Raw genomic sequence first — 72,089 nt, 5'->3', positions numbered from 1 at the left:
TGGCCTAGTCTTGGTTTGAGTTGGACTTGCGATAGTTCATCTTAGTGAGCCAAGTCCATTGTGGATTTGCCATGTGCTTCTCATATTGGCAAGCCATCGCTTGAATGGTGATGAGGGGAAGGGGTCGGTGCACCTATCTCCTCCTTTTTCTCCAGCACCCATTTAAAATATGTATCAGAAAAACAGATAAGAACTTTTCCAAGCTTTCAACATTCTTAATGGGCACTAGAAAATAGAATATATTGCAGGATGAATTATTAGATAAAGCGGACTTGATAGAAATTAGAATTCCCATTTTACTTATGATGCAAGTTGAGAATATTTTCTTCACATTATTCTTCCTGTTGCAAGTTGAGAGGAAAGAGACAACTATCAATTGGAAACCATGCATAGGTGATTTGAAGACAAATAGCTGCATGGTGCATGGTTTTAGCTAATTCCTTAGGCCTTGTTTGGATGCCGGTTATGCAATGCTTATAGGTGGGCAAGCAGTTTAATCATCTAAAACAAGAGTCTAAAATAGTGTGTTAAACTTAATTGGTAAATGCTTCAAAAGGCAGCCTAACCTGGTTAACTTTATCTTATGGGGGAGGGTGAAATAAAGTTAAAACCACGGAGCTCTCTCTTGTCTCTCTTTGCTTTTTCACTTTGTTCTACAACTTATCTGACGAAGCTTTAGAATGTCAACCAAACAGTAATTCTAACCCACAGTTATTTGATAAGGGAGTGATTACCAATGGTTTAATCTATTTTACCCCCTGATTAAATATTCGGCATCCAAATGCAGTTTAGTGCGAACTCGTTCCATTTCGTCCTAACTATCATGTTTCTAGTGTGATACCAATTCCTGTAATGTAAATCACTGAAACTACCAGATCAAAAGTTTAAATTCTTTCTTTAAGCTATGCTCATCCAAGACTAGCTTGTCATTCATGGACATGATGAGAAATGATGATTCCATATTTGGCAACACAAGAACTTTTGAACATAATAACAAGATGTCACTCTTGTTGTTAACCTGCATTATGCCTATAGTTAAGGCTTAAGATGTTGCAGTTTATGTTGTATATTTTTTGGGCTCAGCATGGTATGTGTACTATGTCATACCTTGCTGGCTTGGCATGACTTGTAGGAGTGTGCAACCATGAGGTATCCTTTAACATGTTCTGCTTTCTTTAAAATTTTAGTTTACTTTCTGATGATGGAAATACATCTTCTAAACCTTTTTTATTTTTAAAATCACATCAAAACAATACAGATGCTTTTGTTATGGTTTGCGGTTATAATAGAGTTTTGGGACACACATGATACAATAGACAGATAACTTCAAGTGTCCACTAACAATTTTTGATAAAGCAAATCTTACACATCTTGGAAGTCAAATTTTATGATGAAACCACAAGTTTAGTAAGCTATGGCTTGACAATTCGGATAATATCAATTAATTAATATGACTCTTAACTTTTATTTCCAAGTTGTCTTAGGTATTAAAGATGCTACCAATTGATTGCTTCTCTCTCCTAGCGAAACTAGAAATTCCTTAATATTGGAACGTTTCACTTCTACCTCAAAGACGCCTTACAAATTTTTTCAATAATTGGTTTTCACCACTGCTTTATAAATTTTACAATGCATCATCATGACCAAAAACAGTCTTAATCACCACACCAGTACTATATGCATTTTGCATTGCATCAAGATGATCGATATTAGTCCTAATCAGTAATCACCACACTCACTACTGAACAAATGCTGAAATCTCCCTTTCATCCAATCCTATTTTCCTTTTCATAGTTGGTTGGAGTTAAAATGAAGATAGTTATGAGTAGAACTTTTTCTATGGTTTAGATGGTTGCTTGCATGGGGTGGGCTGGCCATTTGCTGGAATGACAATGCTGTGCCAAAAAACCTTATGCTGTGGAATGGGTTGCTACCAAGCGACCAAGGCTGCGTACTAGTACTGTCCCATCATTGAATGTGCATGCCAGAACAGATTGGCACTATGAACAATTGTTTGCACCAGCAAGAGTGACGTTGGTCCTCATGGGCTGTCATGGGTTGGCGTTTTTCCATTTTTTGTCACATGCATAATTATTCATCGTCATGTTTTTAACATTTTAATATTTCAAATTTAATTTCAATTAGTTCATTTGGACCTATTCCTTTATAAGTGTATTGCCGAAAGGTATTAGTCAAAATGGAACCCGTTTACCAGTTTCTCTTATAGTAGGTCCTAGACTAAGCTAATCACGTGAGGGAATATTAGGTTGTGTTTGGTTCATGAATAAACCCTGAATAAATGTCAGATAAGGGATTTATTCAGCCAAGCACCAAATTTTTATTCACCTCTTATCAGCATAACTTTATTTTGGTCAACAGTTACATAACCAAGTTAACCTGCATAAATCTATTCGGCTAGGAGGGGTTGAATAACTTTGTTCAATATTTGAGGTAGCTTTAATTTTCTCTGAATTGCAAAAAAGTTAGCAGTTATTCATTTATTTCAAGTTATCCAACCAAACATCATTTGCAGATATTCTGGTTTATCCAGAGTTTCCAACCAAACAGAATTGCAGATATATTCATATAAAAATAAAATAAATTTGAATTCAGAGGAATACAGAGAAGTAAAAGAACTTATTCTAATTGTCCATATCCACAAAGCAAACAGCCTTAAGGTATAACTTCTTCTAATAGTGTGACTTATACTAAAGTTTAGCTATTGATGAGCATTACTTTGTACCTTAAATTATAATTATATTAATATTTGTATTGCAAGTAGACAATCATCATTGAACTCTTAGACACACTTATACAAGCTAAATTATTTCTAAAAAAAAGAATTAGAAGTGCATAGGCTTTTGGTGGAATATATGCAGCCTCTACTTTAATGAGAAGCTAGGCATGCTTGACCTAGTCAAAAGACCTTTTTCTTGTGCTTAGGATTTCTGCATAAATGCTAGCCACAATCTTAAATCAGTATTTTGGACTTAAGATTGTTTAGCTTTCATTCGGTTCTCAAAGTTTGATGAATATTACTTCAATTTTTGTAGGTTTTGTGAAGAATATATAAAACATTAGAAATATCTTGTATCAACCTTACAACTTCTTGTGTTACAGGTTGATACTCTACTTGGTTTTACCACAGTGCAAGGGGGTCTTGTTTATTGTAGTCTAGGCTTTATAGGAGGCTAAACCCGTGTCTCCATCTTAGTGCAAGTTGTCTAACTTCAAAAAGTCACATTGTACACACTATTTGATAGTGATCCTAGACACACTTTTTCTGCTTCTTTGTGCTTATTGAGAAGTATATATATCCATCTTTCCTACTTTGTAATATAAATTATATTATTTTGTGAGGCTCGTCGGTTGAATATGCCTATTGACAACATTTAATATTCTAAACCTGAAATTTGTTTCTAATTGTGAGATAATTTACAGGTTATTCTTTACGTCAGTATCATCAATCAAAAATTGAGAAAAGGCTAGGATCAATTGAACAAGCTGTAAGTGCTTATTTGATAGTTGCTCGAGTATTAGTCATCAGTTTTTTTGTTATTCTTGTAAAATTAATAGAATTCTATGATAACATATCATTTAAATGGTTTCATGATTCTTAGATGAACCGAAATAGTTATGTGGTTATGAATAATTTTAATCTTTGGGAAATAGCTAATTTGCATAACATCTAATTATTATACATCAAACTATAAAACTAGTGCAATAGAAACAATTTTTTGACAGTTACGAGGTAGCAATGTTATTAACTCTGGCCCTAATAACGGAGAGGATACACTCAACTGTCTTCAAGAATACAAACATAGAAGCAGGAGACATGAAAGGAGGATTAATAGAAGAGCTTATTCAAGACATTTTTAGGTTATGTAGTACTTCGAAATGATGTAATGTTAGATAATTATAAGCAGATCTAATTATTACATTCTGTTAGGTAGTGTATTAGATATTATATTCTAATCAGATGACCAATAAATAAATGTATTTAAAATTGCAGACTAAGTCTCATAATGTATTGCTAGATCATTGTTAAGCAGTTAAGCAGATCAGACGGCTGCCAGTAATGTTTAACTGAATGGTTGAAAAGCTGTGCAGTTTAATCGTCGCTTAATACTTAATATTTACAGCTTAAACAGTTAAACACCACTATAGCTGTTTAACTATTTGAGAGTTAAAGCAGCCATTGTTTGATGACCTTGCTGATTGCGAATTTTGGTGGTCTAAGAACACAAAGGAATGTCCAAGGGCTATACAAATGTTTATATTGATCGTCTCTCAACTATGTTCCTTCTCACACTTTTTGACCAAACTATCATATAGATCACACCTAGCAACAGTTTTTTTGCCTCTTCTTCATGCACCACAAAGCCTATTATGTTTGCTGTTGCTTAATGCAGGGCCTTCTCTCACTAATCTTGTTTTAGTTATCTTCATTTTAGTCTGTGAAATGCCCCTAGGAGTGGTTTAAATTCTTTATATCCTGCTATTCACTTCATTTCTTAAAAAAATAAATTTTAAGTTCTACTTCAAGGATTATAAAATTTTTGAACCTTCTTACCTCAAAACTCTTTATGAAACCTCAAATCTTAATCTGAAGCAATAAATTGACCTATCTCCTGTCCTTGTCTATTTCTGCAAAATATATTACTTGACACCATCAAACTATGCTTCACAATGGGAAATCATGAAGGCAGCAAGTTAATTGGATCTTCCATCTGAATGATGACCTCGTAAGGATAAATGACATTGTAATCTGCATTTGCCACCGCTCTCACCTTTTTGTTTTTGCTCTTAAAAGTTATTCCACCATATATATCTTTACATTCAATTTCTGTTATTGAGAAATATGGAAGTCCTGACATCATTATTGATTGCATTGTTATAGCTAGTATCTTCCTTCAACATCATGAACATAGCTTCTGAATTGATGTATGATGACTTAGCAGGACTAAGTACTGCTTGTTATCTGTGTTTTTGTTTTCTGGCACTAGAACCATGAATGTTATACTATTTTTCATCTCTTTCCTTTTTCTTATCCTTGCCAGGTTCCAAGTTTTGGGTTACATATTATACATAATTTCCCTGGGCTAATAATTTAATAAATTACTGTTGATGTTAAAATGGATGATAATAAAATAATTATAACTGTTGATTATAATGGATATTGATTATTTTGTTAATAGGCTCAGTGTTTTATTAAGATTTTTACCATCCAAATATAGTTTTTCTCATCTAATAACACATCGTGTAGAACCAGTTAAATAATCTTTGGGTACTCTTAAACATCTACTTGTTTTTTTTTCCTTTATCTATAAATTTATCTGTTATAATGATCATATAATGCATTTGGTTTGTTTTGTTGCACATGGGTTCCATATACTTTAAAGTGATGGTGAATTTGTAAATGTGCATGTGAACTATGTTTGTTGTGTTAATTCAGGTGCATTGTCCAGCTCAGAATCTTAAAGTTGAAATTCATATTATGCTGCTTCTTTTCCCCATGTTTCTCCCTTTTTCAGAAAGGTGTAGTTGGAAGGCCTGAATAAACTTTTATCAGGGATCGTTTGGACACCCAGATACATAATTCATGAATACTATCCGCTGGGGTGGAAGAAGTGTTGAGAATTGTTGAGAAGTAATTATGTAGAAAAGAAGTTTCCACTAATTGTAGGGGGCTATGGATAACTTATTCCTAAAATTCTAGAAAATAGAAACAGATGAAAAGGTGATTTATCTTGTGCCTACAAAATCGGGCTAATGGAATCTAAAACCATCAAATTCATCAATCCTCTCCAACATTGTCTTTTTTCTCCTACAAGCCTTTCCCACCCAGTACATTATATTAGCAGACTATGCATTTGTGCATCCAGACAGGCCCTTAACTTTTTTTGGTTATTGTTGGAAGCTTTGTCTAGAATTAAGATTTCGTGATCTAAGTTTTATGGTTTTTGGTTTGATATGCAGTTGAAAAATAATTACGAAGTTGAGCATCAAGAGATTAAAAAAATTGTTAGCTCTGGAAATGCCAGCACTGCAGTTTGTATTGCTACAGCTTGGACTTCTCTGGTTATTGGGTTTGTTCCTAATCCTATCTGTTTCTTTTTAGGCTATTATTGTTGCTGGGCCATTGATCAATCAGTTTTATGATATGATGTTGGGAACAGGCAAAGCATGCAATACAAAATGAAAATCATTTCTGTCAGTGAAATAGTTACCTGTTGTAATGTTTATTTCTGTCAGCAATTATAAGAAAATGTTTTGGGATAAGCTCCTATTTTCTATAAAGCATTGTGGTTGTGAAGAGTAAATCAGTGTCTGCACGATCTGACGCATGTAGATGGGATATGGCATGCTGATTCATAGTTTTTGCATAGAATGATTTTCTTATGTCTTGTCGCCATTCTGATGCAGCTATGGTCTGGGTTGGCGCGGCGGAGCATGGTACACCAATAGAAAATTCCGGAGGGAGCAGCTCAAATTGATGGGTCAAATAAAGCCGCAAAAATGGCAATTCCTGAGAAGACCATTTGTAAGATTCGGGAGAACCCGACCAGTCCATAGAATTCAAACGTCCCCTCCAGTGGCCAATGCTGGCTCACTTGCTCCTCAGCAATTGCACAAATCTCAGTAACCTGTTACAGCAGCTGCAATTTTGGTTCACTGTAGATATTTCTAAGGAGAAGACAGACAGTTACTTAGACAACCATATAGCTCTCTAAATTTGAGGGATTTTAGTTTGGATCGTATAGCATGTGGGGTGCTGCCACCCGGTGGAATGATGGGTAAATGGTTGCTGGTATTAAGGAGATTTAGGTCGTTCTTTGCTTGTTTTACTTCCAGCTCTGTTTCATTTGCCTTGAGCAACTACTGAGAAGCAAGATTTTAGAGCTCAGTTTAAGAAATTCATTAAAACTTTACCCATTATTAGAATGTTTTTCAATGCAGTCTTCTAAAAGCATTATCATCTGTGATTAATGATTGTAAGAGTTGTTTGCATCAGGTTGCTTATGTTCGAGATAAAATCGAACTAGAATAAAAAGGTTAAGAGGCATTTGCCAAGAAGAGAGTACAGTTCTCTGTCAAGGAGCAAGTATTCACCAAGATGATACTTATTTGTGCATTCTGATATGGTTCATGTAGGGTCCGGAAAAATATATGGAACATAATTCTAAGCTTTTATTGTTTAGTTGATGAGCTATGAGTTGCCTGGATAGCCTCCTATCCTTCCAGCAAGTGCACTAACATCAGGTCCTGCACTGCTGAGTGTTTGCTTGGATGGTATGATTCCATGCTGTTTGTGCAAGGAGCAGGATTCGATTTGGGTCAAAATTGGCCCTTGAGAGTGGGGTGAGCATATGGAAGAAGGGTGGGGATTAGCCCCTCCTAATCTCAAAAAAAATAGTTTTATAATTTTTTTTTATGAACTTGCAGTATTTTTGTAGCCTTCGTTCATAATGTGGATCGTCTTGGTGATAATGTAGTTTTGAGTCCGGAAGGGTGGTGCCATCTTACTTTTCTTAAGGTACTGACAATAACGGAAACTTTTTAATTATTTAAAATTGAATTTTTATTGTTTGATTCATTCTTCGAACTATTGTAGAACAACTTCATAACTCCCGGACTATCGGCGATTAAAGGTGTTGCGGGGACGGACGCTTTGGCCGGAGCCTCACGCAACAGTTAGCCCACATTAAGCTACAGAGAAAGAGGACTGCGTTCCTCCCGAGGTATTGTCCGCTTTGGGCGCTCCGGCCCGCGCGTCCAGCGCAGACGGGGGGAGACTGGTGCCCTCACGGTTTTGTCCCACAAAAGGGCCCTCAAGAGGAAAGGATTTCCACCCCCCATTTAAGGCACAGAACTTTTCCGCTACTAGCCTTCCCCTCCCCCCCTCCAACAAAAGGCTTTATGATTTTGACATGAGTAATGCCCAATTAACTCATGAGTACAAACTAACGGTACCATATATTGTTTGTTGTAGGAACATATTATTTGTTGAGACTTTCCAATAATTTCTTTTGCATAAATGTAAAAATAGTTAGGAATTTTACATATCGTATACGTTTATCTTTCGATCTGTCCTAATGTTTTCAAGATTTTTGATGTATTCTCTAGAATGCTTTCCCTTAGTTGAATTATTTTCATGCCAGAGCTCAAGAATATGATTCTTAGTAGAAGAAAAATTTGTCAATCGTAGTATTGACACTGACATAGATTGAAGAAAGAAACTTATAGCAATAGTACTTTGGGAGAGGTTTAATATGCTTCTCACGGTGGAGTATTTGGTAGTTGTGTATTGTACTTGTAACACCCAACCTTGCTAATAAAGAATTGAGCCTAGTTTAATCGACTCGCCTGATGTAAGAGTTGGAGATGAAGAAAAAAAAAGTTGGAGTAAGAGATGACAAAAAGAGAGAGAGAGAGTCTTATTGATTTGGAGTAGGAGATCGGAAAAAAAAAGAATAGAGCTCTGTTCAACTTAGAGTAAGAGATAGAAAAAATAAAGGATAAATCTTGTTTGACTTGCACTTGGAGACGGACTCCTCCATCTTGATTTGCTACGAGAGCTAGAGAATCTAGCCTCTAATGGCTATTTAAAAACTCTTATACCCACTTTCACGTCATTGTCGTTAAGTTTTGCCGATCACCATCGCTAGACTATCGTTGGTTTCTTCTCTTTCTCCTCTTGATTTTCTGTGGTGTTTTAGATTCTAAGAGAAATTGTCGAAATTATTTGGATCTGATTTCGCACACAAATACACAATTTAAGTAATGATTTGCCTTTTTTTAGATTTTTTATTTATAAAATATTTTTTACATCAAATAAATTGTTAATCAATTATTATAGAATTTATGAATTTTATGAGATGGTATTTTGAATGAAAAATAGATATATAATTTGGACTAATACTTTTCGGACTATTGTTATTATTTACTGATCTTACATCATATATGCATATTTTGATTGTATTATGATATATATGTTATTTGTAAAAAAAAATTTGATATGTATCAGATTTGAACTCTCTGCTTGACTATGTACTAAATCCTGCTAATTGGGAGGTATGTATTGGCACTCTGACCCACTTTGTAGGGTATAAATACAGTTCTATTTCTGGCCTAGCCACAGAGTATAGGTGCAGCCATAGTTAAAGGCTATTGAGTTAAATGTGATTAGTTCCAAATGAAATTTATGATTATGTGTATGAATATTTGAAAGATATAGATTTTAATGGATTTGTATGTTGAAACGAAATTGGTTGTGTTTTTACACTAATTTGTGATAAGTTGTATTTTACTATTGTATCTTATGTTATAACATGAATTACCAAGTTAGGGTATTCATTATTTACTTAGTCGTTAAGCTCATTATCTTTTCTTTATTTTTTATATTCCAAGGAGTAAGATGGCATGGGGTTATGATCGGGCGAGTGACTAGATACCGAATTTGATATCTTTAATTTAGATCAGGATTTGCCTAGAGTTTAATGTAAGATCTTTTAAATATTGTTAATTCCGTGACATATTATAATTTGATTCTAGTTATTTAAATTAAAGTTTGAATATTGATTATTTAAATTTATACATTGCTGGTTTATGATATTGTGTTAAGATGCCTTGCATACTTATGGGAAGAGTTCTCTAAAAGTATACGACGGTTGCTACGACCTCCGGCTCGTGATCTCGGATCGGGGCGTGAGAGCAACGGAGCTTAAATTTACACAATATTTGAGCATTCCTGCTTAACTAACAATACTGCGATCATATGCTAAGTATCCTTTTCTTTTCTTTATCGTCATCTCGTTCAAGTCCGCCGCATACCAAATTTACATCAATGTCTCCGCTTGTCTCGGTGAGTCTTCTTGGTTTCAGTCGATAAAGAATAGTGGGTTTAGTTTAACTCTCAGAGACATTTTTTTTGGGGGGTGGAGGAAAAAGAAAGACTGAAACACTGAACTTTCCTGTTGGGGAGCTTTGTTGGCCCCTGCATCCTTCTGTGAGCATCACTTACCGCACATGGAAAGGTCAGCTGCCTCGCTCTGCCCGATAGCTTATCCGAACCAGGTGAAATCCCCTATTTCCCGAGCTGCAGCCAATGCCTTCACTGCAGAAGTAGAAGTGTTTCAATGGTATTTTATGTTCAATTCAAGCCTCTATATCACTGTTGTTCATGAACGATGGGTCTTGGCTTCCTTTGCAGACCTATTACTGGCTGGGTATTGATGAGTTCGATCCACTTGGGTGAGTGACGAGCTAACCACTTCAATTTCAATCAGAACAAGGATTAATCCTGATTTTGAAAAGTTATTAACCTAACACATAGAATAAGCATTTACACTATCTATAATCTTTTTTAAAATTAATTAAAGTTATCTGTTATCAACATGAAGTAGCTTGACCGTTTAGATATTTGGAGGGTGATGGCTTTTGTTATCTGGGAATAGACCTACTTTCTGACAGCACCAACTCCGTTGATGTTTGAAAACTAAGACCGTACTTTAAAACATCAATGTGAATTAGAGATGAGTTATACTGAAATGATGCAACTTATCTGGGGTTTCAATTAAAATCATGGAGCATCTCTTTATTGGTTGGAACCAGCTCACAACATCCGAATCCTATTATTTTTCAGCTTACGGAAGCATGAGTTCTATATTGCACGACAGGGAAGCTGCACAAAAGCTTGTTTCAGAAATCTGCAGGCAATATGATGTCACTTGCTGTGATATTATGACATCTTTCACAGGTTTATTTTGATTCCTTAGAGACAAATGACAAAACTTGTTTAAACACTCAGATCTTGTGTGTTCCGGATCCTCAAACTCAAGGACAAAGCTGCTGCCTCAATGATCCACTCATTGCCTTCTTCAAGCTTCATTACATTTGATTGCTTTCTTATAACTCCTATTTGTTAATTAGGATAGGTAAAACACAATCATGTCGCACAAACCATATCTAGATTTCCCCAAGATGATGTTGTTAGGCCTAAATATCTCTGGAAAAATACAACAAAGTGTAGAGACCAAAGCTTCAACTAATTGGATCTCAGTCTTTTAAAAAAGCATACATACAACAGCATATATAACTAAAGAGTGGAAGATGGAAATTATAAATGCAGATTCCATGCATCTTTCTGTTTACATGAAAATGTTCTGCCTGAGTCTGAAGTGGTTTTGAGCAGCTACGTAAGCCGAGAGAAAATGGTTGGCGTTGCGATCACCCATGTTGGTAGGACGGAACAGCTCATCACAGTAGATGGCGCTTGATGACGAACTGAAACTCGTGCTCTCTTTGTCCTCCTTCGTAGTTAAACAGAGCATCTTCTTCAGCCTAGTGACCCAGTTGATGAATATTTCTCGCATGTTTCCGGCCATAGTTTTATGTGTGCCAAACTGGTAATGGAAATGGTGGAGATGATGATTTGCTTGGGGCCGTCATGGTGTATTTGTATTTGGTGGGGGAAAAAAGAGGAGAAGGTAGAGGAGGCATGGAGATGGAGGTTCACATGAGAGATGTGAGTTCCTCAGGGTGCCTCATGCTATCAGGCACAAAGAAACGGAAGCGGTTTTGCAACTCCCATCAGTGGAAAGGTTTCTTCTTTTTTGATGATGAGTTTGAACGGTCTTCCAAAGCAGGTTGTTATTTTACGTTGGACTTCTTGCGCGCATGAAGAAGGTGCCTGGATATTACTCTTTTTTTTTTTTTTTTTTTTTTTTTTTTTTTTTTTTTTTTTTTTTTTATGAATCCGTGCCGGCGTGTGTTTAGTCCCATATTGGTTATTTGCTGGGTAGATCTTGGATACTTATATAGGATCAAGGAACCCAAATAATACCTTCCGGCTAGCCATTTTGGATGAGGTCCTCGGTTGTGACAAATGGTATCAGTGCGGACCCGGCCCATAACCTATGTGAACTAGGGGACACTGCAGCATGGATCCATTGGGACTGACCACGGGCCAATCGTGGTGTTTGTGATTAGATTTGAATAGATATGAACCCTTAGCCTGACGAGGACGTCAGGGCTTGAACGGGGGGAGTATGTGAGGACCCGTGCGGGCATGTATTTAGTCCCACATCGGTTATTCGCTGGGTAGATCTTGGTACTTATACAAGATCAAGGAACCCAAATAATACCTTCCGGCTAACCATTTTGGATGAGGTCCTGGGTTGTGACAATATATTTCTTTGAGATTATAACACATATAGGATGTAAGAGGAGCTTTACCCTTGTTATCTATCACAATATTAGAAATTTAAAAATATAAATATAAATTATTGGGTGCGATCTACGAGATCTAAAATATTTCTATGCAAAAATTCATATATTTTGGAGAATCCTTTTTTTTATTCATTAAATCACCTCAAAATCAATATATTGTATTGTTTCATAAACCTATACTTATGGGAAATTTTGATCTATAATTAGGGATCATTAAAATATGTGCATTTTATAGGTAAATATTTTAGGCATTGTAGAATATATTTAATGGTCATGGAATCTTGCCTATCTCTTCCCGACAAATTTATGATTTCAACACTCGTCCAATCCTTTTTGGATTCCCTGTAGGGGAGCACCGACAAGAAGTCGTCCAAGGCCTAAGGCATCATGGTTGCTTATATCGCCTATCTTATGCGGCTTACCAGGAAGCTTACATCTTTGAGGGCAGCTAACAGATGGCAAGGTTTGTTATGGAGAGGACGATGACATAGACTGTTGAGGTTTCCTTTCTTTCTACAGCTGGAGAGATTAAGATAGCTTGGGATATATAGGATTTCCTTTCTGCTCCAACAGCGAGCTGGTTGATTTATATCACCTAGGATCTTCCTCAAGATCAATTTCGATGGTAGTGCGATGGGCAATGATAGCAGGATAGAATTGGGTTTGTGATCCGTGGTCCGGACTCGAGGCTGATTGCAGCGAACTGGTGGCCGATTTTTTATGTCGCAGTTTCGAGAGCGGAGCTGAGGGTGGCCTAGGCACAACGGCGATCGACTGAATTCAGAGTTAGAATCTAGGGAGACTCACATGCTTTTGCTTGATATCTATAGAAGCTCGAGGGATGACCAAACATATCTACCGTGAAGCGAACTGTGCTGCCGATTGGATTGCTTCTTTTGTGGTAGAATATTCTAGAGAGGTGCTTTGGACCGATTTGTCAGCTGTTCCGATTGCGCTTCGTCATATATATATATATATATATATATATATATATTCCAAATATAGAAATTTTTAGTGAGTGTACAGCTTTTTTTTTTTTTTTTTTCTTCTACATCTTATACAAATTCTGGCCGTACTCGTGGACTGTTTGCTTAAGCTTTTTTTTTTTTTACATCAATTTTATGAAATGAACATCATTGGTCCCAAATTTCTCTGAAGGGCGTGCGAGTTCCGCGTTGAAGGGTACAGGGAGACAAGCTATACTAGCTTGTTCTATATTTAAATCAACCTAGACTCATCCTGCACAAAATTCTTTGATCATCCTACTAATTTATCCAAGCATCTCCTAACATAATACCTGATGAGAGAAATGCTAAAGTTGATTACAGAGCAATATGGATTTCTCCTGAAGAGAAAACCAAACTTAATCCAATGCAGAAAAAAAAAGAGACAATTAATAGACAATGAACGAATCTACCGTGGTATGAACTAAAATTAAACCCATCCATGACTAGGCTTTGCGAGTTGCCATGCGAATGCGAATTATCAAAGAGTTACTGCTAACGATCACCAATCAATCACTGCTCTGCTGAAGTGATAAGATTGGCGGTATCTCTGTCCATCGATTATGAATTATTACAGTGCCCAAACGTTACTTAATTCAACTTAGGATCTTCCATTTATAAATTATAAGATGTTCGAAAATAAGACAAGCTCCAGTCCTCCGGGTCACGCATTCCCTCAAGCGCTGGTCATGCACTTGGCATCGCAATACCACGGCGCAAACCGGGTGCCCGCTGGCGTTTACAACCCGTTGGACAAAGTAAATTACATCAACCGCCCACGGAAATTATTAACGGTAAATTGGGACGACGGCCCACGGGAAACTATTAACGGTAATTGGACGACGGCTTTCCTATTTAGGCTTCTAAAAATATAATTTTTGAAAAAAAATTTTCAGAAAAAAGATATGAAAAAATAACAAATTTTTAAAGTACTTAGTTGCTCAACTATTTTTCTAAAAAAATTATATATAATTTTTATTATATCTTTAATATCTAAATAATTTTTTTGAAAAAAATAAAAATAAAATAATTTCTTAACCTTAACCTTGTCGAATATAAAATATGGAAATCATATCGTTATAATTTTTTATTTATTTTTTTTTAAAATCCCATCTTATTACCACCACCAACGCCGCCCCCCGCAACCCCCCCCCCCTTACTTGGCCCTAACGCTGACCATTCCCTCCTCTCCTGCCCCTGCAGGCCGGGGATCGTAGGAAGTCCAAGTAGTAGACGAAATCTTCCTTCTCTCGCAGCCCCGAGCCCGAAGAAGAGCAAAGAATTAGAAGGGGAGGGGTGAGGCAGCGGCAGTAGGGAGCCATGGCCGCGACGCTCTCCTCTTCCTTCTTCGCCTCTTCTTCTTCTTCTTCGTTCGCTAATCTCAATCCGACAATTCCGGGAAGAAGACTCTCTCCTTTTCTCTTTAATCCCCTCTCGCTCCCCTCTTCCGTGCCGTTTCCTTCTCCTTCCCGTGGAAGGGTTTCAAGGTATAATTTCTCTCTCTATTGGAGTAGTACCTGCTTTCTTGGTGGGAGAAATTGTGCAGTCTCCCCCCTCCATTCTTCCACAAAAAATAAAAAAAGAAATTGTGCAGTCTTTGGCTTTTGATGATGAATTAATAAAGCAGAATTTTGTTAATATGTGAAGTGCGATCCTCAATTTGTTTCCTTTGTTTCTATCTTGGTGAAAATTTGATGCTTTGGTGAATTAAGGCCTTGAGAGATTAGCTTCTAGTGATTGGACTTGTCCGTCCTTGTCACAATTGTTGTCACTTAATTTGTTCCCCCTTTTCATCTTTGTAGGAAGCTATACAAGGTAAGGGCCGCCACAATGCAAGAGAAAGAGGAAAAGGTGACCGTGGAAGACTCTTTTAATGCGAAGACATTTCCTGGTAACGAGGGGAAAAGTAATCGATGCCGATCCGGACGACTAGGTGCGCCTGGTTCTGTGGAGAGCTGGGTTATTAAGTTTGAGCAATCCGTGAATATTTTTCTCACGGTATGTTCACTTTTTTATCTGTTGAAGTCATTTAACATAAGATTGGGCTTGATAGTTACCAATCTCTACTGTTAGATTTGAATTATTACAATGCTCCCCTTTTTATTTCATGGTCTTGGTGGTGATTTAAATTGTCAGTGGAGATCAACTACCTAATTGCTCTGACCACAAAAGAACTGTTAGATTTCAACCGTACATTATGAAGTTGACCTGGAAACTTCAGAATGCTTGAATATTCTAATGTTGCTTCTGCAGAATCCAATTTGTATCTTCTGTATGTTAACCACAAAAAATCTTGAATCTAGCATAGATGGAGATTATTTGGTGTCTTTCAGAATATGCATCTTGAATGTAGCTCCAAGTTGTATCATATATATGTCAATGTGAATGCTGCATGAGAATGTCCGCGATCTTTGTCAGTTCTTGAATTCTGCCTTAAATATCTACGGTATCAAGGATTGAAGTATCACATGCCAGCCTGGCATTGGCATGGTAGGTACCATGTTCCGTGCTGTGCTGTTCCATGTCAGTTCTTGGTACAGACTAGCATGGCAACATTCTGTGCTAGCATACAGGTGGTATTGTGCTAGTGCTATGTTGGCAAGAGATTGGCACAATAAGTATCATCGCGTGCCAGCCAGCATTTAAAATCCATGGTAGGCATTGCTTCTATACTTCAGACTCTGGTTCATAGGCCATATAAGATCTCTTGATTAATCCTCTCAACCATTGCATGATATAGCAAAAACAGCCACTCCATTCCATGTTAGAATTGCTACTTTACATGAAATGATAAAGAAAGCTATAATTGCAAACTATTGGTGTAATTAATACTATATGTGACCAAAACTTGGAAATGGAAATAGGTAAGCATGGCTGCCATAAGCAATGAAGATTCAGCAGTTATAGGTAAGCGATGATGATCCAAACAGAAATCATGGAAAATTGAATGGTTTAATTTGGAACTTAATGAATTGCATGATGACACATCTATATCTTATATATGAAGAAATTCTTTATGTTGGCCGAGCCTGCTGTTAGAAGAAAGAAGTTGCAAACTTCCCTGCTAATGTGTATATGCAGCCATCTAGATAGTTTTATCAGACATTCCTGTTCCAGCAGGAGCATTATAAATACTGCTCACATAATTTATCTCTCTTTGCAAGATCCTACCCAGGTATCTGCTTTCATTTGTTGGAAATACTTTTTTTTTGCTTCTATAATTCATAAACTTTGGAAGGCTAAAGTGCCTTCTGAAATACAGAGATTTTCTCTTTTGCCTTTTCATTTTCTGATATTGGTTGGTGTTTATCCTCACCTAGTTGTCTCAAGTAGTGATAAGCTTACCGTTATACTTTTCTATAATTAGACATATAATTGGGTTTAAAATTGCAAATTATTTGATGTAAATGTTATTTTTTTATAGGATTTGGTAATCAATATACTTGATGCATTGTACCATGATCGCCATTATGAAAGATTTTTTGTGTTGGGAGACCATAGCTAGGGTACCATATTTTGGTGAGTTTTTACCACTTATTATTGAAAGACTCTGGTATTATTTTTAAAATAATTCATGCACTCTTTAGTAGATTGTAGGTTTTCATTAATTTGCAATGTAGGGTACTTTTTTGAATTACGTTACTGAATTGTGCTTGCTTATGCTGATTTGTCTCTATGAGTGAGCAGCTTTTATATCTGTTCTGCACATGTATGAGAGCTTCGGTTGGTGGAGAAGAGCTGATTATTTGAAAGTGCATTTTGCTGAAAGCTGGAATGAGATGCACCATCTACTTATTATGGAGGTACTACTTTCTCCCTAAACTACTGAATCCATATGCCTACAAATTGGGGATGCACCTTGCTCTCTTTTTGTTGAATTACTGCATATTTGTTGTGAAGTGTTTATTCTACATAAGAACAAGTGTTATACCATCAATTTGATATCCGCCATATGGCTGCTGCTTTGCCTTTAGGTCATAAGTTATGCCAGATCTTCAAATTCTTAAAGCGTCTTTAATCATTTTTCAGTGTCCATCCAGGTTACTTGGTTGCTCCCTCCTTTTTCTCTAACACTTGAACAGTGGGTATCTGATTCCACCTCTTTCCTTGGCTTTAGTATAATTATAACAATCGTATTTGCATGTTACAGCCTCTCGAAAGAGGCAGCATTCAGAATACGTTTTTCAAGTATCCTGGTCTAAGAGACCTGGCAACTGTGTTCTTGCTGAAGTCATATTATTTTGTATGGGGTTATAGATTGATTTGTGATGTATATTTGATGTATAAAAACTTGTTACATGAAGGAAATAAGTCTTTGTGTAATGTCGAATAGTTGAGCAGTTAATCCCTCTTAGTAGATTTCAGTCCATTGCGGTCCTTAATGCTTGCGTCTCTTTGTTTTTAGTAGGGTCTAGGCATACTTGATTTTTTTTGAATCTTCTATGGAAAGGCTATTCTTTCTGAATTCTTTGGGTTCTGAGTAAATATTGTTGCCATTTTCTCGTTAGCAAATTACTTTAAAGTCTGATGGTGTTAGAAAGTTGTTTGGGCTATGATTTGCTCAAAAATTGAAGTAATTTAATATTTTCTTATTTGTGATATGAACACTAGAAGCTTACTTCCAATCTCTGTATTGACTGCATCTTATATGAGATTTTTGTTTCTTGTTTCATATATTTGTTTGCCTTTCTGGTTCTCTTTTAGGGTTTATAGATTGAATATGACCTTTATAAAGTCATTTTTTATGGGCATTCGTATACCTACTACTCAACATTAGATTCTATTTGTGAAGGGAAACTCTTGTTTAGGTCAGTTCATATGCCACGCCGTCTCCCATGTGGCTCATCAGCCTTGGGCATCAGCCAAAGGCTGGCAAGAGTACAGAACTCAGGAAATTAGAAGTCCAAATACTATAAACTGAACTACTAACAGCAAGATCAACAGCCTGGGCTGCAACCTGATTCCCCTCGTGACATATATGAGTACATTTAAACTTGTGAAGAGCACCAATCAAATCCTACAAGTTTCTAATACAGGGATGAACTGAAGGTGAGGATCTCTGGGCAATCCAAGATACTACTGTTTTCAAGTCCCCTTCAAGTCAGATTTCATCGGTATGCATTGCATGGGACAGCATACCTGATGCACCTCCCAAGCCCCTTGGAGTTCAAGGAGCCGCACAATTTGCATGATAGAGGGGAAAATGCCCTCTGCCAACAACTGGCTTGGATGATCCTGAGATAATGAAGACTGCCCCCAGCACCACCGTTATGCCTTAGTGCCTCATCGAAAATCACCTTCGGAATACCAACACCTGGGTGTACCTATTATATGTTAGGGGGGGTGGATAATTCATTAGTTTGAGATACAAAGGTACACTAGTTGGGAGAGTTAGAAGGTGAAACAATCTAGCATTGGACGAAAAACTACTCCACTAAAGTAGCAATAATTGAAACAACTTGAGATGGAGCCATTGGAGAATGTTGGAACCGAGGTTTGCCGTACCAGTTGGTACCAATGCCATTACTGATCGTACCGTACCGAACTGGTGCATAGTACAGGGGGATACCAACACTCGGTATGCCAAATTAACCCTCATATTGGGCATATCAATACTATAATAGGGTGGTACCAGCACGGGTCCAATACCCAGATGGCGAATCTTGGTTGGAACGATAAAACATATGTCAGCAATATTTGTCGCTTCCTCACCCCTATGCCACCTCTGAAGCATATCTTCAAGCTGCTCAAAATTAGTGATAAGGAGAAGCCAAGGCCACCTAAGCTGAGCTCATTGATAGACCTCCCTTGATTATGGACATAACATGAAGAGATGGTCCTTATCCTTAGAAGACGTACGATTGCAGGGGCAGCTAGCATCACCAAGACATCTAGGACTCAACTTCAATCATGTAGGCAAAGGTCACCAGCACATGAATGCTTTTAAAAGAAAGAAATAGAAGTATTTAGACATAAAGAAACTATGTCCATTATGAATCATGATGCAATACTTTTATGTATCAGGTATATGTGCAATTATTAAACTTTATGACTTGATTCACCTTAAATGACCAAGTTCTTTTACATATCCAGAGTGCGCTCAAAACTTTAAATGCTAATCTTGCTCTTCCTCTTCACCCTTTTTCTAAAAAAGCTATTTCTACCTTTATTGCTCTTCCTTTCTTTGCTCCTTGGGTGCCATATGGATTTGAGTCAAATTGGCCTAATCTCTTATACCATTTTTTTCAAGTTCATCACACCCTCACCTTTTACCATCATTCTTCCACAAACCACCAGCAATATACAATCTCTTCTCTTATTCCTTCTTTTTCTCCTTTGTGGCCTCATGATCTCGCTTCATGCATACAACAGTTTCAATTTAAGGTTGGCGAATCTCGAACTGTATCGCCTGGTACGGGGTGCATCGTACCATATAGACAGGGTACGGAAGACTTGGTACACCTCTGTATTAAGTGTCACGGTACCTAGGTATGTATTGTACTGATATTATGGAGTGTACCAGTTGGCACCCGTATGAGTTCCAGATCGAGATTGCAAACCTTGCTTTCTATTGACCTCCAAAAAGGGCAAACAAAAGGTGTTTGGGGGTTTTACTAACCTGTGTTGATTCAGGTTGTAATGGTATACATGGATCAACGTACAATGTGTGCCAGCACGGGTCCAATACCCAGATGTTTTATAAACCTCATATTGGGCATATCAATACTATAAAGGGTGGTACCAGCACGGGTCCAATACCCAGATGGCGAATCTTGGTGGGAACGATAAAACAATAGTCAGCAATATTGTCGCTTCCTCACCCTATGCACCTCGAAGCATACTTTCAAGCTGCTCAAAATTAGTGATAAGGAGAAGCCAGAGCCGCCTAAGCTGAGCTCACATTGATAGACCCTCCCTGATTATGGACATGAACATGAAGAGATGGTCCTTCATCCTTAGAGACGTACGATTGCAGGGGCAGCTGGCTCACCCAAGACATCTAGGACTCAACTTCAATCATGTAGCAAAGGTCACCAGCACATGGAATGCTTTTAAAAGAAGAAATAGAAGTATTAGACATAAAGAAACTATGTCCATTATGAATCATGATGCGGAATACTTTTATGTATCAGGATAGTGCAATTATTAAACCTTATGACTTGATTCACCTTAAATACCAAGTTCTTTTACATATCCAGATGCCGTCAAAACTTTAAATGCTAATCTTGCTCTTCCTCTTCACCCTTTTCTAAAAAAGCTATTCTACCTTTATGCTCTTCCTTTCTTTGCTCCTTGGCCATATGAATTTGAGTCCAAATTGCCTAATCTCTTATACCATTTTTTCAAGTTCATCACACCCCACCTATTTACACATCTTCCAAAACCACAGCCAAATATACAATCTCTTCTCTTATTCCTCTTTCTCCTTTGTGCCTCATGATCTCCTCTTCATGCATCCAACAGTTTTCAATTAAGGTTGCAATCTCGAACTGTATCGCCTGTACGGGGTGCATCGTACCATAAACAGGTACGAAGACATTGGTACACTCTGTAATTAAGTTCCGGTACCTAGGTATGTATTGTACTGATATTATGAGTGTACCAGTTGGCACCCGTATGAGGTCCAGTATCGAGATTGCAACCTTGCTTCTATTGACCTCCAAAAGGCAAACAAAAGGTGTTTGGGGGTTTACTAACCTGTGTTGATTCAGGTGGTAATGGTAGATGGATCACGTACAATGTTGTGGCAGTCCATGTATATGCTATGCCAAATATAGTAGGTCATGGCAAGATACAAAAACATATGCCTTTTATAGTGTGTGCTAGTCTATATCATTCCATGTTGTGTACTGATCTGGCATGCACCAGCATGAATATATCGACTGACACAGATCTATCTTGTTTGCCATGAACCCATCACATGGTTAGGTACCTGACCTGCATGGAAAGTATGTACTGCTCAGCCTCAGACTGGCATGGGTAAGACATGTGGTAGTTTAATCCTTAAGCTTGAGTTGTTCCAACATTTAGGACTGACAAATAAATGAAGTGCTTCATTGGCTAAAGGTGTTGGATTTATATTTGCTCTAGATGAAAATTCTTTTGCTAAATTATTGGATCTTCCTGGGGAGTCAAGATGATGATATTGAAGCCTTTTCCATTATATTTGTTAATGTCCACATTTCAAAAGTCACTCTATGGATCTAATAGTTCTTAGATGAAATAAAACCTACAAATCCACTGTAAGTTGCTTCTCATCTAGTTGTTGTCAGCTTAGTGGATCAAACATGACCTAAGAAGGAGATTTTTTTTTTCTATTCGCTCTCATCTTGACATCAAACTCTGTTGAATTGGTGCTAAATCTGGCCAACTCGAAGGGCAAGAGAGAGGCAATGAAACTTGTAAAAACTAATTGGAAGCAAGGAGCTATAGCTTATCAGTCAAGCAGTTGGCAGTCATGCAATTAAGATGCACTTAAAGAAACTCTTTGAATATGGGTCTAAAATGAAAGATTCCAAGCCAAGAGGATGGGGGCCTGGCTTTGGGGCAAGGCTTGATATAGGGAACCCATCTTCATCATTGAGACACATTATATGTAGAAAAAGCCAAAATGGAAAGGATCAAATAGTGTTTGCAGTTCCTACTTGTCCAACAGAACATATATTTGTAGTTCAAAAAAATGAAAAGGATAATCAATATCAAACACCAAAATAGTTCCTCAAACCAATTGATATATAAGTAAAATACTCGATGCGGTTTTTCATCTTGTTTATCTTAGGCAATTGACAAACTTACTCATTTAATAACCAGAGCAATTGACCTGGTTGGACCTGAGACAGGTTTACTGCAGCCCATTCTCATGAAGATCAAAAAAAAAAATCAAAACTAGAGGAACTAGTTATAGAGCTGGTTTTTACAACTGCTTGTTTATATTATCAAATATCAATTTCAAAGTTTAGTAGTCAATTGAAGAAAAACTTGATTGAGAAGTCCTTTTTAATTTTGTCTAAAAAGATCTCTATTTTTTTTAATGAGATGTTGATTGGTCAATAGGATTTATAAAGCTGACTGTAGGATAAATCTTCGCTTATTGGCTGTGGTTAGTGACTTGATGTGATTGATTTTGCTTTTGCTCTCTCTTCTTTTACTTCAGTTCACTGATAATTGAAATTTTGTAATCTTGATTAATTAAAATTGTTAGGATAATTGACTGACAAACCATATATGGCAATGTAATGATAATGCAGCAAAGTCCTGTTAGTGTCGACATCCGCATGCATTTTTAAGTTGTGAAATGTAGCCAATTTCTACCAATTGAAATGAGTTAAATGTCTCGTTGAGCTACCCAGGATGCTAACAGTCCTATGAAGTGGCATGTTTTCCTTTAACCAATTATCATAACTTACAGAATGTTTTTTTATGCTTCAAAGATTATACTAGTTGTTCAAACCTGCCACTTCTAAAGGGCCGTGCTTATACTGTCAAAAGTTTTGATGTTTGTTAAACTTGTTAATACTCTTTAATATTCATATTACTAGTTTATGAAAAATCTAAAGGTAGTTTCGGGAGCTTGTTTATTGGAAATTATACTGCTTCATATGTCACCTACAGCTATTGTGTTTTTATATTTCTCCGCTGGTTGTTGCTATTCTGGATCTTTTTATCTGGTTTATATAACTGATTTATCAATTTATAGTTTCCTCTTAGTATATGGGCGCGTTTAATTATAGAACCCTGTAAATGTCTCATGTGATGCAAATCGAATATTGTTTACGCTGAATCTCAAACTTATTTAGCACCTATATTGGATACTTAGTGTAATTTTTGCCTTTGTTTTATTTTCCAGGAACTAGGAGGCAATGCTTTCTGGTTTGATCGTTTCTCGCTCAGCATATAGCAATCTTCTACTACTTCATGACGGTTGTCATGTATGCTCTAAGCCAAGAATGGCATGTAAGTACAGAAACATCTTTGTGCTTTGTTGCCCTGACATTTTATCGAACTTTCTGATTAGAGGTTTCAGCGCCAGATAAGTTTGTTGTCAAAAATGGATGTTGTCTAAGCATCATAACATAATTGATGCTAGAGCGTTGCATTTCTTTATTTGCAAAGTTGTTTCTGGTGCAGTATAAATAATCCTTAATTAGTTGAGTGTTCATAAAGAATTTTATTGGCACAAGGAGTTGGTCTAACCTGTAATTTTGCAATATGCAGTTAAATTTATATCTAATGGTCAAGAAAACGGCATACATAACACATGCAGTATTATCAATAACCTATTTCCACTCATCATAAGGCAGTGACTAGTTTTGAACTATCTATGCTCAATCATATGGAACCATTTAGCTCTGATTCAGTTTTATTATGCATTTTCTTTTGCTTATATTTTATTACAATTTTTCTGCAGATCATTTTCTGAATGTGTTGAAAGGCATGCATACTCGACATATGACAAGTTTCTAAAGCTTCAACGGAGGTAAGGATTCTAGATTCTATTTTGAATTTATTTATTCCTTTCTTTGTGGGAATTATATTATTTTCTCTGTGGTAAAATAAGACATTAAAAAGAACACTAGGAACAGGAGAAAGATGAAAAATGGTCGCAATGGCTTTTGTAATTGAATCCTGCAACCCATTTTTACGAATGTGTAATTTAGCTTATCTTCTTCCTCGTGAAAAATCTTTGCTCTGCTATTTTAAACGCACCATGGGGGCTTTTTTCGGTTAATTCATGTATCAATTTGTAAGTAGTAGAGGTCAAGGGAAATGTACAATGTTCACAATTTCTGGCATACCCATTTTCATATAAAAGTTCTTTTTGTTTTTTATTTTGAACTTTGCAGGAGACCTTTGAATTGTTGAAACTTAATGAGGGATCAATCTTATACGTATTACAAGTCCAGAGAAGTACTTGTCAAGAAAAGACTAGAGAAGGCATATGCTATCTAGGATCGTGTTCTAATAATTCATTCTATTTATATATGTAGATATGTGGTTCCTATGTTGCCCTCTTAAGTAAACTACTATTGTCCAAAATAGAGGTCCTTGAGATAACCCTAGACAAGTGGGCTAAAATCATTTAGAGTGGTATCCATTTTCATAGTTCAATAATTTGATGTTTGGCATTGCTGACAACTCACATAATAAATCAAGGATATTACCCAATAACTTGATCTTCACCATGGTTGTCTACTCTTCTCCTACTTTGCACTTGCTCCATCCTATTAAAGACAAACAATTTTTTTCGGTACAAGTAGCTTCAGTTTGTTCAAACTGAAACTGTTACTGTTTAGTGACTGAAAAGTTAAGGCCAACTACTTTCCAAATTGAACAATTTTAATTATGAACTTTTAAGGCAGTTTGACTTGTTTAATGTGCTTTATCCTTGATTTTTTTTCCCCATTAATTTTCTGGGTGCAGAAGAGTTAAAAAGGTTGCCTGCTCCACAGGCTGCTATAAAATACTACATGAATGAAGACTTGTACCTGTTTGGTAAGTTGCATGATCTTTTCATGATCTTCTGTAATATGACTCGCCCTTTTCTCCCTAGTATTGGTTTTATATTTCTCTGTATCTCTCCAGATGAATTCCAAACAGCTAGAACTCCGAATTCCAGGAGGCCAAAAATAGGTATGAGATGATGTCAACTTCTTTCTCTGTTGGCCTTAAAATTCTCGGTTGCTGCATCACTTTTCTATTTAAAAAGCATGGATACCCCCCTGGAGGAGCTGTGGTGGTGCCCGACACATAGCTGATGAGTATGTGTTGGATTCAGCCAAACACTCATCCTTGATGAGTATGTTTCAGGAAAAAAAAAGTACTGGATGAGTCAGATATGTGCGAAACATGGATGGAACACAATTCAGATACTGTTTACCTTGTTTCTTTTTGCATCTTTAATTCTTACAATATTTTAGGAATGCTTTGAACCTTTTCGATGGCTTATTGTTTAATTAAATAAATGAGGGATGCTCACAGGATTAATTAGTATAATTAGTTACAACTGCATAATTATTTATAAACTAAACAGAAATTGATCTGCATGCATAAAATAGTTGATATCAAAAATGCATTTGTTTATTGCTATGTCTCTAAGGTAGCTATTCTATTTTTAATAGATTTGACGTACAGGCATATCTCATGTTGAATCTGTGCTCTATACTCAAATATTTACTTTATAGCTTCTCAATTGAGTTGCTATCCTTTCATGGCATTACACAGCAGCAAATCTAAACCATCAGGTTTGCTTGAGTCAGCTTGGTGCTGATTGTATGACGCTGCCTAATATTCTATTTCTTTGTTTTCCTTGGGGTGTTGTTCTTTGCTTTCGAACAATAATTTGTTGTTCGCAGTTCATACCTAATCAAAATGAACACAATGAGAATCCTTGATTCTGCAATCCTGAGGTTACTGGCTTTATAGTTCTATTGTGATGATTACCAGCTTCTGCTGAATCTAACTTGTCTCTTTGTTATTCTACTTAATTTCAAATTAAATTTTTTAGGGGGTAAGCTATTGAACATTTACTGGAAAAATAATATCTTTTTGGAACTTATGCTTTTCATCCAGAGAACTTGTACGATGTGTTTGTAAACATTCGGGGACGACGAGGCAGAACACTGCAAGACAATGAAGGCCTGTCAAACCCATGGAAATCTCCGCTCTCCCCATGGCAGACCTGAACTCTTTGGAAGATGATTCGGGATGTGTTGTGTCTCAATCTGACTGCGAGGGTATCATAGATTGTGTTAAAAAGTCATTGACTTCTCATAGATGAAGATTTAAATTATTCTGAAAATTTGTTGGATGTGTTATATTGAAGAAATGGAGCAAGAGGAGGATTCTTACTACAATTTACAATTTTGAATACGAAGGAGGAGATTAAATGTCACCATGCATGAATTTTGACTTGTATAACATGCATATATCTCATACTTGTTTTCCCCCTCCAAATTTCCTCTCAAGTAAAGCCAAAGGCTTAATTTTGAATGCGAAGGAGAATATAACATACAAATATCCCATATGGAAACTTGCAATTCCACTTGTATACTTGATGTAGCACTTTCAGTCATGTAAGAAGACAAATTCCCTCCCCATGGCAAGGTTCCTTGTGCTGTCAATTACGCAGAGCATTTCTCTTGTTCTGAAAGTTCTTTGCTGCTGCGTAGCTGATCACACAACTCCCATTTGATACCATGGCCGTATGATAAAAAGCAGAGCCAGAAAGTTCCATCTATCGAGTTGCCACTGTTTGCCCGCTTTGTGAATGCCGGCTGGTGGTATATATGGTCTGTGGTTGTTTGAGCCAAAAATTGGAACTCTCTCTCTCGTCAACTGCCGTGTCACGGCGGCGGCCGAGTCTCGAGCGGGTTCATGGTTGAGCAAGATTTGCGCAGGGGCAATGCTGCAACGCCCGTGGCCTTTGGGAAGAAAGGCATGGGGGTTGTCCCATCGTGTCCAATTGTTTAAACTGGTAATTGGCGAGTTGGGACGTCAAAGTCGGCCTACCGTTTTCACCGGTCGCACCACAGGTGCAGTCATGGTGCATTGCGGCCACAAGCCATTCTAATGGTAGAAGTTCTTGTAATGTTAGACAATTCCTAAGAGCCCGTCTGGTTGGAGATAATCTAACATAAAAAAAATAAATCTCATATCAGATTATTTTATTTGATAGAAAAATAGATAAGAGAGATGATAAAATAAATAACAGCTTCTATATCTATTTTGTTTTGAGAGAGAAGATAAAATAATTCCTACCAGAAAGATAGTATTTGTTCTCCGCACTGAATTATCATGTATCGATAATTTGAAAGAATCATTTCTCGATAAAAATGCCCTCATTTATATTATAGTAATGTTATATTAATATAATTAATATTAAATATATTTACATATATTAATTAATATTAATTTATTTAGCCATTGCTAATATCTTTGACGAGAACATTTGATCAGCTGCAGATCAGCTGCACCACCTTTTTTCAAATCTCAAAGTATATCTTAATAGTGCAAATGCTTGAATAAATGTCATGAATCATCACAGATGAGATCTTCAACAAGACTCCTAAGAAGGTCGAGAACAATGCTATATAGTGTAGAACAAACGTTTTCCATTACAATCCAATGACATTGTCATTACGGGCCATGATGGGTCTATCCCATCCAACCAGTATAATTTACAAATCATTAATACAAGTCCCAACCAAGGCCACCAAAGAAGTACACCGTTCAATACCAATATGTTTTTGTAAGGTTCTGATCGCAAGCGAAACCGTGGCCTCTTCTTTTCTTAGGAATTCACTAGTTTGCAAGGTCCATGACAATTAATGATGCAAACCAACTAGTGCACAGAGATTTACCTGGCAGCTTCGGCTTCTTCTTTCGTAAGTTCACTATTTATTTAGTCTCTGATTGCCAAGAAAAGTATGAAAATACTACTGATGGTTCAGTGTTACAGACATGACTGGCCAATTGACCATCGAGAACAGTAATAACATTGATAACGGTTACTTCATGTTAGCAATTGTCAGACACACTGGAAGACCTCATTTCAGTACCGTACTCCACAGAAATATGAGAGCGCAGTCAGGAAAGTAGCCTGTTTGTTGAAATTTGTTCTCGCCATAACCCACCAAGAAGCCTTCCCCATATATTTGGGTCAAGCTTTGGGAATCCCCATCATTCAATCCTCTTGTGGGCGGGCCAAAAGCTGGAATTTACAACTTGCTTCTACAATTGAAGAACCATATACTTCCCAAGGGCCAAAAACAAAAACATATCCACACAAATGGCATCATATTTAAATAAGACTGAGGCCCCCCATTTTCTGGACGCTGTATTGCTTATCTACTTGTATTTGCTATCCTCCATAAACACTCCTTCCTCAATGGAGAATCTGCGAAAATTGCTTTGACAAAGTTCTCTATCTGCATAAAGAAACATGGGGTTTAAGGCTGGCAAAATTTTCAATCAAGAAAGATTTGAATGTCTTATCTTTCCAACTTTGAAATAATGAACTTCCAACTGCAAAAATAAAAAGAATATTCTCATAGGCAAGTTAAAAATAATCTAAGTGATTTGTATTAAACGACTAAATCAGTTGTACCTACAGTGTTTTCCTTGGCAAATGAAATCCATTCATTCAGAACTAGGCAGCTTAAAAAGAAGAAATGGAAAAATCATTATCTCAAGAAAGAAATTTGTGACAGACAACTTTGTAGCCAAGTTCTTTTTTGGGCCAAAATGATAACAAGAGAATATTATTAATGTCACCAAAGAGTCAAACCATACAGTTTGAAGATGCTATGTCACAAAGCTCAGATGGGACTTCCTCGATCCATGCTTCATAATCATCCAAAGATTAGGCATACTTGGCTAACAAATGAGCCACCTCATTACCAAAGCGAGCAATGTAGGAGAACAAAACTACACCAACATATTTAGCAAGAGAGAGAATCTTCAAAAAGAACTCCAATCTCATAATTACAAGTATTTCTTTTGTGAAATCCATGTATAATACCGAAGGCATCTCCTTTTCTCTCAAAACCATGGAAACCAATATATAGCCCAACTACAATTATTCCCTCACTGCCAAAGCTTCAATTTTTTTTTTGCTTTTGAAATATTTCTGTGTTTCTTAGCAATAGCACCCTCATTTCTAAAAATTATACCAACTCCACCACAGCCACAATATCATTTCTAAATTTTGATACCAAAGCTTCAAAAACTCAGTTTTGGTTTCCATTTCAGTTGGGCCTTTGGAATTTCAATTTCAGCAATTTTGCTCCAACTTTCAGAGTTTTGGCCAACAAAATCAGGAAAAAAATTCAAAAAACATTAAAAGGATAGAAGAAAAATAAAAAGAAGCCAAGCAAGTTATCGAACAACATTTTATAGTATTTTGTTACATGAATTCTTTCTTTATGTAGTTTCAGTAGTTCAATGCTGAAGCCAATACCGCATATAGGTGAAAATCATAAATTGTACTGATGTATTATACTGTGAACATGTATATTACCTACATATCAAAATCCAACTATGTAGCCATCTCGAAGTTTCTGATGTTTACCATATAGTCTTTTTCTTCATTCTGGAGCAAACTCATGCAGATCTTGAATTTGTCATTTCTATATATCTTCTTGTAATAGATATTTTATCATCTTGTAATCTTTATCTAAGAGACATGTATATGCTAATAAGGGAGCGTAGCACTTTTAGAGTGGATCTCAAGAAAAAATGTAGTATCTAAAAAAAATTAAATTAAACTATTTTAAGTGTTGAATAACTCATGGGCATTCAAAATCTTGATATAAGCCCTAACATCTAGCAAGATGGACAACTAAGGAAGCTCAACAAACCCTACCATTTTAGCTAAGACAGCAATGATACCTGCCATTACTTCTATCATCTTAACATAAGTTTGACAAAATTTAGTAGAAGTCTTTGATTTATTTACATTCGCAATGTATACCTTAAGGTACATTAAAATGTCAACTTACTAAAATAGTTCCAAATACATTTACATAAGTAGTTGAGTCAAAGAATCTTGATTTTTTTTTTTGGCTAAGTTTGTCACCTGCATGATCAGCTAGGCTCCAAGCAACTGCATGGGTGATAGGCTAGTCTATTGACTGGGTTTGCCTAAACTATGTGACAACTATCAGGTCAAGTTTGTTAGCATTTATAGGATGGTGAAGAAGCTCCTATTGATAAGATATAGACCCACCCTTTAGCAACTGTGCAAAACCAATAGCACATTCGTTTTGAATAAACATGAGAACTCCTTTCTCAGAAACCAGATTGAATTTTGTTATATTTTCAAGAATTCCTACAAGGACTTCACACCTGCAGTGCAGTCATTATTTTAACAAGAGACAACTTACCCTAGCAAGCATTCTACTTTTAATGATCCTTGTAGCAAATCATCCTAGACTAACAAAGAGTCTAAATATCAAAGAGGATTACAAAAATGAAATAGCATTATAAACCATCTTCTGCTCCTCCTTATTGCATGACTTTATTCTATTTACAACAAATATTGCTAGTGTTAAGTTCAACTGCAATAAGAATCCTGATTAATTCTCTTAACTATAGAAGTTGGGCTCTACAACCTCTTTAATACTGTTGAAAAAAAGGTACGTGAAAGCTGAGGGGACCAAAAGGTCTTTCCTTCCAAGCTTAGCTACACATGGACAATTGCCACCTCACCAAACATCTCCATCCCATTTCAATGACCTTAAGATCTATTATACAAAAATGATAGGGAGATAGTTGAAGATAATATGTAACAGAACTAGAGCTGGTTGGATGAAGTGGAAAGATGCATCTGGAATATCATGTAATAGGTGCATATCCTGGAGACATAAAAGAAAATTTTATAGAACAACAGTAAAATAGAGTGCTAGACAATGAAGAAAGTACATGAAAATAGGTTGAGCGTAGCAGAAATAAGAATGTTAAGATACATGTGTAATGAAACTAAAAAGTTAAAATAAGAAACAAATATATTAAAGGAGCTACAGGAGTTGCACAAATTGAGGACATAGTAAAGGAAAATCTGTTGAAATGGTATGGACATGTACAATGAAGATTTGAGGAGGCTCCCGTAAGGAGAGGTATTTTGTTTCGTGTTGCAGGTGGTAAGAAAAGGAAGGGAAGACCAAGGAAGACCTGAAGTGACATGGATAAAGGTTGTCACAGGATATGGAGAAACTTGGAAAAACATCACAGAGCCACCTAAATAGGAATACTTAGAAAATGAGGATTTATAAAGCCGATTCCGAAAAGTTGAGCACAAGCTAGATGGTTATGTTTATGTTTATGTAAGATGCACACCCATATCCTAAAATAGATGGATACTAATGTACTTACATAATCCATAAATCTCTACAAAAAGAAAAGAGATGGCTGGTTGCCGGGCAGCAAGACTCATGTTTTACTAATGCTTTGTGACATCAGCCTCCAAAAGTTTTCCCAATACCTATCAAAATTAGAGTAAATTGGTGTTTACAGTAATCATGTACTGCAAAAGACACTTGTACCCTTTTTTTTAAAAATTTAGATCACTTGTGCTATAATTTCGGAAAGTAGGTTATGTTTATAGCATGTCTCCAAGTGAAAGTGGAATTCCCCCTATGTTGTTTCTTTTCCATTCACTCAGATCTCTTCCATTTCATCTATTTTTTTTGGATCTTCCCATTCTTCTGAACTAACGGAAAGGTCACAAATCTCTATATTTCAAGCTATCACTAAGAGTTGCTTGGGAGAAGATGAATAACTGTCATTACAAGCTTTAGATATAGAAGGGCTCTAAAAGGAAAATACACAATTATGTTTTCTTTGAGAGGAACAAGAATGCAATTATGTTGTCAAACAAATATCAACATAGATCTGCTAACAAAACTAAACATACCTCTGATGACATGAAGCCACAGGCAAGCAGTTCTCCACTTTCCCATGATCTTATGATGGATTTCAGAGGCATATCATACAAGTCTAGCAGGATAAATTGCACCAATAAATTCATGTCAGAATTTTATAATGAATATAGACGTAAATATACAAAAGCATATACACACATATACACATACATCTACGTATGTTTGCATGTATCTATGATCTATGTATAAAGTCTAGGAGAAAAGAAAGGACATACCTGCTAGCTTGCGGAATTTGCATAAAGAAGGTATCATGTCATCTAATTTAACCCATATAGTGTCATTCAAGACTTTCTCCTTTTCATCCATATTAGCAATAAGGGACTCCAACAATGAGGATAAATTCTCTAATGCCATGTGGATCAGTCGTTGTAGCTGAAATGATAAGAGCATATTACCTATCTTCTGCAGTAATTTGAAGCCTATAAAAAGAATCTGGATAAGGGATTTTGGGAGAACCTGCAAAGTCTCTTCAGCTGCCATATCATCTAAAAGTAGCATATCTTTAGTAATTCTACAAAAGGTAGAATCCAAGATTGTGCACATACTTTTCTTGTATGTTGATGCCAGCATAAGTGGCTCCCACATAATATGTACTTTCTCTAGAATGAAGACAACCTGAACATGATCCATGCATCTTTAGACCACAACATGTAAAGGTATTAATCACATACTGACTATTTGTTTTCAAATGGTAACAACGTGAAAGGGTAAGAAAACATTCTCATAATCAGAATGATCAAATCTGATACACAAATTTATGGTGGCAATCTAATCCCAGCATACTTAACCCAAATCATGTGATCCCTTGTCCTTCCTATTGATATATTGAATTATAAATAAATATACATATAAACATATGTTCATGTGTAATATATATATATATATATATAGAGAGAGAGAGAGAGAGAGAGAGAGAGGGAGGAAGGAGTGGAGAGAGGGCGATGCTTACACATGAAATGCTAAATCTTTAGTAAAATGTTAAAAATAGAGATCCATATTGTTGATCACGATCTATACCACTATAAGTACCAATAAACAAAAAATCATTTTTTTAGTGGACCCCTACCATGCATCAAGTAAGTGCAAAAGGTCAAGACCTCCAATGTCTAAAAGTCATATCTTCATATGAAACAAGGATAGATTACCTTTTACAAGGATTTATGCTCTAGTAAGCCTGACTAGTTCAGTCTTTAGAATGTCCACTTAATTTACTCTTGAAGCCACAGCAAGAAGAAGGTTGATGTCAACAATTCAATCTACAATGTAAATAGAGATGGATTGCAAGTTGACAAGACTGAACCAAAACTGTCCATAGTGACAGCTCTGCAGTTGAGAAGGGGATGTGCAGAATTCTGGCTCACCTCTGTGCACATACCATCTGATGCTGATAATTCTAGCAGGTGCACTTGTAACAAGCCATCAAGTCCCTCTTGGAGGGATCTGATATTGATAGATAATGTAGAGACAACTTTAAAAGTAGTACTGCATTAACTACCCAAACATTTTGGATGCCAGGTTCATCCAACAAATAAAATTCCAATTGTAAGAAAACCACATTTCTATGGAATACCAAAGAGCAAGAAACTGAGATAAATTTTATTTCAACATAATATGGGAAAATGCAAACTAGAACAGATTGCTTTCTATTATTACTTTTGTGAATTAAGACAGTTATGAAACACAAAATTGAAAGCTTCACAACCCAAAGAGCAAGCATGTTTGACCACATTCAAGAAATATAACTACAATTTTACTAAATCTAATCATTTGACCATCTTAATACATTAAGAATATGAAAAGTCTTATTAGTGTATGGTCCAAGATAGCTAAAATACCTGCTCTATGCTAAACTTTGCTGACCCATATTGTTGAGATTGGTGGGTATTCTGAAACCCATTAGCCCCATCTATAGCCTGAAAACCAAAAAAAATCAAATGGAAATGATAAACGTCTAACAAGAATTGAGCAATGCAATCATTAGATGAAAATGATTCTAATAAACTACAAAGGTGTACCTCCTTCAAACTACTAAAAACTAGTTGCACTTGCTTTTGCAGTATGTCCTCTGCCAACTGGTAAAAACTTGGTGCCAGATCAACAAATACTGCCTGATTCTTCAAGCCACTTGGAAAATCTGCACGATACTGAACGGAGCGAAATTCATCTCGTATAAGCTAGTCAATTGAATAAAATCTAGGCTGGAGTAGTTTCATAAGCACAGTAAAAGATAGTTAAGTACATAGAAAGGTAACATCTAGTGCAAGGTTTATCACGTGAATCACGTCAAACCAAGGTTCATCGTACCAGTACCGGACCCCGTACCGGTGCCACACTAGCATAGTGTCGGTACGATATGGTACGAAATTTTTCTGACGTACTGAGGGTCGGTACGCCATCCATACCGGTACCAGTACCGAACCGGTACGGTACGCCTAGTATCGTACTGTATAGTACAGCATACCATGCGTCAAACACATTGTAAGGTACTAAAGTGTAAATAATCATCACTTCAGGAATGCAAGCATATATTATACATCTTCATATGCTTTAATGGTTTAAAAGAATAAGCCACAAAATGCGCAAATTTTAGGGACTTATTAGAAGTGCTACAAACTGAAAGAAGATAATGAGCCTCAGGAACTGCTTCCAGCTCCATAAGCCAATGAACAAAAATCTGAATGCAACCCTTAACTTATACCTAAACAACTTATACATATAGTAATTTATAATAGAAAACAGAAGCTGTTGAGAGTCTTCAACAAACCACAAGTTGAATGCTAGCATATAAGATATATGCTACCACTTGAAAAACCATTTCCTTGGTTATAAACTTCAGTGTGCTACCACTCGGAAAACCATTTCCTTGGTTATAAACTTCAGTTTTTCAGGAACCACACTATGTGAATATTTTCAGATTAATTTTGACCAACTTAAGCTGTCATACTATGTCTTCACATTGCTTGTCAAACAGTCAAATAAAAAACAAAAAACTAGACACGAAGGATATATTGATAGATTATATGTATATGTATGATTAGTGCGGACTGCAAGTCGATACATACCTCAAAGGCAAGTCCAAGAATCTCTTGAGACAGATAGTTACAGTCATTGTAGATGACTATAGGCACTTGGCTGATACTATCCAATTGCTTCTCAAGCTTCATACACAGAAGTAGAAAGGATAAGTTCAATTGCCATAGTGGTGATACATATGTTATGTACACATAAAACATCAAGAACCACCAGTGCAAGATCTATTGCACTAGAGGAATAATCCTGAAACCTTTATGTTTTAATTCACTTAATATTGGCAAGCATATAAATTCTTTTTGATATATTCAAATTCTTTTTAATATATACAAATTCTCTTTAATATAACAAAACTTAGATTATGTATATCAAGTAGCAGTTGTCAGATGAATCAGTATAATCATAATGCAGTAAAATCAACAACAAGAATTAATTTTTTCTTGTGCTGAATCAGATATATGGGATTAGAATTGCAAGCATGAATTCTCATTCAAAGTGGTCTTAAAGATTGAGAAGGGATAAGTGACCAAAGAAAACAGGGTGAATTAGTCTGTAGATCTGTAGCTGAATCTATATCCTTGACAACATTAATGAAACAAAGTCTAATACGATGGCAATTCTGGGTAAGCAAAACACTAAATTGATGCCATTGCAAATAACCTACTGGAAAGATAAAACTACCAAGTACAAAAAAATTCAAATTCATGTAAACTTAAATATCTACAAGCAGTCAGGAAGTTCAGATTGTAGAGTTCTTTTATATGCAATAGGTGACAAAGTGCAAACCTTGATTGGCACAATAGCTTTGTATAGAAGCAAAGCATCCCTTGCGGCATGATAAAGCTCCTTTGCAACTCTTGTGGATGACAAACAAGCATCCTGCACTGATCGTTCACAATTAAAAATTATGCACATCAAAATATTGTTGGTTGATCAAAAGATCAAAGAACAAAATTCGAATTACATTCAACATAATAACAGCGACGACGACAGGTATAGAGGAGGAATATACGGCCACTGAATCAATTAGGTTGTTCTTATGATGAATATAACTAGTGTAAACGACAGCAAAGATAGAAGCAAAGATCTGATTTCCTTCTATATAAACGAAAGCAGATTTAAGTTCATGCCAACAAGTTCCTTTGAAGTTTTTAATGCCTCAGTGATCTTGAAATAGGAAACAAATTGACTCTTGTTTTATGTGGTACAGTGGGAGGTGAACCTAAAGTGAAGTTCTAAGGAGAATAGAGAACTATCTGCGTTGACCAGGAGATAAAGTAGAGGATGAAGCTCATCATGATCGGGGAGGTCCTGGTTGATGTGTCTACTTGCTGACCAATCAGCTGGCTGATTGGCATCATGCATAGTAGGAGTTACGTGGAAAGCCTAGAGTGGTCTCCTAATGTGATGAATATCTTTTAGAAGTGGATTGTGAGATGCTGTGGCCTCTGAATAGTTCTCGATCCAAGTAAACAGTCAATAAGTCCCCTTCCATGAAATCCTTGTCAGCCCAAGGCCATAGACTGCAGCAACATGTCCCTCCTTGCTGCTCTCACCTCAGCTGTTGGAACAGATGTAGTGTTGAATCTTCGCAAACCAGCATAGAGTACATGGCTGTTGTTATCTCTAATCATAGATCCAGCACCTGCTTTGCCATCTCTAACAGATCCATCAAAATTAATCTTTGCCATATCAGGGACAAGAGTGGGGCATCCAACATAACTAAAGAGGTTACCCATTGAGATGGCTCTAGGAGCCCAGCATGCCCTAGTGTTTCCCTCATTGGAAACAATAGTAGTAAAATAGAATTAGCATGTCTACAAATTGCTCATGGATATATAAAAGGGGAAAAGAAGACAAGCATATGAACATATGGCAGACTAGCAGTTATCTATCACATTTTATCCAGCACTCCAATCAAATAAATTTGAAATCTGCATAGTCACAAATAATGATTCAAACCTTATAATAGTGGATGGAGATATGGATGATTATGTTCCCAGGAAAAGAAGTGTTAAATAAATACACAAGAAGCACTACTAGAATATTGTGTATCACTACATGATCATGTAATTACAGGAGATTCAATATGAACGTCAGAAAACTATATTTTATCTGCAAAAATATATGGCTATTATGAGGATGCATATCCTTGGGTAACAGCTAAGGAAGATGACAATCTAGAGCTCATGCCGGATATGGTTAAGGAAACTGAGAACTACAGCATAAAAGCAACTTGGCAATATAATGCTCAATCATGAATTAGGACAGACGCCACTTCCTAATCAGGCAACAACGTGTAGGTACAAGTTTCAGTGTTGGAATGCCCAACAACAGGGTGTGGATTTTGAGTATAAGAAACCCCAGCCCCAGTAACCAAGCTACTAAGAATCCTAAACAATAAAGGGAAGGTCCCATTATAACATCCATGACAAACACACCCCCATGATTTCATTGGACTTAATAGAGTTTTCATATTTTAATTCGACATGGATTAAAAGTAATTTGGGCATTTTTATTTGACATTCATTTGTTATTTTTAAGCCTTCCTGTAAGTGGGATTTGTCCAATCCCTCTTACAAGGCTAGGGGTGGCAAATGGGTTGGGTTGGGTCAGATACTAGTCTGGCCAGGTTGGAAACAGGTCGATCAAAATTTTGTCCACCTGGACCTAACCCATTTATTAAATAGGTCAAAAATCCAAAACCAAACCCGACCTCTTTTAAATAGGTAACCCAACCCGATCTGCATAACTCGTTTAATCAACAGGATGGATCATGTTAAATAGGTTTAAATGGATTACACAAGTCTTAAAATGGCTTAAATAGGTATTAAACAAGTCAGTTCATAAGTTACCCTGACCCAACTATTAAACAAGTCATGACTCTAAACCTAAACCTGAAGTCGGCCAACTAATTTACAACCTGGATCTGCTTATCCAAACCCTCTTAAGCTGGGTACAAGTTCATTTGACAATTGCACATTTAAAAACACTGGCTTTTGAAGTGCTGCCAATGTCTTCTTCTTCTTCTTCTAGGAGTCTGATTAGGACAGTGTAGACATGGAAGCTTTTACCGAAAAGGAAGCAAAATATGAATAACTAAGTTTATTTCAAGCATCGGTAAGCATCTACCAGAACTGAAAAAGGCAATAGCAGAAGAAAAAGGTCACATCCAATGCAATGAGATCTGATAAATCACTATTCTCATCATCATCATCATCTTCTTGTTCTTCTTCAATCCAAGACTGTCATCCCAGGAGTCTGATTAGGACATGGAAGCATTGCTAAAAAGGAAGATACATATGAATAACCAAGCTTACCTCAAATGTAGGTAAGCATCTCCCAAAGTTCAAAAAGGACATAGCAGAAGAAAAAAGATCACATCCAATGCAATGAGATCTGATAAATCACTATTCAGAGTACACTATAAAATCCATTTATTGTATGAAACTTGTGACGACACACTCACAACCTATACAGCAAGTAAAGTTTAATAAACCTAGCAGTTCAAAATAATGCAGAAGATAATGAGCTACCATCCATGGTAAAACCTGGCATTCCTTGTTCCATCTATATTTTTTACTCAACATAAGATATAAATATTTGAACAAAATACAACTAAATAGATTTTGAGAAAACTTCCACAAAATATTATGAATCTCAAACTACAAATCTACAATATGATTTCCTGCATGACCCAGAGTTAACAATATAACATAGAAAGTTATGCAAGTTTATGTACAAATCTCAATAACAGCAAAATTCTCAGGGAGCACAGGAAATTCCTAAGCAGGAAATATTTGATCCTAAAGTGATAAGGGCCCATATAGAAGCTAAACAAAAAGAACAATACCTTAAGTGCTTCATGCACTAATTTCATAAGTTGAAAGGTTGCTTTGGATACGATACACCTTTCAGGCTGGAAAAGCAAATCAGCAACATACTTGGAGGGACATTCTACAACACCAGAAGCATGTGTGGAACTTTTTGATGCATTTTCCTGTAACATGAATTACCAATTCATGTTACAGTAATTTACTTAAGAAATAGTCGATGATAAAAACTACATTTGCATACATAGACTCACCGGGGAAAGGAAATAATCAAACTGCAGAAGGCAGTTTCTCGCATTTGCCAAAATCTCATTTCTCTTCCTAGAAGCAAAATGAACTTCAACATTGTAAGCAAAATGACTCAATTTTTCTTCATTTCTATCGGTCGTCGAAATAAACATCATTTCCTTTAAGAAGGTCTCGAATTCAGCAGTACATTTCATAATATTTTCAAAATCCATGATCTTTGAAGCATCATCAGGGACAGCCTGAAACAACCATTCTAACTTTTATTATTTAGCATTCACAATCATATTCAAAGTTGTGAACAGGACATCAACATCATTCCCAAAATAAAAAATCTCTAAAAGTACAATACTGTTTCAATCATGGTATGCCATACTGTACCAAATCAAACGGTACAAAATGTATCGTACCATACCGATTTGGTACCGGTACACGATATGAGGATGTACCGATACTTGGTATGCCAAACCGGCCCCCATACCGAGCGTACTGATATAGTAACAGAATCGCACCGGTATGGAGCCCGGTAACGAGACGGCATACCTTAGCTTCAACAGAAAATGCAACAAAGAATTGATGAAAGATCACACGTTCATTACAAATTACTTCACATGAAAATATTTTTGCTTTCTTGGAATTAACCTAACTCTTCAATAAACGAACAACCAGCATGCCATCAGAAAAATGAACCTTGGAGTAGCATTTGAAGATAATGAGGAATTACATATGTAAAGGATTTACTACAACAAAAAGAAATTTTGGTGTAGCTTATTCCTTCTCACAACAAAATAAAAGGAACAATGTTCAAGGAGAGCCCAGCTGAATGTCTCTGTCAACCCTGAGGAGATGACTAATGTTAAACCCATGAAATTTGATTTCCCCTTTTTTATAGGGCACTATATTTTACACTCCTCTCATGAACAGGGGAAACAAGTAGGGCTTATGTGCACGCACCTATGTTACCCGGACACTCCATTTTTATGGTTTCCAGGAGTTTTGACACTTTGTACATTTCAATATAAAATGACACAACACCTGTTGGACACTCAACTTTGAAGTGTCTTGTTGATATCAGCTGCCATTTGGCACTTTTTTGCAGTGTAATGCAGAGGACTCTTAGATTTGAATGTTAGATATTTTAAATCGTTTTCTTATGTTTCCAATAGAAAGTTATCAAGGTTTTGTTGATACTTCAAGAAAAGTGTCCCTATTTTCTTCATATAACTTTATCAAAGTTATGTGAATATGAAGTGTTATTATATTTTAAGTATAAATGTATTATAGCTAATTATTAATTTGAGCATCTCAACACATCTTGAGCAACGTTAAATAAACTTAGAAAATAACTTCAGCAAACTCGCATAAATAACAACATAAAACATGTACATTGTTCTAGCTTAGAGGGCTAAGGGGGCACCTAGACTTACCGCAGTGCCTAGGTGGCCACTTTACCTATGCAGTGCCTAGGTGGCCACTTTACCTATGCAGTGCCTATGTGGTTATTTCCCAGTAGCAAGCCCTGCTTAGGCACTTAGGCCGACCGCATATAGGCCCCTAGGCGAAGATCTATGACACGACTACAAAATGGAACATTAGTTGACGGCAATAAACAGTTAGAAGATGCAGTACATGATAATAACATGCCATTTTACTAATATTAGTCTTTGCCAATTTTAGAACCTCGCAAAGCATCTATGATACTAGTGGCAATTTATGTATGCATCATGCAACTAAAATTATAATCACTGCGAATGTGAAGCTAATGCTGATGTAAATAGCAAAAATGAAAATGTTTGATGAGTTGAATAGTTGAAACACACCTTGGAGAGGAAGTGAGTGATAATGAGGTCTGACATTCTTGACCAAGTCAATCTTCCAAAGCACCGCATCCATGTACCATTCTCAAAGCAAATGAATCGGTATATAAATTTTATTATCTGAATAAGTATTGCATAAGGAGTTGCACCATCTAGGCTCTCCTACAAAACAGGAGGCAAAAACATAAAAAAGAATTTTTCGAATCTGTCCAGCCTTACACTAATAAACAAATTATGTTTAATAGGAGCCATCATAAAACTATTTAAGAAATAAAAACAAGAAGACAGTCCTTGCTGAATTGAATGTGGCATATTTACTGCTTAGAAAAGGAAGTGCTCATAATTTTGTTTCCACAGATTCTTAAGGCACATCATAGTATGACGCATTGAACCATCTAATCAAGGAACACTCATCATTTATGAAATGTGTACCTCAGCTAATAAAGGCTCAATGAAGACAAACACCTCATACCTTCTATGACTGCCTAAGCACACTGATAGTACAGGGAAAAACTGTTAATCTTCTCTCTTCAACTTAAAAGTTATACAGTGTCAATAAGATCAAACTTAACTTGAAAATCCAGTAAGAAGATTAGGGTATCAAAAAATTAAATTATCTTCCTAAGCTAGAGTGCTACACTCAGACACTGTGTTAGATAAATTAACTTGAAGAATAATTAAGGCCACCCTTCCAACAGAGGAAGCAGCACAGCCAATTTAACAGCTGTTGCAGCAAGTTAGAGAAAGATAAGAAGGAAAGAGGCGAAGGGGGTTAATTTAAATATGTTAGGATGTCACATCAAAATAACAAAAAAAATAAAGAACTCCAGCAAAAAACAAATCCCTCTTAGAGGTTAAGATGAGGAGTGATGTGCCAATTTCTTCTTGGACATGTAAGTATTAGATACCTGCATATAAAATTACAAAAAGTCTAATAACAGAGATCATGATGTATACCAGTCTAATGATGTACCCCAGTCTAATGATGTACCCAGAATTTTATATATTGGAAATAGACAAGTTTTTGTTATTGAACCTGTTTTAAACATATTAAAATCAAGGTTGTTAAAGGACAAAAGGTGGTTAAGACCAGCACACCAGCTGATCTTGCATTTCTTTGAAGGTAAACCTCAAAAACACAATAACCATAAGCATCAAGCTGCACCATATATAACAATAAAACAAAGAGAATATAGTACATTTATGTCCTACAAATTGTAAAAATGTAATACATAATTTCTTAGTTTTATTATTCATGGTGCAGCTTTTTTTTTTTTTTAACTTGCAGCTTCCTTTGTAATGGAATATTGACTAAAGACATTGATGAAGCATATACATTTAAATTGTAGCATTAAGAAAATATTATACAGTTAAAATTTGATTGACCGCAGAACTGTTGCACTTACCTGAACTTCAGATGATGAAATCAGGCTAAGAATTGCCTCACTCTTTCCATCAGAATCCTGATTTAGTTGTTCCACAAGAATGTTGATGGATCTCTTACTTGTTGCAGGAACCATGACATATTTGATCATTAAATCTGCCATTTTTGCCAGTCCATAATCTAGAACATCAACTACCTGCATATGATGCACAAAGGAGACAGTAGGAAAAGGAAAAATAGATAATATTGAGTTTATTAGCAAACCAGCTTAAAAGATGGTATCTTATAAGCTACAGCTTAGGAAAATAACATGTTAATGGGCCACCTGGACCAACTCGACATCAATTATCAGCCAAATTTGTGAAGGACATGAGTTTATCCATAAGAATTTTCAATAAAATAATTTCCAGTAGCAACAAGTGCAATGACACTCAAAAATTTCAAACAGGAATAAGAACAAAAGATAAGTGCAAAGCATTAAACCAACCTTCTACTTATGCTAGTTTACTCTCATAGTTTCTGTTACTTCATTACCGAGTTGTGTGGTTTCAACTGCAGACAATGGCACTAAAGATGTGTTCTTTAATCTGTGTGCTCTGAGACATCATAATAGGGGTGAGAAGAACATCAAAAAGCCAAGCTTTTGTAGCCACAAGGTCAATGCTGAAGACAACTGGGACCAATAAGGAAAGGTTTTAAGCACAGGATTTTATTTCCTCAGAACCTGGAGATGATTGGTAAAGTCTTGTCCAGAAAAAATGAAAAGAACATGTTCAGGGATGTTTGGACCTCTTCAGTATGAATTCCCATTTTTGAGTATTGTTATTGATTGCAAAATGTATTCCAAATGGTGCTACATCTGCAATCTTTGACAAAGCAGTGGCTTTAACTTTGTAACTATCTCATTCCTACTTTATTTCTTGCTGAGCCAGTGCTTGAAGTAGTAATGGATAATAAATATGCTATCAATTATCAAAGGCACCATCACCAAACTATTATCAACACAACTAGACTTTCCCTGCTAGCAAAATATTACCATAAGAAGTCATCTCTTTTCTTTGATCAAAATCTGGCTGATACTGCAGTCATAAGTCAATCATTACAAACAAACCAAAGGTATTTTTTAAAGTTACATTTAATATAAAGTTTTTTAAGCTTGCCTTAACCTTGGAAAGCAAAGTAAGAAAGATGTAATCAATTGGCTCAAGATTTGTAGAAACATGATATTCTTGACCTAAAAAAGTTATTTCTCTAGCAAAGAAAGGTTTAGGTTTTCTTTCCATTTGTCAGTACAAAAATTATTTACTGATGTTTCAACCATAAAAAGCAACAAGCCTCCAACACAACTCACTCTACCATTAACACAATGGCTTCCCTAGGACAGAGCATTAATAGTATCTGCAAAAGAAGAAACTTTAGGATCCTAACAACCATAGCACCAAACCAACTTAGTCCAAAGGGTCTTATCAAGAAAACCTGGAGAAAACAAGAAGCAGCCCTCTAATAGATTTTATTTTTGATCTAAAAGGCACCTAATAATCACCACTCTGATTGGACTCAATTCCTACAAGCTTGAAGAACTAGAAGAAACATTAAAACAACACCAAAAAAGTCTCGAACACTGAATCCTGCAGTCTGCTGTAGCCAATGGTAGCATCAACAATATCACATCGTAAACAGATGACAAGTGTTAGCACGTCTTTTGACCAGAACTATTGCTTTAAAGTTGATAGTGCTCAAACCGGTGTCAACCATAAAAGCCCCTGAAGTATAAACTTTTTAATGCCAATAATGCTTTTCGTTGACTTAAGGTGGTAATTTCCATGTAAGACTCCTCCATGATCTCGAGGTAAGAAGAGTCAATTCCTCTATAATCCCCTTTGAGTATTGTGGCTTTCAGACAATGGTTGTAAAGTGTAAGCACAGCTCCTCATCCAAGGAGATTCATCACTGACCACATGCATGAAAAAAAGAGATAATAGTTGTGGCTTCAAAGGATCAGTTAGAAAAAAAAAAGAAAGAAAAAGAAACTAAAAGTTGCATACATTTCTCCTCTTATTCAAGGATCCTTGAGGTTTGCCGTCATTTAGTGGAGTAGATAAATGCCGTAATTATATGCCAAACAACCAATTATGCATGGCCTTGAAGGTGGGTAATCGGGAGAATGGCATGTGATTTAACTCAGGCTATCATGTAAGCCTATTGTGTTTCAAGATGCGAAATTCCACAAGATTTCAATTTGCATTAGGAACGAACTGTTTTTTAAGATTCAAATTCAGCTCACTGGCCTTCTATCATCAGTCTCTTTCAATCAAAACACATTAAGTTACTATTTCCTGCTCTTCCCATAGTAATCAGTAGCAGTACTCTTAAAAGAAATGCCAATTCATGAGATGTAAAAAGCCGTACATTGTCAATGAAAAGGACATACGGAAAGTCAAATATGAGTTTGCATACAGATAAAAACCAAGATAATGCTATCAAAAGAGTAACCATAGTTGATAAGCCACTAATGCAGAGAAATAGTTATTATTAAAGGGTTGGCTTTTCTCAAGTGGTGAAAAACTGAAAACGTATAGTATTGAGAAAACTAACCTCCATTGCCTCCAATGCCTGATGGAGCTCTACTTCACCCATATCTCCAACAGTGGACCTAGACCTTACTATAACTCTGACATTCTCTAGATCAAATTGGACAGAACTTTCTACAATTTTCGCAAGCACCCCTTGCAGCTATTAAAATAAATAAAAGAAACACTAAATTTTGTGAACTTCTGGGAGACTTAAATGATCAAAACAAGAAATAAGTTAGTAAAATACAAAGCCTAATTATTCCATGGCAATGTACCAATATGACTGAAAAAAAGGAGAGAATTTTGAAGTAAGTGTGATTAACTGGAAGGAATCATGAAATCTTTTATACCTCATCGAAGCACTCCGTCCAATCCTTCCTCAAGAACCCATAAACCGCCGGTTCTTTCTCTCCGCTGACCTCCTCCATCCCAGAAACCAACAGCCCCGCCTTCAAATCCCTCACGGCTACGGAAGCCTCCACCAACCTCCCGGCCCTGAGATCCTCCCTCGAAGACCGCAGCCTCTCCCGCAGCAGGGATACAGTCTGCACCATGGCCAGCGCCTCCCGCCGCTCCTCCAACTCCCGCCGCCTGCTCCGGATCTCCTCGGCGATCTCCCGGATCTCGCGGTCGAGGGGGCGGTCGGAGAGAAGGCGGAGGGCGTCGGAGAGGGTGACAGCGGCGGCATCAGCGCCGGAGGCGGCCTGGGAGCAACGGGAGAAGATGTCGGCGAAGTCTTGGCGGTGAGCGAGGACGTAGTCGCGCACCTTGTCCTTGATGTGGAGCGATCGGATCTGGAGGCGGTCGATGAGGAGGCGGAGGTCGGGAGCGGAGAGAGGAGAGGACTCGTCGAGGTCCTGGACCGAGAGGAGATCCCTCACGTCGATGGAGCCCAAGAGGACGTCCATCTCTTCTTCGATCTTTCTTTCTTGTTACCTCTCTCGCTCGTATTCCGGACTTCTTGGTTGGGGCAATGGGAAAAGGAGCGGGGCGGATGGGGGGTCTCGCCCCGTTGCAAATCGGGCGTCACGGCTCACGAGTCGGTGTTTTAGATTTCGCCTCGATTTTGGGCTTTTAGACGGAGTTATGGCCCCATGGTTTGGGTCAAGAAGAACGAAAGAGTTATGGCCGCATGGTTTGGGTCAAGAGGAACGGAAGATTTGTGCATGCAATACTGTCTTAATTGATCGTCTTGAGGCGGAGAGGCAGAAGGTGGTAGAGCATCTATTTCTGTGCGACATGCGATGGATGCTATGGGATTGCCGGACTATTCAGGTCAAGCACGTTCTTCGAAAGGCGAACTAATTGGAGGGGGACAATGCTGTCTTGATTAGTCGACTTCAGGCGGAGAAGTGGGAGGTGATGGAGCACCCGTTTCTGTGCGACATGCGATGGATGCTACGAAATTATTGGACTGACTATTCAGATCAGGCACGTCCATCGGGAGGCGAACCAAGCTGCTAATTGGGTCGCCTTATTCGCTGCTCAGCATTCAAGAGAGTTTCTATGGACCCCGCAGGCTTTAGTTCCGGCTGATTTTACTAGTATTCTTGTTAGTGATGTAGCTGGTAGTGCTCATGTGAGAGCAGTTTGAGCAGTCGAACCACCCAAAAAAAAAAAGATTTATGCACGCTGCAAGGATGTCAGACTGGGCCGGGTTGAGTTCAGTGCGAGCTTTGCGAAAGCTAAAATCTACGCATGGATCTCTAAAATCTACACATATGTGAGAATTTCTTTGTTTTTCCAATTTATAAAAAAAAAGAGAACTCACCACACAATTGGAGTATTGATGACAAGTAGAAAGAATAGGACACCAATTAAATTTTACATGCGAAATCATGTCCCGGAAAGATTGTGGTCCCGAAAATCATGCGTCCACCCTTTGCTCCAAGATATCTAAGCAATGGTGAGAGATAGAGGGACATTCCAGGCCAAGCATGTTTTCTGTGAAGTTAATAGAGCGGTGGATTGGGTGGCTGCTTATTTAGCCAATCACTCCGGTAGGCTGGATATGGGGAGTTGTCCCCGGCACTCCGAGATATTTTGGTTTTTGATTTTATTAGGTGCATCCGTACTCGTCTGGTATGATTCACCCGCCTTAACAAATAAATAAATAAATAAATAAATACTTTAAACATTGAATTTAAAGATGGTGAACTAGGGTTGGACCTAGTGGCCACATCCTTTGCTTCGCAATCAGAAATTCTAGATTCGGTTCTTAGTAGTGAATCCCTAAGTTTGAATTTACATTATTATAGTATGATAGGTCTCCCTCCGTTTTCCTCAAAAAGAAAAAGAAGAATGCCAGAGCCAGAAAAAGCTCATTCAAATTAATTTTGGAGAACCTCCTAAGCCACAGCTTGGAGATGCAGGTTGGAATGAGGACTTGTATATGTGGGCATCACAGCTGCCCTCTCTCTTTAAGCCAAAAATTAAAAGTATGAATCAAACGGATAATGATTATTCTCAAAGGTACTTTATGAGCTTCTCCAAAGCTAATGAAGCTTGGTCCATATAACAACGATTATTACCAATTAACCTATTAAATAAAAGTTTGTCTTTTAAATCCATTTCATAATTAAATTGTAATTTGAAAGCATATTGGTGGTATGCCTCCATTTTTATGTGCATAACACATACCATAATCCAGCGATTCTATAAAACAATGGTGGGTAGAGAAGTAATGGCTGGTTCATTCACTGTATAAAAAAGGGAAAACCTAATAAAGAGTCTCAAATCATCATCTCTTTTTATGCATGGTCATGTCTAAATCAAATATACCTAACATGCGCACAAAATCAAAATTCCTTTCTCATGCAACAATCGTGGTGCCTTGATGTATAGCTTATTATGTTGAGAAAGACTCTTCTCTCGAGCAAGGGAAGAGAATTTTATGCGAGGTTAAAAAGGATGCCATGCTAATCACAATTAGACGACATTTTTAAAAAATAAACAAAAAAAAGAAGAAAACACATGACTATGTGATTATAAATTCAAGCACTATAAAAACAGAAATTTCCTACAATTACTCTTTTAAAAATCACATCATAGGTTGAAAATGAATTGTACTTTACATAATTTGAATTGAAGTGATTTTAAAACCTAAAAAGACATCTTGCCATGTTCAATCTCTTGATGATCAATCTCCATCCTCTGCAACTCATTTGGTCTAGGTGGGGAGTTTCAAGATTTAATTAGCTCTTGTTTCACATGCTCTGCATGACCAAGTTATTCAATAACCACACGTTTCAAGACTAGCATTCTCTCCATCCAAACATAAAATGGAAGGGCAAGAAAAGAATGAAAAGCTCAGCACACCCAACATGTAAAAAAATATAAAACATATAAATAAATCTATCACATTCTATTAACTCTATTAACTTAATTTTTTGGAACAAGTGTGATTTTAACATGGTATTAGAGCAGAGATCCTATACCTCATCCTACAGAGAGTGGTGTATACTTTGATCCTTGCCATATTGCCCATCTGAAGGCTCTCGTCAATCAAACATCCTCCTTTTTTGAGATAAAAAGAGCCTTTCACCGTTGGGACGAACCATATGGCAGCAATCCAAGCATGCTCTGTTCTCAGCGGTGAAAAAATGCACCGCAACCACTGAGGTGGTAGCCCAGTGGGAGTGTGGCTTTACTTCTAACCAAGTGGTTTCGAGTTCGAAATGCACGGGCGTCGATTAAATTGTGGATACCGGATGATCCCTGCTCGGACGCGGGGTCAGGAAGGACGTATCACTCTGCTGGTAGCCTCGGTGGTGTCAGGTGTGATATACTCACACGTGGTATTCGTGTTAGAGCCCAAAGGGGTAACCGAGCCGGGCCCATTGGTGGGGAGGGTATGAGTAAAACCGGCTGAGGTGCCGAATACACGGTCATTTCTATCCGCATCGAATATTCTCCTGACGGGGTAGGGGCTGCTATGCAGAGGTGGGCTTGTTGCTTTCCCGCCCCCTCCCTCTTTTTCTTAAGCAATACAAAAAAAAAAAAAAAGCACTGCAGATGATCAGAACTTTAGTGAGAGGATGTACATTTGGTTGTCTTCCAAAGTGGGTGCATCAACTATTATCATTATTTTTTTGTTCTTAATAAACATGGGTGCATCAAATATTGCTTCCAAGGCTTGAGCCCGTGCATTGGTGAGAGGGTGTAGATTTGGTCCATTTCGATCAACGGGATGCTTCACAAAAACCAACCCCGCCCAGAGCTTCACTACATTACCGGCACGCTCATGCGGATGAGCTCGCCTCGACACGCAGCGTTGAATTAACACTAATCGAGCGGCGAATAAGTTCCCATGAAAACGCGTGTACGTGGCGTTTCAGGCCACGCATGTTTCAGCATCACTGCTTGTGGGCCCCACGTAAAAGGTGTCAAACGTGGCATCGTCAGCCGCCACTTAGACACTTTCTTTTCCTCGTAGAGAAGCTCAATCTCATCTTCTTCTTTTTTTTTTTTTTTTGTGGTCAAACTCTCGATCTCTTCTTGACCGATTGGCCCCAGCAAAGCAAAGTAGAAAAATATCATCATGAGGGGGCTCAGTCTTGCTGATCGAGCGCTTATGAGAGAGAAGATAGAGCATTCTTTTTTAGTTGACACACATCCGTTGCTGTGAAGGTGTTATGCGGTTCAAATAGGTTCGTCCTACGAAAGATAAGTTAGACTGTTGACTGAATTGCCTTAGCTATATAATATTTATATAAAAATACTATGAGCAGCGTTGAACCCAAAAAAAAAAAAAAATCAAGAAATCGCTTTTAAAACTTGCACGCATCCGCTCCGTTATTGAAATAATAACGCTTTCAAGTTCTTCCTTTGCTTCCATTCGGCCATCGAAGAAGCCGAGAAGGGAGAAGAGAACGCTATATAGTCTGGCTCTTGGTTAATTCGAGCAAGGAGGAAGGAAGAAGAAAAGAGATGGCAGGGGTGGCGTCTTGGAAACCCTTGGCCCTGAAGGCCCCTCCGGCTGTGGCGACGGGGGCCCCGCTACTCCGCCACCACCCATCCATCCACCCCGTCGCCATCGGCGCCCCAGCTTCCCCTTTCCAGAAAGCCCCGATCTTGAGGAGCGCAGCGCGGCTACCACTCGCCGCGGCGCCCTTCCGGCCCCGGGCAGTGGCGGACGACGACGAGCTGGGCAGAGAGGTTGGGGTGGAGGAGGGGGCGGCGGGTGGGGGACTGGCTGTGGCGGAGGAGGAGGAGGAGGGGAAGGTGGAGCCGAGCGAGATCGGAGAACTGAAGCGGAAGCTGATGGAGTTGCTGTACGGGACGGACCGGGGCCTGAACGCGTCGAGCGAGACGCGGGCTGAGATCCTGGAGCTCATCACCCAGCTGGAATCCAAGAACCCTACTCCCGCCCCCACCGAGGCCCTCACCCTCCTTAACGGCAAATGGATTCTTGCGTATGACCGCCGATCCAATTCAACCCTCCCCCTTCTTTTCTTGGATTCTTTTATCGATTCTTAGTATAACAGTTTGAATTGTGGATTGCTCTGTTCTTAATCTGAAGAATTGAATTGAACTGAATCGGTTGTTGCAGGTATACTTCGTTCTCGCCGCTGTTCCCACTGTTGGGGTCGGGGAGGCTGCCGGAGGTGGTGAAGGTGGAGGAGATATCGCAAACGATCGACTCTGAGAATTTTACGGTGCAGAATTCAGTGCAGTTTGCAGGGCCGCTCGCCACCACCTGTGTCACCACCAACGCCAAGTTCGAAGTCCGAAGCCCCAAGCGCGTGCAGGTACTCACTACTTCCACCTGAAACCATTTCTGATCTCTGTTTTTAAGTTTCATGCTTTGCAGCTCATTCCTTGCACTAAATTTTTTTGGCTTATTCCTTTGTTAATTCTTGGTGTTATGTTTTCCAATATAATAACCTTAATCCTAATCAATTAAAGATTTAGGCTTCTTCAGAGGGTGGTCCATTACTCTTTCTCATCCATTTTTTCAGTCAAATACCACATTACGCTATAGCTTGTTTCTGAGGTGATAAAGTGGTTTTCCTTCATACTCGTCTAATTGTTTTTGACATACTTTCCTCATGGATATTAGTGATTCCTATCCATCTGCTCGTAAGAAACCACATACTTTAACTGACGGATCGCTATAACTTTGAAAATAATGATTACTTTGTTGTGTAGATCAAATATTTTCTTGTCTATGGCTCATTTCCCATTGTACAGAGAGACTCGCAGAGTTGAAGAAGATCGACTGGTTTAAAATAGAGTACTCATAGGAGAATTGCTTGTGCAGACAATAGTTGGACCGCTGTCATTAGAAAATTGTGCTCAGATTGTGGTGTGGGCGACCAATTATTGCTGATTTCACGGGGTATATATTCTCTAATTCTATTTAAAATTTTAAACCATCCAGCTTACCAAAAAGCAAAAGAGAGTGTGCTCGGAGAAACTGATAAGAGGTTGTTGATGTGCGTATGTGTGTGAAATAGAGGGGTGGGTGGGGGTCATCCTCCTTGTTTCAAGAATTATTCATCTGAGTAGTTCGACAATCCTAAGTCTCATTGATATTCGCTGTTTAGCATTCATGACTATATTTATAGAAGCAAGTACCATATAAAAGTGAAGATGCCTCTACTTATTTCAGCAGTACATTTTAAAGATTATCTTATAATGTTTTATTTAATCCATTCAAAACAATAAGAGAATACTATAGAAAACATAATAGATGCTGATAGTCCAAAAGATCAGTCAAGATATGCAAGTACAAACATTGAGTATGGTTGTAATTACAAATTACTAGTTCTTGCTCCTACATGATTTCTGATTAAGGTATGTTACGCATTCAGCAAGAGTACTCCTGAGATAATGGATAACTGGTGTTCTTTCCAGATAAAATTTGAGGAAGGCATTATAGGCACTCCACAGATAACAGACTCCATTGTCATACCCGAGAAGGTAGAGTTCCTGGGGCAGAATATTGACCTCTCTCCTTTCAAGGGTGTGATCACTTCAGTCCAGGATGCAGCATCATCGGTGGCTAGGACAATCTCCGAACGACCGCCATGGAAGATCCCAATCAACAACAACAACGCGCAGTCCTGGTTGCTGACAACCTACCTTGACGAGGAGCTTAGAATCTCGAGAGCTGATGGTGGCAGCGTCTTCGTTCTCATCAAGGAAGGTAGCTCGCTCTTGAACTAGAGGCACACCTTCTGTTCATGGTGGATGAACATACTATGTCTTCCTGTGGAATATAACTTTCACAGAATGCTAGTTAATTTATGGGTATCATTTGTAAGCAGCTGTTGGTGCTTTTTATCCCTTGTGTGCGCTTTGTTATCTAAATGTTTTACAACGAGACCTTAAGAATTTCTGGATGAATAAAGGGAAAAAGTTGTAAGCATTTTTGTCTGAATTATTGATCATTTTAAGCATTGCACGCCCTTTTTCTTGAGTAACATATGCCCAGCTTTGTCATTAGTCCGTTCAAGCCCAATATATCACGTATACACATGGATGAACAACCATGAGGTGGCGACACTTCATCAACACACTCCTTTCAGAGTTGGCATTATATATTAGAATCTATATCGAGATTTGATGAAATATGTAATTATAAGAAAAACCATAAGCATCTACAGCAAAACCCAAACCAACACTCAATAAAAGCAAACCATGGCATGTAAAGGGAGTCTTTTGAGGAAATTCAGAGAATAAAAATATTTATAAAAACTAAGAATAATATGGAATATCTAGTCTATAGATACACGCAAGTTGAGGTGTTGGTAAGTAAACAAAAAAACAATTTGCTTCAGTACTATGTTAAAATTCGGTTCTAAATCTTAAATTGTTGGATAGATTCATGAGAGCAAATAGTGTCCCTAACCTACCTGGTATGGGTTCCTCAACAAATATGTGCATCTCTAGACCTGTTGCATAATATATCAATGAGATAAGAAAAAAGATATTTTTGTACCTTGATAAGTAGAAAGGTACTTCTATGTGTAATCAAAAACATAATAAATGCATGACTCTGGGAAAAAGGCTTGTTTCATTGGACCCAAAAGATTATCCTCACAATAAGCAATTTTATGCTACTCTAGTGGAAGATATATAAAACAACAAAAAAATAAATAAAATATATGTTTTTAATGTATCAATTTTGCTTGATATGGAAATCATATATCGATAGTTCCATGTCAATATAATACCATTCCAACCTGCTATCTTAGTTATATGGGCATTGAATTCAGTGGTTCAAATATTGCCTCGTATACTTATAGATGGCAATATCTTAATGTGATTATAGATATTATAGGAAACTTGAGATGGTTGACTCATAAGCTTAGTGCAACTATCAATCTCCTACTATTTACAAAAACTTGTATAGGTCATAATGTTTAGGAAATCATTGTAGGCTACCCCACGATTTGAAATGGAGTAACCATCTAGAGCCTTCTAGGATAAGAATTCTAGGAAAACCTGAAAAAGAGTGCATGAGGCTGGATCTGGATATCTGTTGATGGAGGGGAAGGCAACAGAAGAGCAGTCCCTATCACCCCTTCAAGTAAAGGTCATAGAGATAATTTAATGCTTGGAAATCTACTTCTAACTTGCTTTTAAAAATTAGAATAAAAATAAACTTTAATACTAAGGAAAGAAAGATATAGAGAAAAAAGAAGTGAGAGAATAAACAAGAGGGAGAAAGAGAGGTGAAAGTCTAGGATGAGAGGTTCTGCAGTCTTCTCTTCATCTAATAGCTAACTAGAAGAGGGTTGTGAGATGGTGAGAGATAATTGGTTGGGGGCTATATCACAAAGATGGATGAGATGGATTATGATGGACAATTAGGATTATGTAGAGGGAGAAAAGTTGCGTTTTCTAATAAGAAGAAAGGTTTTGATGGCTAAGATTAAGGTTTTAGAGAGTTCTCTTAATCTAAGGGTTGTAGGGTGTCATGACATGGAGATTGGTTATTGGTTAAAAGGGAAATGACTAGGATCAATGACGTAGATGGTGAAAATTGAGGGGGAATATGTTTCTTGGATGTATGCTAGTAACAAGAGTTGTGATAGTAGGATGGCAATGAAGGGCTAGAATTTGGAGTTTTTCTAATCTAAGGATTAGAATAATAGTGATGTAGAGTGTTATGATCAGTCATGGAGAGGTGATAGGCATCGATGAAATAGAGGGTCAAGATTTAAAGAGTGCGTACTTGTTTTACCATAAAAGGAGAGCGAGGATTAAGAGAGAAGTTTGAAAGGGACATCACCCATGCAAGATTATTGCATATCATAGTTTTTAATTAGGGCCTGTTTGGGAAATCCAACACAATTGGTTAGATTTCCTATTGGATCATGGATTACACAATCAATTTAAGCGAGGCTCATGTCAACTCAATCCCTCTCTAGCTCAAATCATGTAGGAGAAAAAAAAAGGCCTTTATAGGTTTTTTTTCATTCTAAAATACAACAAACCCAGATTCCTATAGAAAATTCAGGCCAATCCAGCTAAATTTTGGAAACAAGCCCTAAGGAATAAATAAAACAACCCCAAACAAAGAGAAATTCTGATAAAGCTTATCCTAATTGTTGATAAGATAGGAGAAAGAGTTTGCTAGGAGATATCTCTTATCCAGTCTCATAAATAAGAATCTTGGGTAGTTATGGGTCTGCATGAGGGTATGGTAAGGGAGATAGAAATCTTTCTAGTAAGGTAAAGTGTTCTATTTTTTTTAGGCAAAGTGGTTAAAGTATATACATTTGTAAAAGAGTGTGGTGCATATAAGAGTAGATATAAGGATGCTTCCTACAAATGGAGTGAGATAGGATAGCACAGAGATGCCAAATGTCCTAGGGTTAGAGTTGATGTAATTCAAGAAAATGGAATGAGGCTTATAAGTATAAAGAGGGGGTATATAAGTGTACATGAGCATAAAAAGAGGGTACATAAGTGTGCATGAGAGTGCAAGTGGCTAAGTGAATGAGTGTACGGGTGCAAGAGCCTAATTAGGAGACATATTAGGGACTTGTGCGGTTCACTTGTGGATGAGGGTTGACTTATTATGGCATAGATAGCGATGTGCATAGGTGACTTAGGAGACAATACTTGGATCTAATTAGTGGGTAATAGAAAAGGTTTAGGGTGGATTTTGAGGTTAGAAAGGGAAAGATAAGATCAGGTTTGTGCTTAGATTAGGAACCCTAGAATTGAGTGGAAAAAGATGAAGGTCAAGATTTAAAGAGTGCATACTTGTCTTATCATAAAAGGAAAGCGAGGATTAAGAGAAGGTTGAGAGGAATAGCATCCATGCAAGATTATTGCATATCATAGTCTTTATTTAGAACCTACTTGAGAAATAGTAAGATTGGTTAGATTTCCAGTTGGATCATGGATTACACAATCTATTTAAGCAAGGCTCATGTCAACTCAATCACTCTCTAGCTCAAATCATGTGGGAGAAAAAAAAAAGACCTTCATAGATTTTTTTTTTTTAATTTTAAAATCCAACAAGCCCAAATTTCTATTAAAAAATCCAACCCAATCTTACTAGATTTTGGAAACAAGCCTTAAGGAATAAATAAAACAACCTCAAACTAGGAGAAATTCTGATAAAGCTTATCTTAGTTGTTGATATGATAGGGGAAAGAGGTTGTTACGGAGATCTCTCTCATCCTATCTCATAAATAAGAATCTTGGGTAGTTATGAGTCTGCTTGAGGGTATGGTAAAGGAGATAGAAATCTTTCTAGTAGGGTAAAGTGTCCTTCTTTTGTTAGGCGAAGTGGCTAAGGTGCATGCACGTGTAAAAGAGTGTGGCTTATATAAGAGTGGATATGAGGGTGCTTCCCACAAATGAAGTGAGATAGCATAGCACGGGGGTGCCAAATGTCCTAGGGTTGATGTAATTAAAGAAAATGGAATAAGGCTTATAAGTATAAAGAGGGGGTACATAAGTGTGCATGAGGGTGCAAGTGGCTAAGTGAATGGGTGTACGGGTGCAAGGGCCAATTAGGAGACATGTTAGCGACTTGTGTGGTTCACTTGTGGATAAGTGCTGCGCTATAATGGCATAGATAGGGATGTGAATAGGTGACTTAGGAGATATACTTGGATCTAGTTAGTGGGTAATTTGAAAAGGTTTAGGGAGGATCTTGAGGTTAGAAAGGGCAAGATTAGATCAGGTTTTTTCTTAGATTAGGGACCCTAGAACCTTACTTGAGTGGAAAAATGGGAAAATTCAACCTAAGAACAAGTTGGAAATGGAAAATCAGGTTTTAGAAGTGATTAGGATGAATTAGGGTGAGTCTAGGGCCATTTAGGAAGCCATATTTCCATAAATAGGAGAATAGCTTTTTTTTTCCAGTAGAGTGGAGAATACCTTATTTACCTACAACAATTGAGGGTTGTGTCGACATGCAAGACATGTTGACCTCGCATCTGGTTTCTGGAACTCCTCTTATTGGGCGGGCCGTATTCACATAGATTCTGATATCTATGGAAGATACGGTACAACTGTGGCAAATCAGTTCTAAAAGATTCTGATATCATGGATCATAAGAAAATTATATTATTATAAAATTTTGAAATTTTGATCTTATTGGAACGTTAAAAATACTGAGAAGCTCATAGGTTTATATGGGCAAGTATGAAGTTAATCCAAGGAGCTTCATAAAAGATAAATGATTATTGGTTAGAATCAATACATAAAGACGTTCCCCGACACGTCATTGCCTTGTCAGCTGGAGGGTGCGGAAAAAGAAAATGGTTCGGATAGCTTGAAGTTAGATAATCCTGTATATGATTGAAGATAATGATCTACTCTACTGCAGCTGGTCAGGGAACAGCCAATGAAATATTGCTCGTCAGGAAACATTTTACCACTATACAGAAACAATACCCTGTCCCAATTTGCTCCAGGCAATAAATACCTTTTTCCTGTTAATATGTTTTATTAATTCCGAAAGTATCCATATCTATACGGAATCTAATCAAACTGCTTTTAAAAATCAAAATGATTTTTTAAAGAAAATTAATTACTAATGTCAAGGCAATCCCTTTTCTTTTTTTCCTTCTCTTTTGGCACAAATGTTTCGATCATCCATTAGATTTGGCGATTTTCACATATGCCCTGTACACAGCAGCTGCCAGTGAATGACATAAGAACCCCAAAAACATGCCAAGAAAAAGAAAAGTTCCTTACCCAAAAAAGGAAGATTAGAGAAGTTCTACGGAAAACAAGAAAACGAGAAGTACTTAATGCAGTCATTAGGCCTCTGGCCTTAGTTTTCACTCAAAAAAAGGAAAAAAAGAAAGAAGAGTTCTACGAATCATGATAGCACCATATCCACAACCGACCATACCAAACTCCTTTCAGTTCATATGTCAATGTAAATCTGATAGAAATATGTTCCATCTGTGGTTTGTTTGAGAATTTACTTCTGTAGCAATGGATGAAAGTCCCATACACCATCTTTATTGTGACAGACTAGCTATACATTATTGACTAGACAGAAATCATATTCATCCCTTCAGCAGTCTCAGATTCTTCTCAGAAGAAACACACATCAATTGTCCAATAATAATAACTTGATTTAAATTCTCGCCTCCATTTTATTCAATACAAAAGACCTTTTGCCTCCTGCTGTCACCCACTATATGAATCTTTGGACAACCCAACTCAGACCACACAGCCGCAGGCGAAAATGGTGCTACAGGAGGCAGAGATGTCAAAATTTGCACGGATGGAACTGAAGTAAATATGAAAAGCTGATATTAATCAGAGCATTTTCCTGGGGACTCTGAATGACGAGCAGTATGGGATGGAGAAACTTGTGTAGAAGAGTTGCCATGATTATGGTCATTTGCGTCCTGGGGTTCGTCACTTGTCTCATATTTCACATGCTGATCAGGCAACCTCACTGTTTTGGAGTCTGAATCTTCTGCTAACATTCGCATGGCTTGTGAATTCCTTCGGTTGGGAAAGAGAACAGGAGGGTCTGGAACAGAGAATGCAGGCAAGGTGTAGTTGTAACCCATGAATGGGTGATCAAATTTGCAAGTTGAACCATACTTGCAGCTTCCATACATACTGTAAAAGGTGCACAGAGGCTGGCCCTTTGTGGTCAAACCACGATAACATGAACCAAGAACCAGTAGTCAGATACTTGCAGCAAAGAAGATATTGATGTTGTAAAAAGTAATAAAAAAATAAAAATAGGAATCTAACTTACTGGTCTTAGAGGAAGCCCAAGGGGTCCAATTGTGCAGATAGCTTCTTGGTTCCTCTCTTTTGGGTGATGGAACTTGCAAGAAGTTCCAAATTTGCAGCTCCCAGTTTTCATATAGTATTGGCATTGTGGCTGATCAGGTCTCTCAGGGAAATCTACCGGTGCGCTGGAACCCAAAAGTGCATGATGCTTGGGGTAGGAAATCTGCTTAGGCCCAGCAACATCAGTAGAAGGGACATGGTTTACACCACCCTGGTTTATGTCAGAAGTATGTTCAGTTATAAAATGGCATATTAAAAGTCAGCTACATGAATAAATACTGCATTAAACAAATGGAAGGCATTAATGCTATTACACCATCTCTCATATCTGTATGATCCATCTTTCACATCTAAATGAAATATAAACAAAAATTATGAAACTTTTATTTTGTGAGAGAGCAGCAAGTTCAGAAGAAAATTGATTTTCCATATTAGCAAAGAAATCTTAAAGAGACACATTGAATCCATCCAATGCTGTATCATAGATTATTTCACAGCCAAATCCATCTGACTGCCGATGTAGATCCTACAGTTCAACAATCTGAAGTGCAATCCAAGTAAGGCGTTGATTCACTCCTTGCACAATATCCAACAGCTGCACCACCATAGCCACAAGCCACATATGATGAATTAAATTCCAAGAGGCACATAGCAAATTGAAAAAGAGCATGGATACCTTAGCAATGAGATAGGCATCATTAGAAATGGCCCCTGAGCCCGTGAAACATTCATATAATATTCCCTTGTCTGTGAGATACTGGGATCTAGATGGACTGGGCATTTAGACTTGTAAAATCGGGTTGTAGATAGTAGTCATTGAAAACACAGTATATAATAAATAATGCGTAACAAATCAACTTTGGTGTTTTTGCAGGAAAAAATCACTTATTTCGTTTTTGCAAAAATGGGCCCCTTAATCTTTTTTTCAGAAACATCCTGTTTTGGACTAGACCATTGCGCCCCCACACACTCATAGATGCACACATTTAGCTCATAAATGTGCGAAATAATAGGTCAATGCATCACATATTGGTAACAGATGTATACATAATACAAGTCAATGTGCATACAGAAATGATAGTAGTCATAAGGACAGCTATACAATGGTCTAGCAAATTTCAAAATGGACCACCTTTTGAAAAAAAAAAAAGAAAGTAAAAGCAACCCATTTAGACTTAAATGAAAATAAAGTAATTTTCTTGCAAAATTCCCATTTAACTTTGTAGACAGAAATATAGAGAATATAAACCCTATAACTTTTCATGCATGGAGAGAATCTGGGTTTAATAGAAGGACCATGAAAGAGAAGATGGTTAATGTGGCTAAATTATGAGAAGTTTTGCAGCAACTGGCCGTGACAAAGAATGCTTGTCTTAATTGGAACAAACAGTGAGGATTTAAAGAGTTGAATAGCAAATATAAAAGATTTATTATTCATTATTGTAGTTTGTTATTATTATGGTAACTTGTCGCTTTAATTTCAACGATTGTAAAACTGTCTTCTATTTTAATAAACCATGAAAGCCTCAACAGGACAAATTCTACCACCAACAAAAGTAAACCTAGTCATCAAATTGAGGTGAGTATGAAGTAACCCAAAAAATATCTTATCATGTCAGTCAGTTCTCCAACAAAGAACTGTTGAGCAAAGTAACTCATATTTTGCAAATGAGGCTTCTGCATTACAAAATTTCGATAACACCTTTACCCTGTCATGACCACTCCCCTTCAAAACCATTATTAAATGCAGTAACAGACATAAAACCATTATCTACCAATCCAGCATTTGACTGGACTTTTTTGCAATAAAATAATGAATATTGTCATGGCACCATTATAATGCAAATTAACAAGAAAGCAAGTGTCATTTGATTATATCACTGTTCACTTAACAAAATATTGTTTTTGAATTGATGTTAAAATTTGAATTTAAAGGAGATTATTTTAATCAGATGAACATTAAAATGGTCAAATAACAACAATTATTCCCATCATTTAATAGTCCACGAAGCATGGACACAGATATGGGATTCCTGATATATACATCCATATGAAGTAATTAGGCTTTTGCCTGATCTTTTCACAAAATGATATGTACATACATGTATTTACATATACATATAAAATCATCCACAGAACATAGTGGATTATCATAATAACATAGACCATAATAGAACAACAGCAACATCAAAAATTCTAAAATTACCCACCATATTGATTGATAAAAGTTTAGCATTTATCACCAACAAGAATCATCACCAAATGTATCAGAAAAAACTGAGTATTAAGTATGTACCTTGAGCCACTTTTCAATCTTATATACTTAAATAACTATCAAGATATATATTAGTTGTATCCATTACGTATCAAATAAATAACAAATATGGCCACATCTTGCAACTCAAAGTATTCTTGTATTTTAAATAATGGGCATTGAGACACACAAATATGTCTATGTTAAAAATGAGTAAGAATAAAGATAGAAGGAATAATAATAATTTACTAAAAAAAGGCACTTCAACAAGCATGCTAAAAAAAACCTCATGGCATCACAACAGAGAAAGCAAAACAGCAAAACCAACAGAAAAGCAAATGCAAGAAGTTATTCCTCAAATCTTTTACAACTCTACAATAATAATATTGTTGTAAGTACTTGGAAGAAGACATGCAATTCATGATGCTAGAGTATTTTGTTTTCATTTGATGCTAAGGCCCTTAAGTTACAAACAAAAATAGTAAACAAAAAATATTAAAAACCATGATTTATAATAGTAACCATTTTTAAGGACTCTAAAGCATCATTTAGTTTTCTTTTTTTTTTTGTTACACCTTTTTTGGCATGCTTGAGATGATCTCTTAGCATATGAAATGTACACGTAATATTGTCATGGTTATATGAGCTAATCAATTACTAATAAGTCAGCAACAACATCAAAAAATGCGCCCGGCAATTGTATATAAGATGGACAGCTTAATAAAATAAAAAATATTTCACTTTAACAAATGTTATATCGCAATGTTACCTTTTTTTCCTGGTTTTGCTGTATCACATTCCTGATAAGCTTCTTACTCTGACTGACAGTCTCATGTCCATGTCCATGCAATACTAACCATCAGACTGTCTAATGTCATATTTGACTCATCTATTTACTGATTATCAAGGTAGTTGACTCCTGTGCTCAAGCTACACCCAGCAGGCAAACTCACAGATTTCCCAGTCTTCAACATAGATAACCATACTTATCTAAGGCTTGCCAGCACTTGGCATATAACTTCTCTCGTGATCATCAGCCATCCATTCACTTATGTTATCTGCATCAAGTAATAGATCTTTTACATTTAGTTCTTATTGGCTTTGTTATCATAAGATACTCATGACTCTTAGGCCAACAAATTCTTTCACCTACATCATACTCTCACATGTTGGCATTACTCAAATCCTAATCTTAAGATCTTGCAGCAAGACTCAGCTGCCATCATTGCTTGCATCCTTGTTTAGGTGATTTCCACACCATCAATTTTTTGATTGTATATTCTGAGATCATCTGCTTATGATGTGAAATTTTCATTTCTACCATTTTAGTCAATCCTGATAGTTGATTTCACTAATGAAACTGTTCTGTTGCCATTTGATTTCAACAAGAAGTACATTTTGTCAAGGTCACTATTCAAGGAGTTCCACCTGCATTGTCGCTTGGGCCTCCTATGAAGGCTAGACTATGTTACAGTGCATTTCAAGGTTCGCCATCTCAGTACCGGACCCCGTACCGGTGCCACACTAACATAGTGTCGATACGGTATGGTACGAAATTTTTTTGGCGTATCGAGTATCGGTACGCCACCCATACCAGATACCGGTACCGAACCAGTATGGTACGGCACACCCCGTATCGTCCGATACGGCACACTATGGTGCATTTCACCAGATTTCATATTTATCATGCACCACCTCCACAGTTCAAAATCAGACTTCGTGTAGCTCTTCAGTACCGCAATTAGAAGTATAATATAAGAAATGCTTATCAATCCCTTTTCAGTGCTTATAATGCTCATGAGTCATTATATTGGTTCTGCTTATTATTGATGTGTAGATGTATAATACTAGAGAAGCAAACGTTAGGATGTACTTGGGCAAGCCATTTTGCAAATTGATGTAATATAAGAAACATGGATGATTTAAAATAATGGACCTTCTTCTTACTTTATCCTACTAATCCTCAAATGATATGTTCATGCCATTCTTTTCCACTTGCAAATGAAAGTTCTAGGATAATATTGAAAATCTTTTTTATAATTCCACAAACCAGTAAGAGACATGAGGACCATGAAAGATCTTCTTTTCATTTAATGCAATTATCCCAAAAAATCTAGCCAGGTATTAAGTCACCAAAATCAATTTCACAAGCTTTCAAATATTTCAGTAAACTTCAAATAGCATGTTCACAATATCGATATTGTCTGTCTGTAGCTTATCTATGTAGTCTTGGCAAGAGTTCAGTTTCAAAACACTGTAAGTATTTGAAGATTAGATAAATTAAAGATCATATACAGGATTTCGTGAAAGTGTTTTACATTCTAATTTGACAATTATAGGCATTTGGCATCTTCTCAACAAATATAGTCTATATCTTCATATAACAAGCAAGAGAATAACAATATAGACATTAGTGTTGTTAGTAGTACATACTAATGATACATGATATTGCAATAAACCTTCAATATTAGGAATTCTAAAATTTGGTAGACTTTATCTTTTTCAAGAAGAAATTAGGTTCAGTGTAAGTCAAAACCTAAAACACATGACCACAGCCATAAGTGCATCTAAAAGGCTCAGTAAAGGAAAACAAAATTACAATCATATCGTAACACCTTCATATTGTCATTCCATATAAAATTTAATTTCCAAAATGTTTTATGTATCATAACATGATAAGATGATGTATACACAGTCACACAAAATAATGAGATGAGACGATGTATCTGCAGTCACAGACTGTGGAGCATTATCAGCACGTATGAGGTTACAAAAACATTTCCACTGGCATCAGTTTAAACAATGATCAATGAGTTTCGATTTGTATCAAGATGAAGTACAATGCCTAACATATCACCAAACCATGCAAGACTTTTGCAAAGAAAAATACTGAAGCAACAAAAACAATATCAACCATTTAGGCAATCTAATGAAGTTTCAGCTTTCCAATATTAAATAATAGATGCTAACCATGTACGTGCTCCATCCTTGTTGTACAGGCATGGTGCCTTGGGTGAGTGGAAGAACAAGAGACATGTAAGGGAGGCCTTGCATACGTGGATTAGACATGCAAGCGATTGTTGACAAAGACCATGCTGAAAGCCCAGCAATTAAAGGTAGTCCGGATGGTGTTGCTACAGAAGATCCTGTAGATCCATAGGCTGAGGGTCCTGTTACAGGTAACATGGCTGCATGGGTGGTAGGCTGGGGATGATTGAACTTGCAAGCAATTCCAAACTTACAGAGTCCAGTTTTCATGTAATAGGGACAGGATTTTTCATCCTGAGATACGAGAATAACAATGAATATAAATATCTCATCAATGAACTCTTGGAAAAAATAATCATTATATACAAGACCATAAGGCAATTTTTGAAGTGTTGGAGAAGCTGATATTCAAGCTGCATGAGGGGAAATAGAAAAGAAGCAGATACCTTCCGCATTGGTAAACCTAGAATATTCAGCTGAACTTGTCGTACTTCATGATTGTCTCGTGGATGATGATATTTACAGGTCACTCCAAACTTACAAGTACCAGTCTTCAGGAAAAACTGTGACAATAATGTGAGACAGGATCAGAGTGTACTACACGTGCAAGCCTTAAAGCATATTTGGTCCATCCATTTATGAAACAAGCACAGAACAATAAATTAAATTGATTCAGCAAAACATGTCTGTTGCTTGACTCGATTAGCATCAAAGTATGGCTGCTTTCAAAATATTCATGAGAAAATTAAAACAAAACTGCCAGATCAAAATGAAAAGCTACCTGATTATATGTGCCTTTAGAGAGAGAAGCCAAAATACCTTCAGCATTAATTGGCCCTGACCATTTTCACAAGTACCCTTCTAAAATGAAAATGCAGACATCTATGATGTCTGTATTGCCTAGAAACAAGAAATCATGTGCTTCATCTGTTATTTATGCATCAAAGGGATACACATGCAAGGAATAGGTCAGATATGGGCACGGTTGGCGAGAGAATCCCCTGTACACAGGGTGCCGGAGATTTAACTAATTATGGTAAGACATATGCAAGGATTGGTTAGGGTTTAAATGTGAAAAAAAACATTGCACGGGATCCTAGTTGGAGCAAGCAAAGAAGAATTTCTGCATCAATGAAATGAGAGACAATGAAGAAGCTAACATTAACAAAACAGATAATATCAGCCATTTCAAATGTTGGTTTTAATTAATACTAGCCATCGAGCACATGCAATGCATGTTTAAGGAAAATAAATAAAAAGTAATAATTATAAAAATAAGTTGATATTTAATTTTTTAAACCAAGTTGCTTATTTTTATCCAAATCTGATTTTTATTATTAAGATTTAAACTTTTATAGATGCTTGAGTTTGTTTCATAAATAAGGTGGCTGTTAGGAAAGATATTAAAGATATTAGTTTGACAATTGGATTAGAGGAACATTTTCAAAAAAACAAAAAATACTCTTAACTGTTCATGTTCCATTTATATCCTTTTAAATATCATCTTTTAGCAAGTTTTATTAATTAAATTTAATAGTACTTTTATCCAATTTTAATCAACTGAATCTTTTTGGCATATTCCTCTCTAACAAGATTTCAAATACCGCTAGAATGAGATGGTACGAACAATACCATACTGTTCCAACAGGTTTCTAGCACTGGTACATATTGTGTAGGCATAGGATGCAGTCCCTATCATATGACAATACCTGATACTGTACTGTTTCAACAAAAACCGGTACAAGACCTGGCACTAGTATTTGAAATCTTACTCTCTAATTTAATATAGTATAGAAAACTTGTGAATTAGTGTATGATGATGAAAATGAATGCTAATCCAGAAGGATCGCCTGACTCATTATGGACCGCACCAGCCATCTTGGACAGGTCTGAGCAGGTTTTGGAGCAAAATCTACCACATCTAAGAAGATCCAGTCACGTACTTCAACTTCTAGAGGCGATAATTTTCTCATATGACGTCCATTTTTGGTGTATCAGATGCCAAAAAAAAAAACTCTTGAACAATACTATGGGGATGTATCCACCCCCAAATGGTTCAACGCATCCAGTGACAATATTTGGGCTTCATATCAAGCCGATCAAAGTAAAAAATTTTCTTTTCGAGAAAGGCTTTGACCGAACAAAACTCTTAATACAAGAAAAATTTGACAAAAAGCTTAGAGACAAAGTTGATGTAGGAGTTAATATCTAGCTCCAGAAAAATTTAACATTTTCATGATTGTTTCCACTAGTCACGACTATTTTGGAAAAGTCATAATCTTTTCCAACAAGAAGAGGAATCCTATCCAAATTGTATAACTATATAAATAGAGGCATTATAATCAATTGATGGAGCAATTGCTGATAGAAAAAGGGACTTAGAACCCTACTTTTAAAATTCTTTCTTGATTATTTTGCGTTATAGATTCAAGTTGAGCATGTTTAGAAAATTACTTCTTCTCCTCGATTGAATCAAGTTGGTATCAAATCCTAGGATCCTAACTTTGTGGAGCCCTAGTTTATAGTCCAGAATCACGAACTGTACAAGCAAAGAAGAGAAAAGTTTTCCATATTCGAAGTACATCAAAGGACAAGTGAGGATGATTGCTTCCACCTCGAGAGATGACAATGTGAAAACTCGCCTCACTGAACTGTAGAAGCAAATTGCACAACTCACCGAGCTCATGTGTCTCAACTGATATCTTCAGCTTTAACACCTGCATCTTCTATCGCCAAACTGTCCCAACATCTAGGGACAATGACTAGTCCATCAGCAAAGAAGATCAACCCACAAGAACTCAAAATCTACTTCGGCCTTTCAAAGTTGAAGTGTGAATTGAGATACCCGTGTGATGGATCTAAAATTGCAATGATGATGGATAACCAGGCAGATCAATTAGAAACTTATTTTACTATTTATAGATACACAAGTGCCCAGAAAGTTGCTTTTGCCTACTTGAAGCTTTTCAACTATGCTATTACTTGGTAGAATTCCTATATGAGAAACAATGATGTTTCTAATACGACAAGGAGGAAATTCGAAAATTTAATCAAGAAAATGTTTTACCCTATCGACTATGAACAAGATCGGTGGATCAATTGGCAAAACCTTCAACAAAAAGTATGAGCAATTTATATAGGACTATACCTCCAAGTTCCACAAGCGAGCTATCTCTTCAGAGATCTTTATTAATAACCATTCAATCTTATGAAGTACATTCGAATGTCTCCATGAGAGCATTCAGAAGGAGTTGAAACTTTTCGAAATTGAAAGCATCAATGAAGCGGTGTGAAAGCCATGGGGATCGCGGAGAAAACAGAATGATGGAAGGCACAAAACCAACAAATTAAAGAACCAGAGTGAAAGTGACAAGAATTTTCCAAAAGTGAGGGTAAGATGATTTTAGTGAAAGATGATGATGCTAAAGAAAAAACTATTTTGGAAAAGTAGGGCCAATTTTGCTTGTAAGCTTTTATGATAAGAACTTCAAAAGGAAGATATTAAATGATTTGAGAAATAGTGTCTTATACATATAGAATACAATTGAGGCACGAAACTGCATCAACCACAATGAATTTAAACTTATGAGCCATGCTATGAAGTTAACAGAGAGGATATTGCATTAAAGCTGAACATAATAACAATTTCAAGAACCAATCAAGTGAGATTAAAGTAGAAGTGTACAAAAGAAATATATCGAAATTATTTAGGATATGTATGATGGTGGGCGACAAGTGCTGAGAGTGGTAAAGAAAAGTGAACTTCCAATTTTGGTAGTCCAACACTAAGGGTCAGCACCAAACCACATCTCTTTACCCTTAATATAGGTAAACTTAGTGCTAATATATAGGAAGAGCTACCATGCACATATTCTTTATTGCAAATAATATAGCATAATATAAAAGAAGATAAGAGTAGTGTTGCTTGCAAAGACAGAATTATGAAGAAAAAAATGGAGGATGAAAGAACTAAATAATAACAGCAGCATTACAACAAAATGCCTGGATACTTTAGTGGAAAAGAAATGAAAATGACTCCCACTAAATATTGATGGCTATGGGAGCACGTCGCAGTCATTTTCGCCATATTGAATCTGTTATATAAAAGATCAAAGAGAAATAAGATAGATCTAATAGAATTGAGCCAAGTGAGTGAAGTGATTAGGTAATTCTAGGATGTTATGCAATTAATGGATGTCTTTGCAATTTATAAGGCTCAGAAAGCTATATGATCAAGAAAGATGATCATTGAAGAGCAATCTAAATACGTAGAGTGACATGACAGTGTTGACATGGTGTGGTAAAATTAGGAAGGGCATGATAAGGAATACGTATATCAAGGGAAGTATATGGGTCCCAAGAGTTAAAAACAAATTGGTCATATCATAGCAATGGTAGCATAGCAATTTAAATGACATTTATATTGATCACCCAAACATCCTAGTACTGATTGTGACATTTTAAACAATTACACTAGGTATGGACACACTATTATAGGTTGAGAAAATGCATCCTGGACCTTGTATCTTATTCCTCATTTACTATTCATTGATTTATGAGAAGAAATAAATTATGCTTAAACATGCCAACAGAACTTAGACCAACCGTAGGCACCCCTCTCCTCAATAGAGAGGCTCCATGCTCGATCCTAAATAATGGCAACTTCACTGTATTTCTAAAAAAGGGAAAAGTAAAGTTCAAACACAGGCTTTGTTAGTGGGTCTTTAGTGAAGGTAATGTTTAATTGACTAAATTCAAGGTATTTCTATAAAATATATTTTATAGTGCTAGTTGGACGGTATGATTATGATATGAAGCAGATATCAAAGTTTTTCTAAAATGATATGTTATTAAAATACAGAAATATGCCCCAACTTGAGAGATTTGATTAATATAAAGACCACAAAAAATTCTGCAACAAACCTACTCGCAGTACAAAATCTTCCATTTTTGCTCATGCAATTAATTTATTATGTACCAAGGAAAACTAGTTTTTACTATACAAGAAGTTGCTAGTTGGAGAGAGGGGGGGGGGAGTGAATTTTTCTAGTTAACTCATATCAACATTTTACCCATTAAGAATAATGAAGAAACACTATCACAAGAAATGTGCAATTTTGAGAAAGAGATTGCATAAATGAAAGTTCAATTTTAATGCTTGGAATGAGGATACAGTTATGTACAACATGTTGTATAATAGCACATTTATGACCATTCATCATTGAGATCAGCTCAAGGCTTGAGGTGATTCCTTAAACCATATTCATTTAATTAAGTAAAAAAAAGGGTTGTCCCATTGCACAAGGCCCGCACCACTAGGGGGTCTGGGGAGGTTCAAATGTATGCGGTCTTTCAACCATATTCATTTGAGTGAATAGAGAAAATCCATATATGACCCCATGTCATCTGTGCTCAGCATATTTTTTGTGCTTTTTGAGGTGAAAACATGAATGCCTAGTAGCTATTCTAGGCAACAATAGTTCAAATCCTGGATTGAAGTATCAACATTACTATATCATATCAAGCACCTCTTTGGAATTGAAAGCATATAAACACCATAATGCACTTTAGCATGATAGCATGTTGGTTGTTACGCAATGAAAAAACGGAGTATCTTAGTTGCAAAACAAGACACTTATTCTGCAAAAGATTTTGGAAGTTTTATTACCTCAGTATGATTTTTATTTCCCTGATAGTGCTGATGGGACACTTGTTGGTGGTTTGTAGTGTAGAGCTGTTATTATGGTTTCTATATCAGCTCGTTGGGCTAAAAATTGCACGACATACCAGGCCATATTGTTTGACTCACATAACCATAACCATTTAGGATTATTGATTAGTGAAAAGTGGTTCATTTAGGTAACAAATTCTTTCATCCAGCACCAGGCACAACATGGCTTGGTATGCTTATTGCTGGCTCGATTACAACCATGATGGAGTCCTTTAATCCTTGAGGTAAACTCTCCCCTTCCTCAGTGCATATCTTCCAGAAAAGAGGTTCATCGGGCATATCAACACATGCATTATTTTGGATCTTCATCTTCTTGCTTATGTTATTAGCAACACCCTCTATGTTGTTTTAGTTCTTGCATCTTAGAATGTTCTTCATTTCTTTTCAAATTCATCTGGTTATTGATTCTTTTTAAAAAAATAAAAAGCTGTATTCTGTACCAAATTTAATAATTTTGATAATAAAAAGTTTCTAGAACTTTATCACAATTATATAAACTGAAATATATTTACACTACCATAACCATCTTGGAACAGTATCTTTAATAAATGAGAAAAACAATACCAGTGGATCACTTTTAACAACTGGCTTGATTGAAAGTTTATATCCACTATTAGAAATATAAGGATTAGTCTTTAAGAATAAAGATTATTTCATTACTCAGGTCATCTCTTGAGTCTTAACATATATTAGCAAAGCAAAACAGGCAATCAAAGTTCAGTCATGTCGCATTTTCTTTATTTTTTTCTCCTCATTATTTTCTTTCTATTTACGCCAATCTCTAGAATTATCATAATGTGCTTCTCTTTGGAATTTGTTGCGCCACGTAACTAAGACAACGGTTGTGCTTATAGTTTTGGTTACGAACTCAATTTCCATAATCAATTAATTTCCCAACCGAATAAAATGGTTAAATTGTCAATCTGAACACTGCTTAAATTTAGTAGAAAAACTGAGGTAGCTACATGTGAAGTTAAACATACCTGGCAATCAGGTTGACCATCCCTCTCTGGGAGTACACCAGTATAAAGAGTCCCCTACAAAAATCGATATAATTGTATCAAATTGATGCATTAAACACCTCAACAGACAGATGCTAAGCACAATTTTTGTTTAGCAACTTAAGATGACAACAAAAGCACAGGATTAATGCATTTTAGCACAATTAACAACAGAAAAAAAATTCTTGGCAGCAATCATATCACTCTTACTATTCTCACCTGCCCAATGTAATTAGGATGATTGTATCTGCAATTACTCCCATAGCCGCAATACCCTGTCCTCAAATAGTATATACAGTCAGGCTCACCAGGGCGATCGGGATACAGATTCGGGATAGCGTCGGCTCCCCCCCTGCAATCCTCGATCTTTAACTGCCACATGGCTTCTGCAACAAAAACCAACCTAATTTTACTCCACCAACCATTACAAACTCTGTCAGGAACCAGTTGTCTGCTTGCTTTACCAGACAAAGTTCTTTCGTTTTCAAGAAATAGGACAAGAAGATGCAATAAAACAGTTTAACATGGGGATTGCTACTCGAATCGATGCAAAAAGGGAAAGATGGAGCACCAAATCCACGATGGGAGGCATGTAATTAAAGCAGAGAGAGAAGAAAAGGAACAAAAACGGATCCAACCAAAATAGAAACTACCTCCGAGGTTATCCGGGCAAGCATTGGAGGAATTGGCAACGGCATTGCTCTGGACCGGCCGGGTATCCGGCATCTCTCCAGGCGATGTAATCCAACCCTGTTATTATTATTATTATCTCCAAAAGACACCAATTGCTTCGTCAAAACAACGCCCTTTCAACTGGGGAAATCTCCTCAGCGATCGCCTCTCGATTGATACAGATGGAGTCGGAGTTTGCGCGTTTGGCAAGAGGAACTCCCGTTCCTGTGGAATTTCGTGGCGAATCTATGGGTTGACACCACCGATTTGGGTCCGAAAACCGTCGAATTTGGGGGAAGAAGGGCCGGATTAACTTCCCGACAACTTTTTAGATCTCCGTGGATCGATCGATCTGTCGCTCTATCTTTCCGTTTGCCTAAATTGCCTTTTTTTCTCCCGACGAATTCAACACGAGAAATTTGAAAGACTAGGGCTTTCCTCCGTTTTCGAATATTTATATGTTATTTGAAAGTGAGAGTTTTCTTTTATAAAGTAAAAAACTAAAGTAGATTAGATGCTAAAGATGCATTAACTAGGAGTTATAGTAGTTGGTGATATAATTTCTTGATTAATTATAAATAGCTTAAAAACGGGGAAGAATAATAAATAAAGGAACGTGCTGCCACCGTAATCGCGCGCGAAAGCATTTGGGAGTCGGACGGTGCTTGCGTCATCGCCGCTATCGCTTGTGGGGCCAAGGGAATCCGATTGGTTGTCTGGCTCTGACATCAACGCATGCATGTAGGGTCACGAATAAGGTTCCACGGTGATACATTTTCATCTCATAAATGGACAACCATCATTCATCACCAAATCTATCATATTTTGGCATGCTAGTTATGTTTTATTCTTTTTCTTTTTGTACATTGGCAGCTCACAGCAGTCTCGTATGGACATTGCCATCAAAATTAGAAAACAAAATACTCCACAATAAAAAATAAATATAAATTGGGTCCAAAAAAGATTTCAGAATAGTAAGCGGCAAAGAAGGCAATCCAATCAGCAGCTCGATTCGTCTTATGAAACACATGCATAATCTGGTAGCCATCGCACTCTCTCAGCAGCCTCCAAAAATAGATGATCGGACACCCCCCACTCAACCATCTATACTAAGTCACTCTATAGGATTATGCGCCCTGCCTTATGTTTGGTATAGCAAGCTTGTCGGAAAGAGGACCGGTGATCTAACTGAAGAGCCCGACGAATCCAATATGCGATGAATCAATGAGGAAGAACTTTTCCCGACGATCAATTAGGGTTCTCGATCGCACGAATTCGGATATGTTCCAAAAAAAAAATAAAAAAGACGTTTAAAAAAATGACATGCAAGTGCTCGGATCACGACCTTGATCCGGATCTTGCCCTCGGGGCGGCAGAGCTCTAGGGTTTTGATGGGGTAGGGGTAGTCGTCGACAGTGGCGGCGAAAGCGACGGTGCCGAGGAGGTCCTTACGGGGTAGTGGATGGTGCCAACAAGGGGCTTGGGGGGCTCAGAGGGTTTGGAGTGGAAGACGTCGAGATAGAGGCGCTCATTCGAAGACAGAACGACCCATCAAATAGTTAGATTTAGGCATCTTAAATCTTGCATTCTGGGCAATATGCATTGAGATTGAATAGGTATGGATGGAGTTTGGGACCTTTGGGTTC

General features: G+C 37.0%; 5 protein-coding genes across 7 annotated transcripts in view; 3 read left to right on the top strand and 2 right to left on the bottom strand.

Moving 5' to 3' along the window:
- LOC103714087 overlaps window positions 1–6,986 on the top strand; it is an 8,660-nt gene extending 1,674 nt beyond the window's left edge. The window contains exons 3-5 of the mRNA XM_008801224.3: window positions 3,442–3,506; window positions 5,980–6,089; window positions 6,427–6,986. Coding sequence (XP_008799446.1) covers window positions 3,442–3,506; window positions 5,980–6,089; window positions 6,427–6,646 — 395 coding nt within the window. The 3' untranslated portion in view covers window positions 6,647–6,986. The remainder of the gene's footprint in view (window positions 1–3,441; window positions 3,507–5,979; window positions 6,090–6,426) is intronic.
- Window positions 6,987–14,380: 7,394 nt separating this feature from the next.
- Window positions 14,381–26,189, top strand: LOC103715864 (ubiquinol oxidase 4, chloroplastic/chromoplastic). Its single transcript, XM_039118043.1, is given in 13 exon segments — window positions 14,381–14,722; window positions 15,038–15,233; window positions 16,660–16,725; window positions 16,727–16,754; window positions 16,923–17,038; window positions 23,083–23,116; window positions 23,119–23,209; window positions 23,644–23,700; window positions 24,646–24,728; window positions 24,819–24,866; window positions 25,806–25,837; window positions 25,839–25,912; window positions 25,914–26,189. Coding segments are annotated over 13 exon segments (1,092 nt in total). The 5' UTR covers window positions 14,381–14,555; the 3' UTR covers window positions 26,014–26,189.
- A 1,109-nt stretch (window positions 26,190–27,298) lies between these two features.
- On the bottom strand, window positions 27,299–45,591 carry LOC103714077 (centromere/kinetochore protein zw10 homolog). Its single transcript, XM_008801215.4, has 14 exons — window positions 44,909–45,591; window positions 44,581–44,718; window positions 42,008–42,181; window positions 40,605–40,763; window positions 38,793–39,026; window positions 38,559–38,705; window positions 35,492–35,584; window positions 34,738–34,833; window positions 33,691–33,819; window positions 33,511–33,588; window positions 32,132–32,290; window positions 31,891–32,047; window positions 31,648–31,730; window positions 27,299–28,162 (listed from the first exon to the last, which is right to left on the bottom strand). The coding sequence occupies exons 1-14, from the start codon at window positions 45,464–45,466 to the stop codon at window positions 28,079–28,081; spliced, it is 2,289 nt and encodes a 762-aa protein (XP_008799437.2). The 5' UTR covers window positions 45,467–45,591; the 3' UTR covers window positions 27,299–28,078.
- Window positions 45,592–49,331: 3,740 nt separating this feature from the next.
- Window positions 49,332–51,942, top strand: LOC103714067 (probable plastid-lipid-associated protein 2, chloroplastic). The gene is made up of 3 exons (XM_039118042.1): window positions 49,332–49,972; window positions 50,110–50,308; window positions 51,417–51,942. The coding sequence occupies exons 1-3, from the start codon at window positions 49,488–49,490 to the stop codon at window positions 51,726–51,728; spliced, it is 996 nt and encodes a 331-aa protein (XP_038973970.1). The 5' UTR covers window positions 49,332–49,487; the 3' UTR covers window positions 51,729–51,942.
- A 4,817-nt stretch (window positions 51,943–56,759) lies between these two features.
- Window positions 56,760–70,896, bottom strand: LOC103714051 (zinc finger CCCH domain-containing protein 66-like). 3 transcript variants are annotated; one of them, XM_039118041.1, is made up of 7 exons: window positions 70,425–70,895; window positions 69,991–70,154; window positions 69,754–69,807; window positions 63,486–63,602; window positions 63,022–63,333; window positions 57,760–58,008; window positions 56,760–57,643 (listed from the first exon to the last, which is right to left on the bottom strand). In XM_039118041.1, the coding sequence occupies exons 1-7, from the start codon at window positions 70,495–70,497 to the stop codon at window positions 57,302–57,304; spliced, it is 1,311 nt and encodes a 436-aa protein (XP_038973969.1). In that variant the 5' UTR covers window positions 70,498–70,895; the 3' UTR covers window positions 56,760–57,301. The 3 variants fall into 3 exon arrangements, with proteins under 3 accessions (XP_038973969.1, XP_008799408.2, XP_008799415.2); XM_008801186.3 differs by having other exon boundaries at window positions 69,991–70,157; window positions 70,425–70,894; XM_008801193.3 differs by lacking the exon at window positions 63,022–63,333 and having other exon boundaries at window positions 69,991–70,157; window positions 70,425–70,896.
- Between the last annotated feature and the right edge of the window lie 1,193 nt (window positions 70,897–72,089).

Source organism: Phoenix dactylifera, unplaced genomic scaffold (genome assembly GCF_009389715.1).
Source record: "Phoenix dactylifera cultivar Barhee BC4 unplaced genomic scaffold, palm_55x_up_171113_PBpolish2nd_filt_p 000299F, whole genome shotgun sequence".
Taxonomy (NCBI): Eukaryota; Viridiplantae; Streptophyta; class Magnoliopsida; order Arecales; family Arecaceae; genus Phoenix; species Phoenix dactylifera.
Note: the sequence above shows the minus strand (reverse complement) of the source record. Positions and strands in the feature narration are given on the sequence as shown.

Excerpts from the sequence above, each read along its gene's own strand:
- LOC103714077 (XM_008801215.4), bottom strand. The coding sequence starts at position 45,466 with ATGGACGTCCTCTTGGGCTCCATCGACGTGAGGGATCTCCTCTCGGTC. Across the intron at positions 32,048-32,131 it reads CAGCTGAAGAGACTTTGCAG|CTACAACGACTGATCCACAT; the intron begins GTTCTCCCAAAA and ends TTATCATTTCAG. Across the intron at positions 28,163-31,647 it reads GTGGCTTCATGTCATCAGAG|ATAGAGAACTTTGTCAAAGC; the intron begins GTATGTTTAGTT and ends TTCTTTATGCAG.
- LOC103714051 (XM_008801186.3), bottom strand. The coding sequence starts at position 70,497 with ATGCCGGATACCCGGCCGGTCCAGAGCAATGCCGTTGCCAATTCCTCC. Across the intron at positions 70,158-70,424 it reads TTGCCCGGATAACCTCGGAG|AAGCCATGTGGCAGTTAAAG; the intron begins GTAGTTTCTATT and ends TTTTTGTTGCAG. Across the intron at positions 63,334-63,485 it reads TAGGTTTACCAATGCGGAAG|GATGAAAAATCCTGTCCCTA; the intron begins GTATCTGCTTCT and ends CTCGTATCTCAG.
- LOC103714067 (XM_039118042.1), top strand. The coding sequence starts at position 49,488 with ATGGCAGGGGTGGCGTCTTGGAAACCCTTGGCCCTGAAGGCCCCTCCG. Across the intron at positions 49,973-50,109 it reads AACGGCAAATGGATTCTTGC|GTATACTTCGTTCTCGCCGC; the intron begins GTATGACCGCCG and ends CGGTTGTTGCAG. Across the intron at positions 50,309-51,416 it reads GAAGCCCCAAGCGCGTGCAG|ATAAAATTTGAGGAAGGCAT; the intron begins GTACTCACTACT and ends TGTTCTTTCCAG.